General features: G+C 41.8%; 1 pseudogene; it reads left to right on the forward strand.

Annotated features, from left to right (window-relative positions):
- Window positions 1-24,912: 24,912 nt before the first annotated feature.
- Window positions 24,913-26,103, forward strand: LOC124269420 (annotated as a pseudogene).
- Window positions 26,104-72,089: the final 45,986 nt, after the last annotated feature.

The raw sequence follows: 72,089 nt of genomic DNA on the forward strand, positions 1-72,089 counted from the left end.
ATTAACATAACAGGATTCACACTACAGCAAACAATTAACCCAAATTAATAACGAAAACCTGGAGTGCAGTTAATAAAATTTATTTGGAAATGGTGTCTTAAAAGTCCAATAACAATAGACACATTCACAATAGCTTCCAACTGTAATACTGATGAATAACAATACAATTTTCAGAGGATGCAAATTGAAAATATATTGGGTGCAATATTTATGTTGATAGAAGTATCCTTTTAGATTAGTCTGACATGAATGGCAACAATTACAGCTGGATCAATGCATAATTTATCATAGTTTTCTCCCCTTACACATTATCATAATCTCTTACCTATGAATGATGGGGTTTTTTCTGATTCCCAACTAACTCTTTTCAAACAGGATGAAATACATTCTTTTTCATCAATTATTAATTAAACAGCAGCAAATGAGTTACATCTACAACTATGCCATTATGAAAGACCTTTCTATTTTTCAGTTAAATCCATCAATGTGTATGTATTACAGCTGTCTCTTTTTTCATCCATCATTTACACAACACAAAAGCACCAAACAATTTCATTTACATTCATGTCTGTCAATTTTTGTGCTGTTTGGGCAAGGTACTTCACAAAACCTAATCAGTGCCAATGTTTGAAATGATGGAATACTGTAAAATGTTCAATCAATTTTTATCATCATACATGAATTTACAAACTCCAAACTTTTCAAGTTCAAGTTTTCTGTTCAATTTTTCTATTTTGTCAACCTTTTCCTTGAGTTGCCTCCCCTGTTCATGTAAGTTTTGCTGGAGTTGTTCTATGTAGGACTGGGGTCAGTGGCTGCTGTATCACTCTCTGCTTCACTGTAATATAAGCATTGTAAAGCATCACTATTATCTCTTCGACCACACAAACAATAAATATATCTCTGGAATTACAAATATACATCAAGGAATAGTTGCTAACATGATTTCATATTTTAGACAGTATGGGCAATAAATATTTTTATATGTAAATAACATAGCATATAGGTCAAAGTTCAGTTGTATTAAATTCTTTAAAACCATATCAGTTGGCAAAATTAACTTAATACAATCTGATATTCTTACTGTATCTGAGATGGTGACTGTGGTAGATTCCTTATGGGAGGTTCCTGAGTTGGTGACATGCTCTCTGACTCTTAATTAGCAGCATCTGAAATGGATATTTAAACACTAAATATATTTCAGTTGGTGTAATTAGATTGTTCAGTAATATGTCCTGTATCCATGAAGTACTGGTCAGTATACAGTAATTTTGAAAGTAGATACATATTTCAGATTTTTTAACAGCATGTGTATGTCCTGCATATATATGTACTTGAAATGTTACTTTGATTTGCAGCCAATCTAATTTCACTGATACAGAATATTTGCAAATAAAATTCCCTTGCCATCATGACAAGAGTGTCTGCACATGTCCATATGCTTAATTTTTTTAATATATTGGACCGTTCATAATTTATGACTAGGTGATGATGATTTTAGGTGCGGTGTTTGTGGGGGTTGGGTGTCTCCCAGTTTGTTTTGGGAGGCAGGGGAGGGGCCAATTATGTACATATGAACTAGGGGGGTGATCACTGATTTTGAACATGACAATGTGTGTGTGGGGTGGGGTTTGAATGTGTCTCTGTGTGTGTGACATTCACATTGTACATGTGCCCCTAATATTAAAACCTTGCATAGTGAACAGTTTGTACATTACACGGCAGATCTAGACTATGCCATGTGCCGTAATTATTTTGTACTTACTATGAATCATTTTCCAGGATCTCTCCGTATTTTCGTCAACCACTGCCTTCTTCTGCCTTCTTATTCTTGGGATCTTACGGGCATCACTCCAATGCAAAGGCACACAGGAGTAATCTTTCCCTTTCGAGGTCGCCATTTTCAAGGTTAGGTCAACCTATTTAAGCCTCGCTTTCGATTTGACCTCGAGGTCATGCATATTGGCTAAGAATGGTCTATACCGGCTCCTAGCTTTGTCGAACGTTAGCGCGCGCAAAGGAGCCGGGAACCAGCTTATCCTACAGTAAACTACTCCGTTGCAACCCGTTTCTTTGTTTGCAGTTGCTTCACTCAGCTAACATCACTGGTGGAAACCTTACCTTTGTGTTTTCTGACGGTTAAAATGTCTCAATGCGACTCACAAGTTTTCAGCGACACGGTAACGTTCGCAATGTTTACATTCCCACAATGCAATCGTGCAATGTCGCTTGACTACTCAGATTCATCTGGGTGTACTGATCTAAACTTACGTTGGTAGTAGAAATGCGACGTTCATACTGCCCCATATGGTTTACGTTGATCACAGATGTAAGACATTTAATCCAAACGTAAACCGTCATTAAAGTGTTATCATTTGTTTTTTCTGGTAACGTTCGTCTGAACGTAGGGGCCAGACACATCAATAGAACAGCGCGCCAGTAAGCCCTGTGCGAGGATTCTTAATCTAGGTCACCGACACCGTCGTTTGTTTTCTGCCTGAGATTATCGTAATTATCCTTAGAAAGTATTAAATTTGGCGTCTTAGAAAAGAAATACAGTTCGCTCTGAAATTTTATTAACGTTAAGCACTCGGACGCAAGCGCAAGCAAGCGTCCTCGTGCTTTAACTATAATATCAATGACAATCAACTTATCAATGACACCAGAATGGGCTTCACACATTGTACCCATGTGGAGAATCGAACCCTGGTCTTCGGCGTGGCGTGCTACCCCACTGCCGACCTCGGAGTGATAGGGACCAAAGAAACGACCTCATCTGCCTCACATTAGATCTCTGTATAATAGTGCATGGTATTAGGACACAACATCTTGGATGGCAGGTTACTTCGTATACATTCGTAGACAGATGAGTAATATACAGACACACATCATTTCAAACGTAATTTGTTAATAAAAAGAAACCACCACGGAAATATTATGTAAATATACAAGTCATTTATGCATATTTCAAAATAATTTCATTGAAAACACTGTGGTGTAAAGCGTTGAGATTCAAACCCATTACCAAAATAACCAAAGTCTTTAATGTCGAACTAGATCATGTTCACAATCTGTAGAATGGACTTCGTCATGCAGGAACAACATTTTCTGACATTTTCAAAATCTACCCTCTATCATAGTACTGTTATCAATGCATGGAAGTGACTTCACACCCGACCTGTGAAGATCCGGGTTAGAATTGATCATCAGTAACCCATGCTTGTCGAAGTAGGCGACTAACGGGATTCGGGTGGTCAGGCTCCCTGACTTGGTTGACACATGTCATCGGTTCCCAATTGCGTAGATCGATGCTCATGTTGTTGATCACTGGGTTGTCTGGTCGAGACTCGATTATTTACAGACCGTCGCCATATAGCTGGATTATTGCCGAGTACGGCGTAAAACTCATCTCACTCACTTCACACCCAGTACTGGTAATATATCATTTATTCTATTACACATATTCTATTAATTCGCCATTTATAGTAATTACAACGACGGCACTGGGAGTGAGTGAGTATGGTTTTACGCTGCTTAAAGCAATATTCCAGCAATATCACGGCGGGGAAACCAGAAATGGGCTTCACATATTGTACCCATGTGGAGAATCGAACCGGGTCTTCGGGGTGGGCTTGTTTTGGCGTCACCGCGGATTCCACCCCAAAACCATTAAACCTCCACCTCTGAATGGCCGGACTTCATGGGTGCAATTTTGTGCCAAACGTTCACCAAGTCTTCGATACCGACGCTGCCGACCATCGTTCCTGAAGATGCAAAATCTGCTCTCGAAGATCTCGGTTAGATTGTTTTTCAGCAACCCATGCATGCTATAAAAGGTGACTGACGGCATTTAATGCGGAATATATGGCACTACAATAGAGACCGTTGAAATAACACGTTACAAAAATCTTTTCGCGAGATGGTCTCGTGGAATAATATTGTGGAAAGTAATTTTGCTTTTTGTAAAATGTCCATCACCTTTTCAGATCCATTGTCTTTCCTTCAGGTGCAGCACTTTAAAGTGTCACCTCCAGCCACCCCATCATTTCCAACATTATATAACTTCACTGCACTTGCCAGTGTGACCATCTTCTGCTGTCTGTCCAGTCATGTAGACGAAGCAGGTAACACAAATGCCGATGTCAATGCCGTACCTCTTGAAAACCCGTTATCTCCCACTGCTTAAATCCCGTACAATGTTTTCAAACCACTATCAAAGGTTTTGTATCAAATGTGACACAGCTTTGAACAATACCACCTTTATCTGAAGTTGCCCAAGAGCAAACTGCCGCATGCCACAAGTAAAACAGTTAAGAACTACATGTAATTCATATCAAATGTTCTTATATTTGTAAACATGCAGCAAAACGTGCACTGTGACTTGGCCATATATTTCTAGGGGTTATTTTTGTTAATTCTAGTATCAGCTCTCTCCATTGTGTCAAACATTTCTTCCCCACATGGGTTCAATGTGTGAAGCCTATTTCTGGTGTCCCCGCCGTGATGTTGCTGGAATATTGCTAAAAGCGGCGTAAAACTAAACTCAGTCAGTCAGTCAGTCAGTCAAACATTTCTCAAGTTGCCACAGTCTTTGTTGTATATAAATTTCATATGCATTATATGATCGCTAAGTGAACGCCTGACGTTGGGCTGAGCACGTGTATCTCAAATGTGGGCAAACATCGGACTACCTTACTATACAGCTCGAGAAATGCTTTATGTTGTTGGTTTGGTTTAATTTGGTCATGTGGACAAGGCGTCCGACGTCGGATAAGAAAGTTCATGGTTCGAATTCCATCCCTGGGCCTTATGGTCGGCACTACAAGACCAAAATGAGTGGAGAAAATTCTTGTATGCAGCCTTTGACATGTAAATGGTCATGCCACTTGCTTTATATTCAAACCCTCTTGCAACAGTTGAGGCATGATATTTCTTATTTCCATTAGTTGAAAACTATGTAAAACAGATCATATTAAATAAATAAATATCATATCCAATGTCAGTATCAGTGGCAACTTTGTCATCAATGTTGGATCCGCCTATGGAAATGTATGTCCGAGAGCTATGTTTGCATATGATTCAAATCCACATTGACCCGTGAAGGTTCCGTTTAGAATGGACCTTCAGTATCCCATGCTTGTCGTAAGAGGCGACTAACGGGATCGGGTGGTCAGAATCGCTGACTTGGTAGACACATGTCATCGGCTCTCAATTGCCCAGATCGATGTTCATGCTGTTGATCACTGGATTGTCTGGTCGAGACTCGATTATTTACAGACCGCCGCCATATAGCTGGAATATTGCTGAGTGCGGCGTAAAATTAAGCTCACTCACTCACTCAACAAATCCACTGTATTCCACTGCATTTCCTTCTGACTATTTACCCTATGTGAATGTCAGGCTCACCTCTGCATCACTACCTGCCACGGAAGACAAGAAGTCGGTAAGGTGGTATTATGTTTAGACCCTCTCTGAATTCATATGTGGATGAACTCTAATACCAAGTGGCGAAATCAGGCCAGGCAAATGCTTGGCATAAAAGAGGTTGAAAACACTTTAGCAATTTAGTTATAAAGTGCGGTGATAGTTAACTGCAGCGTTGTTCAAACAAAGGTCTTCAGGCACAACTGTTGTTATGAGAGGCGACGAACGAGATCGGGTGTCAGACTCGCTGACTTGGTTGACAGGTGTCATCAGTTGCAAAACACATCGGTACAGGCAGAATAATCAACTGCACGTTGTTAATGGTGAGATCATTTATTAGTGCATATTTAAACACATTTATTCAATATATTATCATATAATCAATAATACCCAAAAAGCTACATAATGTATTTTACATGATAGATGTTCAAATAATGATGTCATTGAATGTACTACAGAGGATATGCACGATAATATTATTACAGAAGATGAGATATCAAAAGCATCCATGTAACAAACCTCCAGGAACATATGACACCATTTCTGAACAGTTTTATATTCGGTGACCTAAATGTCAAATAAAAAAATATAGCGTTGTAACTTTAAAACTTTACAGTTGCATTGGATCCAAGACTTCTCCAGATAACAGTTCAAACTGAACACAAACTGAACACTTTCACGTCCGCCACACTCACTTTCCTGCCTGTCACTGAAACAGTTACATAGAACGTCACCTAGTCTCAGGGATCAACTTCACACGACTTTTCGTGTGGCAAGAGCGGAAGAAAGTGGACTGGGTTGTAAGATGGATGATAGTGCCAATGAACAAAATTTGCAGGGATTTTTCAGCAAAGAGTAGGGAATTTCCTCATAGTCCAAAAACTATTGAACTATGTGTATTTGTGTGTGTGTGTGTGTGTGTGTGTGTGTGTGTGTGTGTGTGTGTGTGTGTGTGTGTGTGTGTGTGTGTGTGTGTGTGTGTGTGTGTGTGTGAGAGAGAGAGATGTTGGGGTAAGGTGCCGACGTCCCTCATGGGGTAACTGGGAACCCTTGTGCAGTGACCCAACATATTGTAGTTGACTGACGGATGGAAGACCATTGCACGAAACTGCCAGAGCACATTCATTCATTAAAGTCATTTCAAAATAATGACATAAATAATAAGAGCCTCATAAAGCTCGGGTGTGAACAAAACCCATCTCCACGAGTTCTCTCGACCTATTTTGGTGCTGCTGTACCATATAACGAATGTTACGATTGAGTGGAAACGAGAAAGCTTCTGATCTCAGATCAGAAGCGTTCGCCACAAGACACCTCTTGAACTGCATGATACTGTACTCAAGTTCGGTTTGCAACAATTAAATATGAACAACTCCAGGTTACACAAAACCAAATATTTTTCCCCATTGATTTTACAGTATGGTTATATATTTTTTTTCAATTAACTAGGCCGTCAACAGCTAATGCATGCAAGGTTTGCCATCATGTCTGATCAGGAAGTTACAAGTTGTACAAAACTCAGCAGCCCGAGTCGCAACAAGAACAGCGAGACATGATCACATCACACCAGTTCTCCAACATCTACACTGGCTGCCAGAACCACAGCGGATCAAAAACAAAGTTGTCCTGCTTGTGTTCAAGTGTCTCCACAATCAAGCCCCTCAGTATCTCTCCAGCATGATAACCAGATATCAACCTGTCAGATCTCTTCGATCCTCTCACCAGTTTCTCCTTCAGCCACCTGCACTAAAACCAGTCGCATCACCAGCCGTTGTTTTCAAATTGCCGGACCAAACTTGTGGAATCAACTCCCACAACACCTGAGATCTAACCACGACCTGGACTCATTCAAATCACAGCTAAAGACTCATTACTTCCGTGAAGCATACAACAACTAACTTTCCATCAGAGTCTCAAGCGCTGCAGAGCAGTTTATTTCTGGATATGGCGCTATATAGGTTTTTCCATAGATAGATAGATAGATAGATGTGCCTAGTTCAACCTTAAAGGTGCATTAAAACAAAATACATGAGTACCATCTCGCCATGTAATACTGACTAAATGCTGAACAATATGGTCAGTTTTAATAACTGAATTGGATGTACATTAAAACCCAAACAAATCTTACACAAAATCATCCAATCACAGCTGTCAAAAGATTCAACCTGCACCGAAGGCAACGAAAGTTCTTGTTAAACTACGGATTCTGGTTTGGTGTACTATAACCTCCATAAATGCTTCACACAAACATGGCCATACTGCTGATATAAACCAGTGATCAGAAAGAAAAGTAAGGCTAAATCTAAACACCGCCATACCGGATCTCCAACGTATTGAAATTTGTGCCATATATTTTAAAAAATTCACTTTAGCACATACGAGAAAATTTATGATAACAATACAAGACATATCGCGTTGTGTTCACAACTACTGTTACAACCTGTAAATAACATAAATATGCCCCTTTGGACAAAGGCTGAAGGTAAATGGCAGTGAATTGTGAGATCCACCAGGGTCTATCTGGGTGATTTCAAGCGTACATAAAATGGTGAACAAAGTCAGAAACGAGATTGAGCAAATGTTTCTAAATCTTCAAGGGACCTGATGCCATACACCTCGGGGCTCTCGTCTCGTGTAAGTCCCGACCACACAGTTCAGATCCCACGATGTATGTCTTTCCTAGTTTCTGCTGGCTCCAGTGCAAAACTGTATCTATTGCAGGTGTTTCCAGACCAACAATCTGTGCTAAACCTTTGTACACTACGAGGCCAAATGGAACCTCCCTGTTAGATACCGGCTCTTAAAGTCTGGTATATATCCTTCATCAGCTGTAATCATGGGATGAAATATTCCACTTTACACCTCGTTTGTTGTCAGAGCTTGTTTAAGGCTGCTTGATTCAGTAATGGACGATCCATAAGTGTCTAATAACCACTGAAGTACACTTGTGGTTTCATTTGGTCTTCCTCGTTGTATGCGTAGTTTTATCATGTTGATTTCATCGTCGAGATGACTCATCCACTGTACTTGGATGTCATCTACGCCTTGGTAGAAAAGAGTTATCTCGGATACAGCATTTTGCCACAATCTTTCCATTTTCCATAAAAGATTCCAAGATGCATCACACAGGCCTTGTGAGTTAGACCTAGACTGTGACTCACTTGCTGAATAACTGGAAACTTTCCCAGATGTGCTGTAACTGACAAAACGGATTGAGGAGAGTTTTATCATCATCGTGAACAATAAACATCTTCAATGATTCCTTAATGCCAATTACATTTACCTTCACGCCATACTCAGCTATTCTACAGGCCCAGGGAAAATGTTACAATATGTTTTGTGTCACACATAATTGACACACCACTACCAACTGATGCAGAGCTAGTCAGTCAGCCATCGCAACAATGAGCCACTTTTACCGTCCTCAGCTAAAAACGGGGACACTCAGTCACACTTCAGGACCCGTGAAGATACGGGTTAGAATTTATCTTCAGTAACCCATGCTTGTCGAGCAACATGAAGTTAGAAACGGATTCGGGATTGAGGATTCGAATCCCGAATCTGAATATTTTTCACATTCAGGATTCGAATCCCGAATCTGAATATTTTCTTCACATTCAGGATTCGAAAGATGAATCTGAATTTTTTGTTCATATTCGGGATCTGAACTCGAATCTGCATTTTGTTCACGTTCAGCGTTTTCTTTGCACATTCGGCGCTCGCCATTGGGCTTTCGGTATTTGGTACTTGAACTCTTATCATGCATTTCATAAACACATTTGAGAGTGAGTGAGTGAATTTAGTTTTACGCCGCACTCAGCAATATTCCAGCTATATGGCGGCGGTTGGTCAATAATCGAGTCTCGACCAGACAAGCCAGTGATCAACAGCATGAGCATTGATCTGCGCAATGCTGAACCAATGACACGTGTCAACCAAGCCAGTGAGCCTGACCACCCGATCCCGTTAGTCGCCTCTACCAACAAGCATGGTTTACCGAAGGCCAATTCTAACCCGCATCTTCAGGGTATAAACACACTTGGAATTCGGAACTTCACCGTCCTTGTAACTATACTCTTTGCACCTTCACTTGTCAAAATTCGGAATTGAATTCCCCAATATTGTACATGTAAGCAAAATAAAACCTCAAAACGTTATTTCTTCATTCAGCAAAAACGTCCAATAAGTCACCAATCCTACATTATAGATCAGTCACAGGAACCGATGAATGAATTCATGATGAATGAACGAGCACCACACAAAATGACTGTATTACCCAAATTTACCAACGTCAGGAAATACTCGTTTCATCCGGCGGCCATATGAACAACGTTTGAAATCTACGTATCATCTGGCCGTCAGATTTACACGTTTAAAGGGGTGTTAAAATAAACGAACAGTCGGCTCTGCATTTTACATGTATTTCACAGGTGTGTAAATCTGGCCTTTGTTTCCATGTGTTTCCTAACATGTGTAACAGATGTAAATGCTGTGATTGTAGGACATGCATTTCAATACCCTTGAAATCTCGTATGACCAGGGTTAGGTTTGTCATATATTTTGTAGATGCGTAAATGGTTGGAAATGTACCAATCAGATGAAGCATTCTTCACTGTCATGTAAGAATATCCCGTGTACCAGCTGTTGACTGGATGTTCATTGGATGCTGGAACGTATATAAGTCCTTGCCGTGACTTTGTGAGGGTGTGTGGAGCTATCTACAAAGAGATCACCAGTGTCCATAACCAGACATTCATCATACAAATTCGAGAGGTAAGTTAACAGTCATTGTATATTCTCATTTTCTGTGCATTTTGTTTTGTGGACAAGGTAATTACCTCTTTGGATTAAACGTTGCGTATGGCTGAACTTAGTAACAAACTGGCGTACAAAAGCTGCAGAAATAGTTTAACCTTCTGTCAGTGAATACTAACATAACAAATACTGTTGGTTTCCAACCGAGAGGACCGCCTCCGTGGTGTAGTGGTTAGAGCGTCTGCCGGAGAGCGGAAGGTCGCGGGTTCGATCCCCGACCGCGTCATACCAAAAGATGTTAAAATATGGTACTTGTTGGTCCCTGCCTGGCGTTCGGCATTAATGGGTACAACAAGGACTGGTCGGCTCGGAGTCAGTATAATGTGTCTGAGTGGGGTATTCATGCTTCACTGCGGCATGGTATCTCAGTGGGCTAGCACTATAAAACCAGCTTAAGTCTGGGCTAGTACAAGCAGCCTCACATACACATACACACGCATGCACGTCGTCATATGAGCGAAATATTCTCAAGCACGACGTTAAACCCAATTTCACCTCACCTCACCTCACCTCCAACCGAGAGTATTCAACTACAGGGATGGTGGTTTTCTTACAGTAACGTTTGAATTATACTACAGGTTCATATCTTTACTACAGCAGACAGCTTTTGTTACAGACGTCCTACTTGTCAGTATAGAAATAATAGGTTTCTATCATCAACGTGTGCAACCCAGGAATCAAGTGAACATCGTCTATAACTTGTCGACATGAATAGAGTCAAAGGGGCAACCTTCTGCTGTAGAACAAGTAGGTTTCTATCATCAAGGTGTGGAACCCAGGAATCAAGTGAACATAGTCTATAACTTGTCGACATGAACAGGGTCAAAGGGGCAACCTTCTACTGTAGAACAAGTAGGTTTCTATCATCAAGGTGTGGAACCCAGGAATCAAGTGAATATAGTCTATAACTTGTCGACATGAATAGAGTCAAAGGGGCAACCTTCTACCGTAGAACAAGTAGGTTTCTATCATTAAGGTAGTGTTTATGTATGCATATGTTGCCTGTTTCCTAGGAATCGAGAAAATACTGTAAATCGACAAAGTTTTTGCGGGCAGAAAAGTTTTGCTAGTATAGCGAATGAACTCCAGGCGCAAACTTTCCAGGCGTAATGACATCTCTCATTTTGTTAAGCAATTATACCTGGTCCATGGAAATTACGTGATCAAACAATGGAAAGAAGTCCAGATGTTCGCCTACCGGTAATCCCTTAACACAATGTACTTACTTCACAGTTCGCCATTCCTTAACACAATGTACTTACTTCACAGTTCGCCTACCGGTAATTCCCTTAACACAATGTACTTTACTTCACAGTTCGCCTACCGGTAATCCCCTTAACACAATGTACTTACTTCACAGTTCGCCTACCGGTAATTCCTTAACACAATGTACTTTACTTCACAGTTCGCCTACCGGTAATTGCAGTTCCTTAACACATAATGTACTTACTTCACAGTTAGTTCGCCTACCGGTAATTCCGCCCAACTTACTTCACAGTTCGCCTACCGGTAATTCCTTAACACAATGTACTTACTTCACAGTTCGCCTACCGGTAATTCCTTAACACAATGTACTTACTTCACAGTTCGCCTACCGGTAATTCCCTTAACACAATGTACTTACTTCACAGTTCGCCTACCGGTAATTCCCTTAACACAATGTACTTACTTCACAGTTCGCCTACCGGTAATTAACCCTTAACACAATGTAACACAACTTACTTCACAGTTCGCCTACCGGTAAGTTCGCCCGGTAATTTAACACAATGTAATTTACTTCACAGTTCGCCTACCGGTAAATCCCTTAACACAATGTACTTACTTCACAGTTCGCCTACCGGTAATTCCTTAACACAATGTAATCCCACTTACTTCACAGTTCGCCTACCGGTAATTCCTTAACACAATGACTTCACTTCGCCTTCACCGGTTCGCCTACCGGTATCGGTAATTCCTTAACACAATGTACTTACTTCACAGTTCGCCTACCGGTAATTCCGCCTAACAACAATGTACTTACTTCACAGTTCGCCTACCGGTAATCCCCTAACACAATGTACTTACTTCACAGTTCGCCTACCGGTAATTCCTTAACACAATGTACTTACTTCACAGTTCGCCTACCGGTAATTCCTTAACACAATGTACTTACTTCACAGTTCGCCTACCGGTAATTCCTTAACACAATGTACTTACAGTTTATTCCTTAACACAGTTCGCCTACCGGTAATTCCCTAACACAATGTACCCTTTACTTCACAGTTCGCCTACCGGTAATTCCCTAACACAATGTACTTACTTCACAGTTCGCCTACCGGTAATTCCTTAACACAATGTACTTACTTCACAGTTCGCCTACCGGTAATTCCTTAACACAATGTACTTTACTTTACAGTTCGCCACAGTTCGCCTAACACAATGGTACTTCACAGTTCGCCTACCGGTAATTCCTTAACACAATGTACTTACTTCACAGTTCGCCTACCGGTAATTCCCTAACACAATGTACTTACTTCACAGTTCGCCTACCGGTAATTCCCTAACACAATAACACAATGTAATTCCCTTAACACAATTCACAGTTCGCCTACCGGTAATTCCCTAACACAATGTAACACAACCGGTAATCCCTAACACTTCACAGTTCGCCTACCGGTAATTCCTTAACACAATGTACTTTCACAGTTCACAGTTCGCCTACCGGTAATTCCCTAACACAATGTAACTTACTTCACAGTTCGCCTACCGGTAATTCCTTAACACAATGTAACTTACTTCACAGTTCGTTACCGGTAATTCCCTAACCAATGTAACTTCACAGTTCGCCTACCGGTAAAACACAATGTACTTACTTCACAGTTCGCCTACCGGTAATTCCTTAACACAATGTACTTACTTCACAGTTCGCCTACCGGTAATTCCCCTTAACACAATGTACTTACTTCACAGTTCGCCTACCGGTAATTCCTTAACACAATGTACTTACTTCACAGTTCGCCTACCGGTAATTCTTTAATTCCCTAATGTAATGTACTTACTTCACAGTTCGCCTACCGGTAATTCCCTTAACACAATGTACACAGTTCGCCTACCGGTAATTACTTCACAGTTCGCCTCACAGTTCGCCTACCGGTAATTCCCTAACACAATGTACTTACTTCACAGTTCGCCTACCGGTAATTCCTTAACACAATGTAACTTACTTCACAGTTCGCCTACCGGTAATTCCTTAACACAATGTACTTACTTCACAGTTCGCCTACCGGTAATTCCCTAACACAATGTACTTACTTCACAGTTCGCCTACCGGTAATTCCTTAACACAATGTACTTACTTCACAGTTCGCCTACCGGTAATTCCCTTAACACAATGTACTTACTTCTACAGTTCGCCTAACCGGTAAGTTCCCTAACACAATGTACTTCACTTCACAGTTCGCCTACCGGTAATTCCCCTAACACAATGTAACTTACTTCACAGTTCGCCTACCGGTAATTCCTTAACACAATGTACTTACTTCACAGTTCGCCTACCGGTAATTCCCTAACACAATGTACTTACTTCACAGTTCGCCTACCAGTAATTCCTTAACACAATGTACTTACTTCACAGTTCGCCTACCGGTAATCCCCTAACACAATGTACTTACTTCACAGTTCGCCTACCGGTAATCCCTTAACACAATGTACTTACTTCACAGCAATCACTTACCTTTCTTTGAGAGACATTTTAGAAGTTGCATAGATGAAGCAAAACCAAGTTCTATGGATAGTCAACTTCTTTATTGCAATGAGTGCGACGTTTCGGTGAAGGTACTAACAATATAGCTCTCTGTATGTCATTTCCCGAGGTGTTGCACATCGAAGCTGTTCATGAACGATTTATGAGGTGTTCTACCTGGTGAAATGAACATCAATTAACCAGATTGCCAATGAAAACGTCCATGTCACAAGAACCTTTGCCACTGAGTATATACACGTCTACCTACCCTACTAATCCGAAGCCTCTCAGCCTTATCCTAGCCCAAATACATACAGACAAATGAAACATATACAGATGAACCCGATCTCACAGTCCTAATATACACACGCATGTACACACAGCTATAAGTAACATATACCATCAATTGGTAGTGTAAACAAAGAAATCTACGGTGTTTCTTGCTATTAATTTGTTCCCTATCATTCCTCAGTTTTACAAATACACACACACACACACACACACACAAAAAAAAAAACCCAGCAAAAGTGTTTTCAGATGCGAACTTTGTGTGTTATATAAATAATCAACGGAACACAACAAATTGTTCAAATGTGGCATCTGTACACAAATATGGCCCCTTGAGAGTCAAGAACTGCCTGGCATCTTCGTCCCATGGAACCAATCAGATTAATAATTTGGGCCTGGGACGCTGTGCTTAACTGACTGTATGGTGGAAAAACTTATCCACGGGTGAAAATGAGTCGCCTGTGTACATTCGGCCGATGGCGCTGAAACGCTGAGCTTTTGTCAGTCGTGGCATGTTTTCGCTTTTCATTATTGATTCTACAAGATTATTCACAAAATTACGCCTAGTGCATGCAGAAATGAGAAAAGCGCATTTGATATTCATTTTGTATGAATATGAACAAAACTTTCCAGCTAGTTCAATAGGTGTGACGGTGTCCATGCAGTTATTGTTGCGTCCTTCGTTCTAATAATGTAGTAAAACTACTTTATATTTTGCTTTAGTTATGTAAAGTTCAATGATGTCTGAAATTTCATTACTGTAAACAAATATACACATTAAACAATTTGTCACATGAATTACATTTATACTAAACATTTGCATGGCTACACATGCATGCATGTATTCAGCTAGCTGGATCATAAACTGTTATTCAAACTGAGTTCAACACTGATAAGTAGGAGTTATCCAGTCCGTGGTGGGTAAAACCCTGACTCTGCTTTCAATGTCGATTAATTCACACATTGAATCTGAGGAAATAGTGTAAACGCAGGAACTGAATAAGACCTCTAGTATTTGTGCTGTCATCGTTGCTAGGAGAGATTTTTTATTTTTGTTTTCCAAGCCTCACCGTCCTATCCAGTGACCTGCCTTTCAAGACAACCGTAGGTTGAGGGGCGGTGGGGTAGCCTAGTGGTTAAAGCGTTCGCTCGACACACCGAAGGCCCGCCGTGATATTGCTGGAATATTGCTAAAAGCGGCGTAAATTCCAACTCACTCACCGTAGGTTGATGAGGACGATGTTACCGTGGGTACCAGTAGGTGATGGTGGTGTAAGGCTGCTTTCAATAGTTCTACGGCTTAAGTCTTCAAACTGTTTCCCGTGAGATACTGTAGCAGTGTCATAGTGGAATCTGGTTTGTCTATTTCGAGAGTGCGTTATCCATTACATAGTTATGAAATGTGTAAACAAATAGCTGCTTTCGGGATGCGAACTGAAAAACAAGCCGTTTAAATGATACTTTTATAAAAGTATCTGCTACGGCAAACAATACCTGTCTTTTTTCAATTTACTGCAACGAATGGAACATGAAGAGTCAGTGAAACCAAAATTTCAAACACAGGACAGATAGGGGACTCGAATCTGCAATCTCTGACATATAATAGGCTTATCCCCGTCAACCCTGCCATTCGGACTCACCGATAATGAGTAAAAACCGAGCACTTAAGATGAAATTATGGCCCTGCAAAAACGATGTGAACAAGCCAGCAACAGTTTTGCTGGCACCGTGGTAGCGAACAGTAATGTTACGGAAAACCCAACCCATCTCATAACAGTCAATACTAAAAGTCAAGCCCCCGCAGTCAATGGCAGCCAAGCTATAGAGTAAGCTGTGAGTTGTTTGCCTTGACCTAATCGGAGCCAGTCACAAATGCCAGTTCTCACAAATATCAATCCACCCACGTCCGATATTTAATGACGGACTTATTTTTATCGTAATTTGTTTTCAATGAATTTGAGGGGTTTGTTTGTTTAACACCACACTCAGTAATATTCCAGCTATATGACAGCGGCCTGAAAATAATCTAATCTGGATCAGACAATCCAGTGATCAACAGCATAAGCATCTATGACATGTGTCAACCAAGTCAGCAAGCCTGGCCACCCGATTCCGTTAGTCGCCTCTTACAACAAGAATGGGTTGCTAAAGACCAATCCTAACCCGGATCTGCAAGAGTATTGTGTTCCAAGCATATATCGTGAGGGCATTTGGAGCAAATTAACATATAATACCCTCAGGCCTTTTCATTTTCGCCTGAATGCAACACTCAACACAGCTGGAAGGGTACAGATGATTAATCATCAAAAAGACAAGTGATACTGAATAGTCACAGTACATGCCTACCGTGCTTTGCAATTTGATGGGCGTCCCACTGTAGAATGATACTGTTTTGTATTGTGTGGGCATGGAGTGATGAAACTTGAACGTGGGTATCGACTGTATGTACTTTAACGGAATGTCCCTAGTCCTTTTAGTTTGCCTGAATTAATACTTAACAATGCAGACCTAAACAATGCAGATGATTAAGGGACCGTTGTGGCTAGGAGGAGTGTGTGTGTGTGTGTGTGTGTGTGTGTGTGAGAGAGAGAGAGAGAGAGAGGAGAGAGAGAGAGAGAGAGAGAGAGAGAGAGAGAGAGAGATGATGATTTTCATGAAGTAGCATGTACATTGTAAGTGTCCCCCAAAAAAAAAAATATGTACAAAGTAAGTGACCCCTCCTGCATATCTTGGACAAAATCAATTACCCCTACCTATAGTTTTATATATATGCACAAACTGCACAAACTTGCTGACACCCCTGACACACACACACCCCCGTTAGTGCATGTGTACAAAATTGGTGACCCCCTTAAAATCATCATCACCCCTAGCCATAAATTATGAACGGTCGCTAATCATCAACAAAGACAAGTGATGGGGGTATATAGAGAATCTAACCCGAGTGTCTTTTGATGTGATATTTAGAAGATAAATAGTTTGGTTTGTTCAATTTCCGGGATTCATTGGAATTCAACATAGGCAAATTTAGTTTAAAACCGACGGCGCTGGGAGGTTTTAAACGCTAAAAGCATCGTGACTGAAGTAAGGTGTACCCAACAGAATCGCGGATATCGACGACAGATTTCGGATGTTGAAACGATTCATTATTATGATTTATGTGGGATTTGTACAACATCAAGGATGAAACCGGACACAAAAGGTAAGATTTCAACATTTTTAATTGTTTTGATATGCTTGGGCTTGTGTCAGTGGGATTTCCTAGACTGCATTAGTACCTTTTCATTATTACCGATTAGTATTTATTTTTTGCTATTTTAGTATATCATAATATTATCATTCAGTGTTAGATCAGCTGTAAATCTTGTTGAAAGCTGTTTTGAGAAATAATAACTATATTTGCTTTTATGCCTTTGATAATTCTGTTTAGAAGCCGTGTGACAGTCTAGCGAAAGGGAGGTAACTAACATGTAACTTCCTTTTGGTTTGTTTACAAAATGTTAAACGTTGCACACCTCTGAAGAAATTGTATTTCTCTCAGTTGCTTTCGATAATGACCCATCAATTATTTCCCTCAGGCCATTCTCGTCATCATTAGTCAAGCGGGACTGTGGAGGGACGCTCGGTGTACACGATGGAGCCGGGTCAGCGTTAGCGCTGGAATTTCGAAGTGGAAACGTCCGGAGTGGTGGCATTTGTGTATTTTGGAAGACCATTATCTAGAAACAAGTATCATTAACTTATTCTTTGGAAGAATAATAATCTTTAAATTTGGAATATTGTACCAAATTAAATACTTGAATGCTTGAAATTTGCGGAGCAGTTCATTTGTGAATAAACATCATTGAAGGATATTATTTTATGGCTCTTTAATCACTTTACTATTATCTGATCACATATGATTATGTGCCATGTGATTGTATACACCATCATCTTTGAATAATTCTTCCAAGAATTTGTCGTCTTCAAAGATTTTTATCAAAATCCCAGAGAAAGAATTTGAGGTGGTAATGTTCCTCAATTATGCAAATTCATGCAGCGAAAATAGTACGGTATTAGTGCCAATGTATTAATGTGCGGTTATTAGGCCATCATTTTCAGGTCTGTCGAACAATATTCGACAAGGGTAATTAACCAATCAGAATGCGGAAAGCACTCACTATTGGTTTACAATTTTACTTTTATCAACGAGTGTTGATATATTTGATATCAGAAGACACTCGGGTGAGATTCTATTTATCATAAAAATCACTCTTCAAAATGTACATCTCTGAACACAGTACTGCCATTAGATTTGCAGTGCAGCGATGTCATAGCATTGTGACGTCATCAAGTTCATGACGTCATAGCATAGTCAGGGCATTGTACAAAATCTACAGAGTACAACATGGAATCGTCTGATCTCACACAAGCGATATCTCCTGTGGAACACAGTTTTGGATGATAAATATACGTTCTGTGCTTGTCGTCTCACTGTCTTGATGTCATTTTGAACTGAGTGCGTTTGCTTACTTCGGTTGGTCTTCACTGTTCATGGCTGTCAGGTCAGTTGTTCACGATGGCAGTGTTGTTTCAGGTAAGAGAGACCAATAAATGGTTGAATGGAGGCATGTGGCAGACCCCATTCTCATCAGAACCACCCTGAAGTAAGATTGATTGATTGTTGCTTAACGCCGCAATATTGACCAATCAGATTAAACATTCTTCGGTGTCATTATATTGACCAATCAGATGAAGCATTCTTCACTGTCATGTAAGAATATCCCATGCACCAGCTGTTCTGGATGTTCATTGGATGCCGGAACATATACAAGTCTTTGCCGTTCTTTTCACTACACTATTACTCCGAAAAGTAAGGGCCTGTAGCCAATGGCGACAAAGGTGAAACAAAATGTCCAGCTGTCAATGAGCAGAAGAAGTTCATCAAGAGTAAAGATGTTTTCAGACTGAGATCACCAGCAAATCAAACCATTTTTCTTTGAGGTCTAAAGAAGTCTCAGAGATCTGTGTAGAGCAGTTATTCGTCAGGTGTGTTGAGTTATCTGTAAGAGGTCACAAGTATTCATATCCAGACATTTATCATACAAAAGCGAGAGGTAAGTTTACGGTCATTGTATTTTCACATTTTCTGTAAAAGTATTAGTTCAATGCAAACTTGTAGGGCCTCAATAAATAATCAATAATACTTTTGTATAATTAACATTGTTACATATACATCGAAATATTTTACCTATTCAACGGTTCTAATAGCATGGGTAGGCTGGGCCATAGTTTTAGAAAGTAGGCTTTCTGGTCACGATTAATATACGTGTATACATATTTTGTAGTATTATAATATTGTATGATTTGTCTCTTAATGTATGAGATATTTGGAATAAAACTTTTCTTACTACAGTTGTATATGGTATACTTGACTAAAATAATTATCGCATTTAGTGCATAGTTATGTTTTCCTTTAATCCCAAACATTACCTGGGTATTTGTAAAACTCAATTCTACGTCTACAGTTCTGAGCCATAATTTTATTTTACGCCATATGTTTTTACCTTTGTTTCGTCATAATCGTTGCAGAAGGTACATTTAGGGCTATCCCCATGGTTTATTTTGTAGAGGAAATGTCTGATTGGCAATATTCTGTAAATGGTCCTGTACTGCAACCATCTTAATTCGGTACTTGGAGTACATTTATTTGCGATCGAGTTGAAACATTTCGAGTCAAAGTCCGAGTAGTGTGAACCAGTGGCGTGTTCCCACTTATCATAACAAGGGAGTTTAACAAACCGTGAATCAGCTAGCATATCGTATACTTTCTGATGTCCAAGGCGATTGTTTGTACATTTCATTATAAACGGATACACAGGATTACATAATTTACATCCGGATAAAGTAATACCTATTGAATTTGCATAGTATACAACTGCTCAATTAACGCCCCCTCATATTTAACAAAGTCTGTATCTAGGTGTATAAGGCACAAAAATTCTTTCTTAGAATAAAATGTGCCGTTTTCTTTTAATAAATCGTTTACGAATATTATACCTTGTTGACTTGGTTGACACATGTCATCGTATGCCAGTTGAGTATAGATCGATGCAAATGCTGTTGATCACTGGATTGTCTGATCCACACTCGATTATTTACAGACCGCCGCCATATAGCTGGAATATTGCTGAGTGCGGCGTAAAACTAAACTCACTTTACTCACTCGTAGTACATATAAAACACATATAAGCGACTTATGAGAGATATCTTAACAATTATTGACATCAAATACATAAAATATATATTTACAAAATACAGCTGCATATATAAAATCATCATTTAAATTAGCTATATAAAATTTCATGTCTTTTAACTAAAGTATCATGGCAGGTTTTGGCAACGCTAAAACTACATCGGGGAAGTAAAATAGATGAAAGCCTTTTCATTTTAAATCCCTAAAATGAATGTTATTAAGAACACATTTTACATAAGATCTTTTTGATACTGATAAAAGCTGGACGTAAAAGTAAAACATGGATTTCATCCTCAACCACATTTTGGCAATTAAAACAAAGTCTTTCGTTGTGCAGCATATTTTCATATCTTCCCGTTTCAACTCTTATTGGGGCCACTCCACATCTGAATTTTGCTAAAAGCACTTCTGTGACCTCGGGAAGCGGACACTTAACATACCGTTCTGCTTCAAATTCTGTTTTGAAAAGTCTGTAGTTTCTCAATTTGTTTTCCTCGTCTTCCCCTCCGTTATTTGTCTCTATGATCCAAATATTTGAGGCAGATTCTGTCACTTGTGTCTTTCTTGGCTTGGGCATCTCTTCCCTACCATTGTCTTGCTAATTAACATGGTCTGGTGATCCTCTAAACCCTAAATAAACAACTTCCCTACTGGCAAAAGAGGAACACCCCGGCTAAATGCCCCCATGACAAAAGCCCTTGCAAAATTTCACCCACAGGATAAAACACCCTTTGTGTTGATTTTGAGTTGACAGGTGATAACATGATGTTTTCTAAGCAATTCCTCCCACTGCTGACAGGTATTACAGGTAAGTAGCATATGTGAAACCACATGCACCCATGCAGGCTCCCCAGTGACGATGCTGTTGTTATGGAGGTTCTTATATTATATTTTAAATAATGTACTGAACATCATTGAAAACACACCACCTATACAAGTTCAGATTATTAAAAGCACGTGTAAGGAATTCATATTTTTTAGTGGTTAATAACAGATGGACGACTGACAAAAACAACAACACAGAAAAGACGCTCATTCATTGAAGTGTTCCACAGTCAGATAGGATCAAACACATGGGGTCAAATCGAAAAGTCAATATCGCGTGTTACCGCCATTTGCATTGACACATGCAGTTCAAGGTCTCCTCATTGAGTCAATAAGCGTCCGAATAGAGTTCTTGAGGATGGCATTCCACTTCTGCAGTAGTGCAGCCTCAAGTTCACGGATGTTTCGCATCTGTTGTCGCCGCGAAAGACTTTGACCAATTTCTGTCCCACAAGTGCTCCATGGGGCTTACATCTGGCGACTGTGCTGGCCAATGAATAACCTGGGTGTGTTGCTGGGCGAGATACTCCATGGAAAGTCTTGTTGTGTGTTCCCGTGCGTTGTCCTGTTGAAAAAATATGGACATCTTGGTGGTGATTGAAAAGATACGATGCGATTCTGAAGAATCTGCTCACGGTAATAAAGGGCATTACTTCTCCCTTGACAGACATGAAGGCAGTCCTGTGATTGTAATTTATTCCGGCTCAGACTATGACACTCACACCACCCAAAGGTCTGTCTGAACCACACACTCATCAGCATAACGTTCACCACGTCTACGCCAAACACGTAATCGGCCGTCAGCATTACGTAGATGAAGACGTGACTCGTCAGTGACTACCACACCACGCCATTGTTGTAACCTTTACTGAAAATGCCTGCTAACCCATTGTATACGCTCATGAGGGTGTCTGTCAGTCAGAATTGGTCCAACGTAAGGACGTCGAGGATGGAGCCCTGTAGCGTGTAGACGGCGTCGCATGGAATCAGCGCTGATGACCCCCACGTCAACCTTTGAACTAGTGCAGCCGTCCTGGCAGTCGGCAGTGTTCAATCACTGATCCCGCCCACTTCGTGTTTGACGTTAGGGGGACAAACCACTGGCTATAATCACAATGGCGTCACTGCCGCCGAAAAGTGCGTGATTGCGAATGTTGTTGATGAATTCTGCTTGTGGTACTTAGTAGCGGTCGTTTGTGAACGATATTTTAAAAGGAAAGTTATACGTATTTTATTTGACAGGTTGTAATTGGCGAGTGAAAATGAGTTAGATCTACATGCCCGATGAAAAATCGTCTCCAGCCAGCTGCTGAGAGTGGGAAGCGTATTTTCTACCAAATAATCCATCTGGCAATTCACGTTCGTCTACGATATTAGCGGGGAAAGGTAACTGAATTATGTTGTTTGTTGTTTTTTCTCAAATATTCCCATAGTAATATATAGTAAAACCGTGAACACAACCACATGTGCAAGTTGCAGATCGTTTCGATAAATAGATTGTCAAACTGCTCGTGCTGCCTTTATTTATTTATCCGTTGTTCAAATTTAGTTAAATTAATAGTTTGTAAAAACATGGGTTTCTACCTTTGAAGGAACAAAGCAGAAAAAATATCCCGTCTACTACTTCGTCCACCTTGTTTGTGTGTGTATATATTATCTGGGAAACGTTACTGGACATCCATGGATGTATCTGGACATACCCAGAAGCCAATATTCAGCAGCTAATCTGCAGCTATTCTTAGTAAAATTTATCTCTTCAAAATCTGTACACCATCGTAAAATAACACTGAATATAAGGAAATCCATTTTTTTTTATAATCCTTTCCAATGTATTTTTCTATGTGTACTTTGTTGTGGAAATCCTAATTTACAAACGTCCACTATACTGGACTTCATGAACTGCCAGCATCTATGTACAGGTATGTCACAGCACCATAAACACAAAGAATCTAAGATACAGTCTGCACCTGTACACTGACATCTTCCAGAAATAGGAAACCTGTGATGCAAAAATCTTCGAACAGACGATCCACAGTTATCCGAACAATTAACTAGCATTGAAATAGAATGTTACACAACATACAAATATACTGCTTTTTCTTCAGATATATTTAACTGCTCACTACTAATGCAAATAAGAAGCAAAGAATATATTCAAAGTTTAAAGCTTCTTGTCAATAAAATTACATATTGACATTATTGTCTCTTAAACAATGATAATCTTTGTTGTATTACATAACACTAATTCTGATCTATTTCCCTTCTGAGATACTTACTAGTTTCATCAAAATTATATCAAAATATATCGCTGTCAGATTTGTTAACATTGTGTCACGGCTTTATGGCGTACCAACTCAGTGGCCAGTATTGACTAAAAACGTTAAGCAAAACAATTTTGTAGTTACAAGAATTGTCCGTGTTTATAACACTTGCAGACGTAGGTTTCGTGAACGATGGTGCCAACATTTAACTGTTCGTGGGACCTATCAGACTCCTTGATCCGTCTCAAATCTATTGTCTTCGTCGTAATGGTTGTGTTAAAGGTACACATGAAATCCACAGCAATATGAAATAGATATAGCAAATGTGAATGGCATAATTTGAAGACATCGCTTCTGGGGCATCGTTTGACCCCGGAAATCAGTCTGATAAATCCACAAAGCGCGCCCGGCCTGCCGAGTACTGAGTGCGCCAGTTTTGATTGACAGACTGGATCGTTCTATTAAGAGTCATCCTGTGTACAGGAATTTGTTTTCTAAAGCATTTTCGTCAACTGGACATGCCCTTCGACTTCATGCTAGTTATATTCATTGATCATTGTCATGCTGAAATCCATCTTGATGAACATATGGACAATTTTAGACGGGTGCCTTTTCAATGATGTTCAGTATATATTAACGTGAGAATGAATTCATGTGCTGCAAAAAAGACTTGTTGGTATTCTATTGCATATTTTCATTGAGGGCTTTTTGTCATTGGGGCATTGAGCCTAGGGGTGTTTTGTCTGGGGGCTTTTTTGTCTGAGTTGGCCTATTGTCCTACCACCGCCTTGACTCACTTTTTTAATTAACAAGGGATTAGGTCTAGGGGCGTACAAAGAACATTTTACCATTACCCACCAGTTATCTCCCTTGTGGGCATTTCCAAAATTGGATTTATTTGGAAATCTCATATTTCCCAAATTAGAAATGTCATGGAAACGTCTTGGAAACATCATCTTTCTAAGACAATTCCAAGCTTGTAAATGTGGACATTTTTCCAGTGATGTGGAGTGAGCAATATTCCAGCTATATGGAGGCGGACTCTAAATGATCGAGTCTGGACCAGACACTCCAGTGATCAACAGCATGAGCATCGATCTGCTCGTCTGGGAACCGATGACATGTGTCAACCAAGTCAGCGAGCCTGACCACCCGATCCTGTTAGTCACCTCTTACGACAAGCATGGGTTACTGAAGATCAATATTCTAACCCAGACCGTCACGGGTCACGAATATGTACACATACATGATACAGATTTCAGTATAAGGATGCAGAAAAATTAAATTAGGTATTCTACTTGATATGGTACGTTTACAGGTATTCTTTCTTTACAGAGCTGACAATGACAGTAACATTTCTTATTTGTGGTGGTGGCAACGGAGCCCATGTTCTTGCAACTTTAGTGTCTTCGAAGCCTGATATGACATGTCGCGTCCTTGCACTTTCCCAGGTTCGGGAATGGACAAAAGCTGCAGCAAACAACATTCTGTCATGTTCATTCACATCTTTCAGGGGCAAATCAACTTTATACAAAGCTAACCCCATGCTATATCTGACGACCCTGCAGAAGTGGTGCCAGGAGCAGACATCGTCATCTTAGTTGTCCCTGCATCTTCCCATGGGAAGTACCTGACTACGCCATTGCACCGACATACAGAAGGGAACCATCATTGTTGCCTTGCCTGGACAGCCAGGTTTTGAGTTTCAAGCCCGTCACATTCTTCAAAATAAATTTGATGACCTTTATGATCATATTGGCCGAAACCCTTCCCTGGGCCTGTAGAATAGCTGAGTATGGCGTGAAGGTGAAATGTAATTGGCATTAAGGAATCATTGAAGATGTTTACTGTTCACGATGATGATAAAACTCTCCTCAATCCGTTTTGTCAGTTACAGCACATCTGGGGAAAATTTCCAGTTATTCAGCAATAGAGTCACAGTCTAGGTCTAACTCACATGGTCTGTGTGATGCATCTTGGAATCTTTATGGAAAATGGAAAGATTGTGGCAAAATGCTGTATCCGAGATACCTCTTTTCTACCAAGGCGTAGATGACATCCAAGTACAGTGGATGAGTCATCTCGACGATGAAATCAACATGATAAAACTACGCATACAACGAGGAAGACCAAATGAAAACCACAAGTGTACTTCAGTGTTTTTAGACACTTATGGATCGTCCATTACTGATTCAAGCAGCCTTAAACAAGCTCTGACAACAAACGGGGGCGTATAGTGGAATATTTCATCCCATGATTACAGCTGACGAAGGATATATACCACATTTTAAGAGCCGGTATCTAACAAAGGAGGTTCCATTTGGCCTCGTAGTGTACAAAGGTTTAGCACAGATTGTTGGTCTGGAAACACCTGCGATAGATACAGTTTTGCATTGGAGCCAGCAAAACTAGGAAAGACATACATCGTGGGATCTGAACTGTGTGGTCGGGACTTACATGAGACCAGAGCCCCCCAGGTGTATGGCATCACGTTCCTTGAAGATTTAGAAATATTTACTCAATCTCGTTTCTGACTTTGTTCACCATTTTATGTACGCTTGAAATCACCCAGATAGCCACGGTGGATCTCACCATTCACTGCCATTTACATTCAGTCTTTGTCCAAAGGGGCCTATTTATGTTATTTACAGGTTGTAAAAGTAGTTGTGAACACAACGCGATATGTCTTGTATTGTTATCATAAATTTTTCTCGTTTGTTCAAAAGTTAATTTTTGTTTTAACATATGGCACAAATTTCAATACGTTTGAGATCCGGTATGGCGGTGTTTAGATTTAGCCTTACTTTTCTCTCTGATCACTGGTTTATATCAGCAGTATGACCATGTTTTTGTCAATCATTTAATGAGGTTCTAGTACACCAAACCAGAATCCGTAGTTTAACAAGAACCTTTCGTTGCCTTCGGCGAGGTTGAATCTTTGACAGCTGTGATTGGATGATTTTTGTGTAAGATTTCTTTGTGTTTTAATGTACATCCAATTCAGTTATTAAAACTAACCATATTGTTCAGCATTTAGTCAGTATTACATGGCGACTTCTGCATAAAAGTATTTTCAAGCAGGTGGGGTACTCATGTATTTTGTTTTAATGCACCTTTAAGGTTGAACTAGGCACATCTATCTATCTATTTATGGAAAAACCTATATAGCACCATATCCAGAAATAAACTGCTCTGCAACGCTTGAGACTCTGATGGAAAGTTAGTTGTTGTATGCTTCACGGAAGTAATGAGTCTTTAGCTGTGATTTGAATGAGTCCAGGTCGTGGTTGGATCTCAGGTGTTGTGGGAGTTGATTCCACAAGTTTGGTCCGGCAATTTTGAAAACAACGGCTGGTGATGCGACTGTTTTTAGTGCAGGTGGCTGAAGGAGAAACTGGTGAGAGGATCGAAGAGATCTGACATGTTGATATCTGGTTATCATGCTGGAGAGATACTGAGGGGCTTGATTGTGCAGAACACTTGAACACAAGCAGGACAACTTTGTTTTTTGATCGCTGTGGCACTGGCATCCAGTGTAGATGTTTGAGAATTGGTGTGATGTGATCATGTCTCACTGTTCTTGTTGCGACTCGGGCTGCTGAGTTTTGTACAACTTGTAACTTCCTGATCAGACATGATGGCAAACCTTGCAAGAGGGATGTGCATGCATTAGTTGTTGACGGCCTAGTTAATTAAAAAAATATATAACCATACTGTAAAAGTCAATGGGGAAAATATTTGGTTTTGTGTAACCTGGAGATGTTCATATTTAATTGGTGCAAACCGAACTTGTGTACAGTATTATGCAGTTCAAGAGGTGTTTTGTGGCGAACGCTTCTGATCTGAGATGAGAAGCTTTCTCGTTTCCATTCAGTCGTAACACGCGTTAGATGGTACAGCAGCACCAGAATAGGTCGAGAAGAACTCGTGGAGATGGGTTTTGTTCACATCCGAGCTTTATGAGGCTCCTATTATTTATGTCATTATTTTGAAATGACTTTAATGAATAAATGTGCTCTGGCAGATTCGTGCAATGGTCTTCCATCCGTAAGTCAACTGCAGAAGGGCTCCCAGTTACCCCATGAGGGACGTCGGCACCTTACCCCAACATCTCTGACACACACAGAGACACACACAGAGACACACACACAGACACACACACACACACACACACACACACACACACACACACACACACACACACACACACATACACATAGTTCAATAGTTTTGTCACGTTTACAAAACCGCCATTCAAAACCGCAATTTTCAGTCTATTTACTAACTTTATTCAGGGAACTGAACGTCAAAAATAGCATGTAAGTGATCATGGGTATCTGTATTTTTATCTCATCAAAATGATTATTCTGAAAGGCTCCTGATAACCCTGTCCCCGTTTGGAATAAAGCAACTCGTACACTTGCCATTTGAGAACATTGGCACTATCATGCACCTTACAAGCTCAGTCCACTTTCTTCCGCTCTTGATACACGAAAACTCGTGTGAAGCTGACCCTGAGACTAGGTGAAGTTCTATGTAACTGTTTCAGTGACCGGCAGGAAAGTGAGTGTGGCGGACGTAAAAGTGTTCAGTTTGTGTTCAGTTTGAAGTGTTATCTGGAGAAGTCTTGGAACCAATGCAACTGTAAAGTTTTAAAGTTACAACGCTATATTTTATTTGACATTTAGGTCACCCAATATAAAACTGTTCAGAAATGGTGTCATACGTTCCTGGAGGTTTCTTACATGGATGCTTTTGATATCTCATCTTCTGTAATAAGAATATCGTGCATATCCTCTGTAGTACATTCAATGACATCATTATTCGAACATCTATCTTGTAAAATACATTATGTAGCTTTTTGGGTATTATTGATTATATGATAATATTTTTGAATAAATATGCTTAAATATGCACTAATAAATGATCTCACCATCAACAACGTGCAGTTGATTATTCTGCCTGTACCGATGTGTTTTGCAACTGATAACACCTGTTAACCAAGTCAGCAAGTCTGACCACCCGATCTCGTTCGTCGCCTCTCATAACAACAGTTGTGCCTGAAGACCTTTGTTTGAACAACGCTGCAGTTAACTATCACCGCACTTTATAACTAAATTGCTAAAGTGTTTTCAACCTCTTTTATGCCAAGCATTTGCCTGGCCTGATTTCGCCACTTGGTATTAGAGTTCATCCACATATGAATCCAGAGAGGGTCTAAACATAATACCACCTTACCGACTTCTTCTCTTCCGTGGCAGGTAGTGATGCAGAGGTGAGCCTTACATTCACACAGGGTAAATAGTCAGAAGAAATGCAGTGGAATAAAGTAGATTTGAGTGGTGAGTGAGCTTCATTTTACGCCGCACTCCAGTAATATTCGAAAGTATATGGCGGCGGTCTCGACCAGACAATCCAGTGATCAATAGCATGAGCATCGATCTGGGCAATTGGGGTGCCGATGACATGTGTCAACCAAGTCAGCGATTCTGACCAACCGATCCCGTTAGTCGCCTCTTACGACAAGCATGGGATACTGAAGGTTCATTCTAACCGGGACCTTCACGGGTCAATGTGGATTTGAATCATATGCAAACATAGCTCTCGGACATACATTTCCATAGGCAGATCTAACATTGATGACAAAGTTGCCAGTGATACTGACATTGGATATGATATTTATTTATTTAATATGATCTGTTTTATATAGTTTTCAACTAATGGAAATAAGAAATATCATGCCCTCAACTGTTGCAAGAAGGTTTGAATATGAAGCAAATGGTATGACCAATTTACATGTCAAAGGCTGCATACAAGAATTTTCTCCACTCATTTTGGTCTTGTAGTGCCGACCATAAGGCCCAGGGATGGAATTCGAACCATGAACTTTCTTATCCGACGTCGGACGCCTTGTCCACATGATCAAATTAAACCAAACCAACAACATAAGGCATATCTCAAGCTGTATAGTAAGGTAGTCCGATGTTTGCCCACATTTGAGATACACGTGCTCAGCCCAACGTCAGGCGTTCATTTAGCGACCATATAATGCATATGAAATTAATATACAACAAAGACTGTGGCAACTTAAGAAATGTTTGACACAATGGAGAAAGCTGATACTAGAATTGACAAAAATAACTTCAAAGAAATATATGGCCAAGTCAGAGCGCACGTTTTGCTGCATGTTTACATATATAAGAACATTTCATATGAATTAGTTGTTAACTCTTTTTGTGGCATGCGGCAGTTTGCTCTTGGGCAACTTCAGACAAAGGTGGTATAGTTCAAAACGTTTGATAGTGGTTTTAAATCATTGTACGGGATTTAAGCAGTGGTAGATAACGGGTTTTCAAGAGGTACGGCATTGACATCGGCATTTGTGTTACCTGCTTCGTCTACATGTCTGGACAGACAGCAGAAGATGGTCACACTGGCGGAGTCCAGTGAAGTTATTTAATGTTGGAAATGATGGGGTGGCTGGAGGTGACACTTTAAAGTGCTGCACCTGAAGGAAAAACAATGGATCTGAAAAGATGATGGACATTTTACAAAAAGCAAAATTACATTCCACAATATTATTCCACGAGACCATATCCTGCATGACTGTGTTGAATTCTCCATCATAAGGGATAAATATTTCAATATCAAAACAGTAAAGGACCTTTTTAATAATGTTATTTATCATTTAATCATTGATTTTTTAAAAGAGATAGATTTGTTAAATGAATTTTGATATATGTTTTGTAAATAGATAAGGTTTTATAATTGGTAGTTTAGATTATCAACTTCGATTGTTAGTGGCTGTATCTTCAAAGGGGGTTGAAGTAGCGTAAAATTATTGTCCTCCTGAGAGGGTACGTAAGTCCCAAAACTTTCAAAGTCAATTTCAACTTACTAGGTTTTTTAAATGTAGTATTCTTGTTATTTTACTTTTGGCTAACATTTCTTACAATCACCAACAGCTGAAGGGGTGGTGTTAATCCAGCTAGGGTCCATGCAGGTAGCAAAGGTATTGTAAGTCCCCATGGTCCCTAGTACGGTGATCTACCTTCAGTTGTTGGCGATCTATAGCCTGTTTTTATATTGTAGTGCTATCAATTTTAACTTTCCACACTAGTTTTAGTTGTAATTATGATATTCTAGTTGTTTAACTGTCCTTCTTTGACAGTTTTTTATAAGTCCTTTGAAACACGCGGTATCGTTTCTTTTGGACATTTGTTAGCTGGAATTGTACAATCGACTCTGCATTTAGCAGAGATATCTGATGGATTTAGGAAGGGTTTTGTCGTGTGTATTTACGGCAATTTCTACAAGCAGGTTCTGACGAAAATCCAGAAGCATCTTCAGAAGTAGAACTTGAGATTTATCAACAAACTATGAACTGTTTGAACCAAACTAGGAGAGGTTAATCTATCCTATCGTGATTTATAACTGTGTGAATTCCTGCCAGAAAACCCCGACTGTCTAATACCCAATGGGCAAGTAGATACAGTAGTAGCCTGATGAAACGGATCAACTGCCTGCTTATCAAGAAAGTTCCAAATGTCCCTCACAGACTGCTTAAAATCCTCCTGCAATACCGACACACTAAATCTGACGTTTACCTCATTGGAAGTATACCTCTCAAATAAGTTAAACCTATCAAACAAAGCTTCCTTCTCCCTTGCAAACTCCACAAAAAGTCGGACCATTCCGATTTCTCAGCAGACCTGAATATTTGCCTGTAAGCATCAGGAACCGAATTATAAGCCTTCGAACTGCAGCCTGTACACCCTGATAATCATAACACATATTAATTACTTCTTTGAGTGGTATTATTAATTACTTAATAAAGTTCACTTTGTTCTCAAATTCACGGTGGCATTTTAAAACTGCAAGCCCACTTTCCTCAAAATGTTAGGAAGATGAAGTAGAGAAGGGAGGCAGAAGTCTAAACTGCTTCAATCGATCTTTGACCTGGTGAGGTACAATATCTCTAAGTCTCTTTATTTCATCTTAATCTGATTTTTGTCTCTGTTCTATACTTTCTTAGTTTGAAACTTCAATTGATCTCGTCCAGCTTCAAGTTTCATTTTTTCTTTCGCAAAGCCAATTTCTCTTTCCTTATTTAAATCGCTCTGGAGCCAAACCTATGGGTTTTCCACCAATCGCAAGACATCAGTATCCAAAATGTCTTCCCCAACCAAGTGAGCGATTAAACTGTTTTGTTCATAAGCATAACATAATTGATTTTATGTCAAGTTTACAATATTTGTTGGGAGTACAGCCAGTTAAGACGTTTTCAGCATAGGGATGTGTTCTGTAGAAGGCTGTCTCACTAACTTCAATACACTAACCACGATTTTGATTGCAACATGTGTTAGATTTGGTATTACACTTTCTCAGTAAAGTACGGGGCGGTGGGGTAGCCTAGTGGTTAAAGCGTTTGCTTCCCCACATGGGTATAATGTGTGAAGCCCATTTCTGGTGTCCCCCGCTGTGATATTGCTGGAATATTGCTAAAAGCGGCGTAAAACTGGTCTCACTCATCAATCTTTACCTATAAATATCAACAATCAGTTTGCTTGTTTGCAAATGCAAAATCCGCATGTCTGGACATTGGGATATATGGCCTGACAGTCACTGAGATGCACATTCCATAGATGTGGTGGAAACTCGGCAAGTGGATGAGTGTTTGAAATTATACCCACAGCAGAAAGAAAAGGTAAACTTTGAAGCTTTTCCTCTTGCTCATATCATCCGTAACATCGATTGTCACACATTGTCAATGTGTTCCCATTTCGCGTTATGATCATACAAGGATTACCAGAAACTGATATCTCTTATGCTTTTCAGAGTCATCCTCGATAATCTCCAGAGTATATGTTCCGATAAGTCTCCACTATACCCTGGATGCATCTATGGCTCAGCCCGATAATTTAATTCCCTACCTTTGCTGGCTCCGCATTCTCACAGTAGCCAGTCAGCTGAGCCGCCGTTACAAACGAGCTTGCCAGTGTCAACAAAGATAGCGGTAGCAACCGCGAAGGTTTGTTCGCAGGGCGACTCAGATTTTGGGGGAAACCATACAGACAAATTGACAGGTCTGAAACTTATATGCAAGAACTCCTCCTACCTCTTTCAGAATACTTCTGCATCAATTGTGTTGCCAAGTTTAATCGGTTAGATAATTTAAGAAGCGAAAGTGAGTTGTGATTGGTATACGCTCAACTTCCCAGCGTAGACACCTGATTGGATAAGAAGCAAGCCAAGGGAGGTAATAAAATCATCGGACCGAGCCACACACACACCATCAAAACACACATAGAAAATCATGTTTCAATGTATCCTCTAAGCACGAACATATTACGTAAAAGTCAGAATTCCGCACACTCCCCATTGAACACACATAGAAACATTTGACGCACACACACGACGCACCCTCCCCATTGACCGTATCACACTGAATTTGACGTTAAGGTATTGCGTTCCTCCCCCACCCCACCCCAACCCACCCACACACATCATCCCCCGCCTCATACTTTTTACTGACTTTTTAAAAAAATACACACACTTCTTGGTGTTTCACTCTCTCCTACAATGGAGTAAAATATTTTATATTTCGTATTAGTTATGCAGGTTTAATGATGCCACAAATTTTCATTACTGTAATTATGAACATTAAAATAACATGTGATACGTTAATTACTCAAATATACTCAAAAACCGCTGTTACCAGACCAGCAACTGTTTGGTTCGCACCATCGAACAGTAAAAGTTACAGAAAGCCTCAACACATCCCACACCAGTCAACACAAAGCCCAGCACATCCAACACCAGTCAACACAAAGCCCAACACATCACACACCAGTCAACACAAAGCCCAACACATCCCACACCAGTCAACACAAAGCCCAACACATTCAACACAAAGCCCAACACATCCCACACCAGTCGCACATCCATCAGTCAACACATCCTACACCAGTCAGTACAAAGCCCAACACATCCCACACCAGTCAACACAAAGCCAACACATCCAACACCAGTCAACACAAAGCCCAACACATCCAACACCAGTCGGCACAAAGCCAAACACATCCCATACCAGTCAACTCAAAGCCCAACACATCCCATACCAGTCAACACAAAGCCCAACACATACCAAACCAGTCAACACAAAGCCCAACACATCCCACACCAGTCAACACAAAGTCCAACACATCACATACCATTCAACAAAAAGCCAAACACATCGCACACCAGTCAACACAAAGCCCATCACATCACATACCATTCAACACAAAGACAAACACATCCCAAACCAGTCAACACAAAGCCCAACACATCCCACACCAGTCAACACAAAGCCAAACACATCCCACACCAGTCAACACAAAGCCCAACACATCCCATACCAGTCAACACAAAGCCCAACACATCCCACACCAGTCAACACAAAGCCCAACACATCCCATATCAGTTAACACAAAGCCCAACACATCCCACACCAGTCAACACAAAGCCCAACACATCCCATACCAGTCAACACAAAGCCCAACACATCACATACCAGTCAGCACAAAGCCCAACACATCCCACACCAGTCAACACAAAGCCTAACACATCCCATACCAGTCAACACAAAGCCCAACACATCCAACACCAGTCAACACAAAGCCCAACACATCCCACACCAGTCAACACAAACGCCACCGTCACTCAGGGGCAGCCAAGTTATGCAATATAATAAGCAGTGGGTTGTTTCCCTTGGCCGGGAGCCAGTTACTGATGTCAATTCTAACAAAGGCAATCGAACCGCGTCCGATAATGAATGACTTACTTATTCCTTGATCGTAATTTGTTTTCAAAGTTTTTATTTGTTTGTTGTTTAACGTCGTACACAGCAATATTCCAGCTATATGCGGCGGTCTGTAAATAATCGAGCCAGGACCAGACAATCCAGTGGTCAACAGCATGAGCATCGATCTATGCAGTTAGGATACGATGACATGTGTCAGTTAGGTAAGTGAATTTGACCAACCCATATCCCGTTAGTTGCCTTTTACGACATGCTGACATGTTGAAGACCAATTCTAACCGGGATCTTCAGGGGTAGTGTGTTCAAAGCATCTGTCGTTGGAGGATTTGGAGCAAATTAACATTTCGTATCCATAGTCTTTTTCCAGATCGCCTGAAATAACACTTAACACAGCAGGAAGGACACCCACGATTAACCATGAACAAAGACCAGTGATACTGAATAGCTACAGTTATGCTTTGAAATGTGATGCCGTTTCACTGTAGATTCGATACTGACTTAATTTCATTTGGAACTGAGTGCGTTTGCTTACTTCAGTTGATCTGCACTGTTCATGGCTGCCAGGTCAGTTGTTCTCGATGGCAGTGTTGTTTCAGGTAAGAGTGACCAAGAAAAGGTTGAATGGAGGCAGGTGGCAGACCCTATCCCCATTCCCTTGAAGTATGACTGGGCGGTGAGGTAGCCTAGTGGTTAAAGCGTTTGGTCGTCACGCCGAAGACCCGGGTTCGATTGCCCATATGGGTACAATGTGTGTGTCATTTCTGGTGTTCCCCCGCCGTGATATTGCTAAAAGCGGCGTAAAACTAAAACTCACTCACTCACTTGAAGTACGACTGAATGTTGCCGTTTTAAGCTGAGGATGATATGAAAAACATTGCTTACTTTGTCGATGGATTACTGACTAGCCTTGAATCAGTGGGTAATGACTGTCTCAATTACGTGTGACACGAAACCGATTTCGTCATGTTTTATAAGCGGTTGTTGTGATATTGTGATATGCTCACTGAGTCTGATCGATGTTTTTTGTTTGTTTTGGAAACTTTTAAGGATTTTAGTTATTACATGAAATTAGATACCTGATTTGACCAATCACATCAACCATTTCTTCAGTCACGATTTTGACCAATTCAATCAAGCATTCTTCAGTCACGATTTCGACCAATGCCATCAAGCATTTTTCAGTGTCATCATTTTGACCAATAAGATCAAACAGTCTTCAGAGTCACGATGTTGACCAATCAGATGAAGCATTCGTTGGTGTCATGTAAGAATATCCCATGTACAAGCTGTTCATTGGATGTTCATTGGATGCTGGAACGCCTTTAAGTCCATGCCGTTCTTTTCACTAAATTATCACTCCAAAAACTAAGGACCTGTAGCCAGAGAGAGATCACCGGTTTCAATATCCAGACATTTGTCATACAAAAGCAAGAGGTAAGTTTACGGTCATTGTATTTTCACATTTTCTGTGACCCGTGAAGATCAGGGTTAGAATTGTCTTCAGCAACCCATGCTTGCCGTAGGAGGCGGCTAACGGGATCGGGTGGTCAGGCTCGCTGACTTGATTGACACATGTCATCGTAACCCAATTGCGCAGGTCGATGCTCATGCTGTTGATCACTGGATTGTCTGTTCCAAACGACAGCAACCAACCAATTGGTATTAGAATGGCAATGGCACGAAGGAAGAATATAAATATTCGGCTATTAATATTTAAACAAATATACCAAGAAGCTTTGCCAAACATGAACGGGGCCAGAGGTCACAACGAACGTTGGTAGCTATATCGTTATGAGCGTGCCCTTGGGCAGTATGCAGATCATGGATTTGAAACCGCCTGTGTATTTTCTGATTATCATTCATCACCCACGACTGTGATTTATAGGTACATGGTCTATATGATGTGGAATATATGCATCAGCGATAGCATACGAGGTTGTTTACGCGAAACGTGAAAGCAAATTGGTATGCATTTACCGCATCATTTGTCATGATGTGCCGTGAATATTTGACTGTTCCATCTACTGGCCATCACTAACAACCGACTACTCATCAGAAGGTCGCAGATAAGTCTGTGAAGCTTCAAGGTACGTGAGAACATTCCTACCCCTTACTGTGATAGATTAGGGACTGTGCTCTGCTGTTGATAGCTCGGGTTGGGGGTAGACTTTAAGGGTCAGGGAAAGGGTTCAGGACAAGAGTTCAACTATTGTGAAACTTCGACACTGATCTTTATGGTTAAGTGATCAGTAATCATATGAATGTATATTAATATGTGTACACATCGAGACTGAGGGTTCCTTGAAGATACTGACAGTTATCAGGTGAGTGTGTGAGTGAGTATGGTTTTACGCTGCATTCAGCAATATTCCAGCAATATAACGGCGGGGGACATCATCAATTGATTTCTCGCATTGTACCCATGTAGGGAATCGAACTCGGGCCTTCGGTGTGACGAGCGAAATCTTTAACCATTAGGCTACCCCACAGCCCCACATGTGGTATAGGTATTGCATAATGTGGCTTCTGTGCAGTTATTATGAACATCAGTCAATACAATAAATATGCACTTATAAATGACCTTATCGATAAACAACGTCCAGTCGAATATACTGCCTGTACCAATGTATTGTACAAATACACTTCCAAATTCCTTCAACAATTCGAAATGGAACCTCTTATATACACATGAGAATTAATTGAGCTGCAAAGGCATTCACTGAGAGTTGGTATTGTGTAAGAGTTAGCTTGGGAAACAACTTGACTTCGAATTTAACTGAAACTTCAGACTTATCTTTTATAAGAAATATTGTACGGATTTGCTCAAGATACGAGAACTGGACCACGCCATTTTCAGTCTGACGTCGTCCGTGTGGAAGTGAGTTGCCATAGAAAATTAACAACACTCCCGCAAACGCGTTGCAAGAGATAATGACTTGGCATTCACTATTACATTAGGGGTAAAATATAAACAGTATCCCCATCAGATATTTTTCATAGATAATTTGCTAAGTAGGCACACGTGAATCTGTTTCTGAGGACAGCGTAGACTTCTTTAGCATTGATGTATTTATGTGAATATTTTCACATGCATGACATGAATAGTACGTATACGATTTCTGTATAAGGTGCAGAAAAATTAAATAAGGTATATTACTTGAAATTATTGTATACAAAAAATAGTACGTTTAAAGGTATTCTTTCCTTTACAGAGCTGACAATGACAGTAACAGTTCTTATTTGTGGTGGTGGCAACGGAGCCCATGTTCTTGCAGCTTTAGTGTCTTCGAAGCCTGACATGACATGTCGCGTTCTCGCACTTTCCCAGGCTCGGGAATGGACAAAAGCTGCAGCAAACAACATTCTGTCATGTTCATTCCCATCTTTCAAGGGCAAATCAACTTTATACAAAGCTAACCCCCATGCTATATCTGACAACCCTGCAGAAGTGGTGCCAGGAGCAGACATCGTCATCTTAGTTGTCCCTGCATCTTCCCATGGGAAGTACCTGACAGCCATTGAACCCTACATACAGAAGGGAACCATCCTTGTTGCCTTGCATGGACAGCCAGGTTTTGAGTTTCAAGCCCGTCACATTCTTCAAAATAAATTTGATGACTTTATGATCATATTGGCCGAAACCCTTCCCTGGGCCTGTAGAATAGCTGAACATGGCGTGAAGGTAAATGTAACTGGCATTAACGAATCATTGAAGATGTTTATTGTTCACGATGATGATAAAACTCTCCTCAATCCGTTTTGTCAGTTACAGCACATCTGGGGAAAGTTTCCAGTTATTCAGCAAGTGAGTCACAGTCTAGGTCTAATTCACCTGGCCTGTGTGATGCATCTTGGAATCTTTTATGGAAAATGGAAAGATTGTGGCAAAAATGCTGTATCCGAGATACCTCTTTTCTACCATGGCGTAGATGACATCCAAGTACAGTGGATGAGTCATCTTGACGATGAAATCAACATGATAAAACTACGCATACAACGAGGAAGACCAATTGAAACCACAAGTGTACTTCAGTGGTTATTAGACACTTATGGATCGTCCATTACTGATTCAAGCAGCCTTAAACAAGCTCTGACAACAAACCAGGCGTATAGTGGAATATTTCATCCCATAATTACAGCTGATGAAGGATATATACCAGACTTTAAGAGCCGGTATCTAACAGAGGATGTTCCATTTGGCCTCGTAGTGTACAAAGGTTTAGCACAGATTGTTGGTCTGGAAACACCTGCAATAGATACAGTTTTGCACTGGAGCCAGCAGAAACTAGGAAAGACATACATTGTACATCCAATTCAGTTATTAATACTAACCATATTGTTCAGCATTTAGTCAGTATTACATGGCGACTTCTGCATAAAAGTATTTTCTTTTCGAGCAGATGGTATTTTTGCAGAAACTGGGGTTTAGCTTTCCTGAATAGGAAAAAGATGAGGTACTCATGTATTTTGTTTTAATGCAGCTTTAAAGTTGAATTAGGCACATATGTATATGCATTAGCTGTTGACGGCCTAGTTAATTGAAAAAATGTATAACCATACTGTAAAAATCAATGGGGAAAATATTTGGTTTTGTGTAACCTGGAGTTGTTCATATTTAATTGGTGTAAACCGAACTTGAGTACAGTATCATGCAGTTCAAGGGGTGTCTTGTGGCGAACGCTTCTGATCTGAGATCAGAAACTCTCTCGTTTCCACTTAACGTTTCCTCGCAACACGCGTTAAATGGTACAGCAGCACCAAAATAGGTCGAGAGAACTCTTGGAGATGGGTTTTGTTCACATCCGAGCTTTATGAGGCTCTTATTATTTATGTCATTATCTTGAAATGACTTTAACAAATGAATGTGCTATGGCAGTTTCGTGCAATGGTCTTCCATCCGTCAGTCAACTGCAATATGTTGGGTCACTGCAGAAGGGTTCCCCGTTACCCCATGAGGGACGTCGGCACCTTACCCCAACATCTCTCACACACACACAGAGAGAGACACACATAGAGACACACACATACAGACACACACACAGACACACACACAATACACATAGTTCAATAGTTTTGGACTATGCGGAAATTCCCTGAAAAAATCCCTGCAAATTTTGTTAATCGTTACTCTTGCAGTTGTGACACGTTTACAAAACCGCCATTCATCGCAATTTTTAGTCCATTTACTAACTTTATTCAGGGAACTGAACGTCAAAAATAGCATGTAAGTGATCATGGGTATCTGTATTTTTATCTCATCAATAATGATTATTCTGAAAGGCTCCTGAAACCCTGTCCCCGTTTGGAATAAGCAACTCGTACACTTGCCACTGGGAACATTGGCACTATCATCCACCTTACAACCCAGTCCACTTTCTTCCGCCCTTGCCACACGAAAAATCGTGTGAAGCTGACCCTGAGACTAGGTGAAGTTCTATGTAACTGTTTCAGTGACAGGCAGGAAAGTGAGTGTAGCGGACGTAAAAGTGTTCAGTTTGTGTTCAGTTTGAAGTGTTATCTGGAGAAGTCTTGGATCCAATGCAACTGTAAAGTTTTGAAGTTACAACGCTCTATTTTTATTTGACATTTAGGTCACCGAATATAAAAACTGTTCAGAAATGGTGTCATATGTTCCTGGAGGTTTCTTACATAGATGCTTTTTGATATCTCATCTTCTGTAATAAGAATATCGTGCATATCCTCTGTAGTACATTCAATGACATCATTATTTGAACATCTATCTTGTAAAATACATTATGTAGCTTTTGGGGTATTATTGATTATATGATAATATATTGAATAAATGTGTTTAAATATGCACTAATAAATGATCTCACCATTAACAACGTGCAGTTGATTATTCTGCCTGTACCGATGTGTTTTGCAACTGATGACAGCTGTCAACCAAGTAAGCGAGTGTGACCACCTGATCTCGTTCGTCGCCTCTCATAACAACAGTTGTGCCTGAAGACCTTTGTTTGAACAACGCTGCAGTTAACTATCACCGCACTTTATAACTAAATTGGTAAAGTGTTTTCCACCTCTTTTATGCCAAGCATTTGCCTGGCCTGATTTCGCCACTTGGTATTAGAGTTCATCCACATATGAATTCAGAGAGGGTTTAAACATAATACCACCTTACCGTCTTCTTGTCTTCCGTGGCAGGCAGTGATGCAGAGGTGAGCCTGACATTCACACAGGGTAAATAGTCAGAAGGAAATGCAGTGGAATAAAGTGGATTTGAGTGAGTGAGTGAGCTTAATTTTACGCCGCACTCAGCAATATTCCAGCTATATGGCGGCGGTCTGTAAATAATCGAGTCTCGACCAGACAATCCAGTGATCAACAGCATGAGCATCGATCTGGGCAATTGAGAGCCGATGACATGTGTCTACCAAGTCAGCGATTCTGACCACCCGATCCCGTTAGTCGATCTTCACGACAAGCATGGGATACTGAGGGTTCATTGTAAACGGGACCTTCACGGGTCAATGTGGATTTGAATCATATGAAAACATAGCTCTCGGACATACATTTCCATAGGCGGATCTAACATTGATGACAAAGTTGTCAGCGATACTGACATTGGATATGATATTTATTTACTTAATTTGATCTGTTTTATATAGTTTTCAACTAATGGAAATAAGAAATATCATGCCTCAACTGTTGCAAGAGGGTTTGAATATGACCATGTACATGTCAAAGGCTGCATACAAGAATTTTCTCCACTCATTTTGGTCTTGTAGTGCCGACCATAAGGCCCAGGGATGGAATTCGAACCATGAACTTTCTTATCCGACGTCGGACGCCTTGTCCACATGATCAAATTAAACCAAACCAACAACATAAGGCATTTCTCGAGCTGTATAATAAGGTAGTCCGATGTTTGCCCACATTTGAGATACACGTGCTCAGCCCAACGTCAGGCGATCATTTAGCGATCATATAATGCATATGAAATTTATATACAACAAAGACTTTGTCAACTTGAGAAATGTTTGACACAATGGAGATAGCTGATACTAGAATTGACAAAAATAACCTCCTAGAAATATATGGCCAAGTCACAGTGCACGTTTTGCTGCATGTTTACAAATATAAGAACATTTGATATGAATTAGTTGTTAAGTGTTTCATTTGTGGCATGCGGCAGTTTGCTCTTTGGCAACTTCAGATAAAGTTGGTATTGTTCAAAGCTGTGTCACATTTGATACAAAACTTTTGATAGTAGTTTGAAATCATTGTTGAATCCTTATGTGTTTACACAGGTTTGATAAATTTAGATTTTAATTTTTTGTATGCACAGTTTCTTTATGTGTCTAGTATAGTTGTCTCACATGATCATAGACTCCTATCCATAGCTGTCGTAGTCATTTTACACAGGTCTCGTATGACCCTCATATAAATCCCGGTAGACAGATAATACACGATACATGATTCACATTGAATGTAGTAGGTGCCGGGTATTGTTTGCTGACAACGTTTTCCTTATACTTTATTATTCATCCGGTTGATAAAGTCACTTTTTTATCTCACAAACTGATGAATCACCGATTGTTATGATCACATAGACGGAACTAGCTATATTTACTTGTAAGAAGATACAGGTCGTATCTCCTTGGACGATCCTCTGTAAAACTATATACAACGCTCTCTAGTGATATTTGTTGGTTGGCGGTGTTTAACGCCGCAATACTCCAGCTATAAGGCGACGGTCTGTAGATAATCGAGTCTGGACCAGACAATCCAGTGATCAACATCATGAGCATCAATCTACGCAACTGGGATACGAGGACATGTGTCAACCAAGTCAACAAGAATGGGCACTTTATTTACAGACCTCCGCAATGTAGCTGTAATATTGCTGGCTGCGGTGCAAAAGTAAACTCACTCACACGTATAAAACATCGAGTCTCCACCTATAGTTTGGCATGAAATGCATGTGGATCCGTTTTTTTGTAAATATCTCTTCATCCAATGATCCAATCGATCTCAAACTGTGCAAGTGGATGTTTTGTCAGACAACCTAATCACGTTGTAAATCACCGATTTTATGCATTTGTATTAAAGAATCTGTCTATGTAGTTGAGTTGAGTTTTACGCCGCACTCAGCAATATTCCAGCTATATGGCGCTGTCTATGTAACTGTCAACAAAATAAACAGCAGAACGCAGATGGCTTGCAGAGGGAGGGAGCCAATGACGGCAGTGTTGGGTCATAAAGGTAAATGCACGTGCAGTTCATGATAGTTACCTGTGCACTGCGCAGTGATAGACCGTTTGGATCATTCACATTGACTACTTCTAGCGGTCATCATGAAAGCTTATTCAGATGATGCTAAACGTTTAATTAGAAATGTGTTGATTTTTTTAAAAAAAGAGAGCAAACGTAGCAAACCGATTTATAAGGTGTCGGATGACATGAACGTACAACTTTTGCTCTTGGCATGAAAAAGGACATCCAAAGTTAGATTCTTTTGACATCAGGGTCATCAAAGATGTCATTCGGCCGGCAATTTGGTAGAAATGAACACCTGTCCACAAGAAAGTTAAAACACATCTTCTTGCAGAGGATCACGACATTAATGTTTCTAGGATTATGCTAAGCAAACTACTGCTCAAATTTGGATACAAGTACAAGAAGGTAGCAAACCAGAAACTTGTAATGTGTGAGATCTAATATTGTGAAAATAAGGTGTAACTATCTGAGAGAAATTAAGCAGGCAAGAGAGGGTGGGTTCGAACCTGTATATCTTGATGAGACTTGGGTCAATGCAAACCATACTGCTGCCAGACAGTGGCTACCCACTGATCCCAGTGATAGTAGGAAAATACCAACAGGCAAAGGTGAACGCTTAATCGATTCGTCATGCTGGTTCCCACCATGGATTCCTACCAGGGTGTGATCTGGTATTTCGGTCAAAGAGCAAAGATGGTAGGGACTATCATACAGAAATGAACTCAACGGTTTTCACACAGTATGTTTAGTTACAATTGTTGCCAGCTCTGCCTTACAAAAGTCTTCTTGTCATGGACAATGCTCCCAATCACAGTGTTCGAGATACAAACAATAGGTGCCCAACTTCCAATACAAAGAAGTCAGATATGCAGCAATGGCTAACAAATAACAATATACAATTTTCAATTAAGGCCACTAAACCACAGTTGTACTCTTTCAATAAACCTAACAAACCTCCACCCACATATAACATTGACAACATGCTACGCCAACACGGCCATAAGGTCTTGAGATTACCACCGTATTCACTGTGATCTCAACCCAATCGAACTTATCTGGGGAGACCTTAAAAGTACAGTGGCCCGAAAAATCAATCATTCAAGTTGAACGATGTCAAGCACATTGTCAACACTCTCTCGCTATATGTGACATTGACATTGCACGCTGGCATGCATGTGTTGAACATGTCAAGAAGGTGGAGAAAGAGTACTGGCTCAAAGATGGCTTGAAGAAGCAAACAGTTAATCTAGTTGTCATTCGTCTGGACACTGATGACTCCTCTGGGGAAGAATGGAGTGAACTTGATGAAGTTTAATTCTGTTATTATATTTACAGATAATAATAGTATCCAGCCAGATATGCTCAAAGAAATATAACTGCTTTTAACAATGACAGCACTGACTAATTCCAACGACTTATAGTGTAACATGAAACACTCATTTCACATAAAATTATCATGAAAATATAAATATTAACTATCTATATGCTTAAAGCTATTAGAAATGCATTGCTGAATTTGGAATGTGAACGACATCAAAACATAACACTTTTGTCTTCAATGAGTGTGCATGATTGTGTGTGCTTGTGTCCTAGGGAACGGGGCTTTAACAGGGGTTGAGTTCTAACCATAGGTGGTCCGATTAATGATTTAGTGTAAATATACTTTCTGTGTTCTTTAAATGCATTTCCACTTAGGTACTGCATAAACAAACTATGACATTAACATTATAAATTTAAAGATTTTAACCTACAGAATAATTCTCACTAATGGGTTTTGTGGTTAATGTTGAACAACTCAGAGAAACCAACTCCGTATGATGGTTAACAGTTGGCACCCACCTTACCCTATTCACGACCTGTGCCACCTCTTCATACCTGTCACGTGCATAGCTGACCTACATTGACGAACGTTGACTTTTATGACCCAACACTGCCGCTGTTACAGGTCATTGGCTCCCTCCCTCTGCAAGCCGTCTGCGTTCTGCTGTTTATTTTGTTGACAGTAGTATATACAATGGGGGTTCTGGACCACTTTCAACCAAAGCCTCTGCAAAGCCTTATTTCACAAGTAAGGCTTTGGTCGGGCCCTTAGCTCTTGCTACCATTACCCCTACTATGAAAAAGTTTGGGACGATAGCGGGGCCTCCTAGCCGCGCCGGGGGTATGGCTGGAGTGTGTTGGTATCCTGGGATTGCCGCTATGCTGGAGGTAACACTGTGCCGTACGGTACGATCAATAATTCCGCTCTTACAAACCCCCTACCTGGCCCATCCCTCAAGTAGTACAAGTTAGGCTCGTCGGCTTTCATGTCAACTTTATCTATGTTGTAAGTTTTGACTGACCATATAGGATCGGTGGCTCGCTCACGGCTATCACCCTCATGTTCCCCCGGCTGGTATAGATACCTCTAACTGGGGCCCTATCTGGTATCTGTTTCTCCTTCCCACGCAATGGAGCAGCCGGCTCTGCAACTATTGATTTTAGTTTGATAGCGTCTGCGGTTTCTTATCAGTGAGCCGGGTGACTTCATGGTTGATTGCCGACACCACCTTGGGTAACCTCACCCATTCAGTCGATCGTTTCCGGGTTGCCATCTCCCTAGCATACTGATGTCCGAATAAGCGCCAGCCAAAGTCCTATTGAATCTCTCAACTATGGCTTACTGGGCGGGCTCCAGCCGCGCGCACGCTTCTGACCTTTGTATTGTGTTTGGCTAGCAGTTGTGACACACGCGCCATGAACTCCCGCCCGGGTCAACTTGCAGCTCTGTTGGCCACGTCAGCGGACTGGCGCGTTTGTATATGCGCTCGAATCCTCTGGCTACCTGGGCCGAATCTTTTGGCGGTCAAGGGCTCGGCTTCCTTTGTAGCGACTGGCTACGCCCACTCACGGTTAAGGCATACTTGTACCTCTTGTCGACGGGTAGGAACAGTAGGTCTGCCTGGTGAACGCTATTAGGTATGTTAATACCGAACCTCCTTCTAGGCACGTAGCGTGGTGCCGCAAATAGATCTGCCACAGGGCTTGTTTTTCAAGCCACGCTTTGGCTCCTCGGGGTACTCGCGGCGCCATTTTAGCCAGATTATCTACAGCGCCAGCTCCTTTCCAGTACCCACGCGGGCTATAGTAAATAGCCTCAAACTTTCTGGTTCCGTGACATGTTCAATTTTCTCATGTCCATACACATACGTGTTTATCCCATCAATAGCTATCCAACGCTTAGTTTCCATAGGCTTACAGGGACGCCTTTGTTTATAGTCAGTCCAGATATCTTATGGCCATCACTTCTAAGTGTGTTCATTTTATGCCTAAAGGTACGGGTCTTGAACAGTGCTTCCTTGAATCTGGCGTGGTTTGATGTGTTGTTTCACCACGCACTTCTTAACACCCTTAGCCTTCCGGATCTCACCATTGTCGGCCTTCAGTATGGAGTACATCTTAGGCCTCAACCCTATGTACTCGGGCTATGGGCTGCCAGCACACTCATCCTTCATCTTACCTAGGACCTTTTATTTACCGCATTCGTGTATGGCATGGTCCTTTGGGGTAGTCGCTGGTGTCATACAAATCGAGGTGTTTTTTTCATGTCCTCGCAGACGCGCCCTCGGTTCGAATCTCCATCAGCAGGAATCCGCGTCAGTGCACAGCACTTCACACCTGTCGCCGTACTGTTTCTTGAGCTCGTTGTAGTAAAAGTCGTACATCAGGTGTTTGGATAAATCGAGGATGCTCATCCCCACGTAAACAGGCCGGTTGAATTTTTATGTGGCTTTTCTTCATGTGTAGGGCAACTAGGTCATCGGTGAATATTTTGCTACGGTTGAATGCCGGACTGGCTATCAGTTTCCTGAGCTTGTCTTCCTCATTCGACCGAACCAGCTTCACGGTCACGCTGTTTCCTCAGGTTTTCCATAGTCTTACCAAACACCGAAGTTGTTCATGAGCTTGTAGAGATTTTTCTCAAAGTCACTGGTTGCAAGCTGGAGGTCTGTGTTCATTCTGGATGTAAGGTTCCATCCAGGGGCTCTGGCTGAACACGAGCACCCTGTGTATTTTGGTCAGCCTCATACCCAACGACAGGTACAGCTGTAGGTTGCGATAGTGAACGATGTACTTGGTCTTATTCATTAAGTTAGGCACGAAGTTTTTTCAACGTCTGCCACCCGCCCACCTAACAAGTTATGTTGGTACTCAGACATCCAGTCTGGGTTAACCTCATACGTTCGGGGGCTAGGGGTAGCTGTTGTGTGATGTGTAATGCTTGGGGTATTCCAAGTCAACCTCGAGGATATACCCTTTGTTCGAATCTGGTGCTATGCTCATAACATCGACCTCCTGTGACGCCCATTCGAATCCCCCTGTGGGTAGATACTGGCTCATGGCCCAGCCGCACAGGTTGTTGGCGCCGAGGTAGAGAATGTGATTGGTTGGCTTGCTAGGGTCGTAGCCCTTCACGTATTGATTATTTGCTTTTCGTGTATCGTTTGGTTGCTATGGAGATCCCACCTCGCAAGCCTTTCTCAATGAATAGGTGCATGTCATAATCTGTAAGCAATTCCAACTTAACTCCGGTCTTTTAAGTAAGGCATCCCACACAGACCTGGGCTGGTGTAATACCAGCGCGGGTCGAGTTTATACTGCTTGAAACACGTCCGCCTAAACGTTTCAAAACATCGCCGGCTAACAGCAGTACATCTGTCCTCAAGTACAGGTCGTGATAATCCCCAGGTTCTTACAACCCAGTTTATTCCATACATTAATAGCGTGTGAGTAATCATCTTGGGATATTGCTGAGTCGGTCAGATTGCTGTAAAATTTCTGATGGGGGTAGTCTGGTCTCGGCGAACTTGACCCAACTATCCATGTACTCATAGGGTACACACCCTTCCTCATAAGCAGGGGGTCTAGTCTCGGCGTCTGTGTATCGGTCGGTGATAGGGAAGGTATCGTTGGCCTTGACCAGACTGTCTAATGAAGACAATAGAAATTGCACTGAATCTATGAACCTAAGGCCGTTTTAAGCTGAAGGAGATGTATCTCTCCATGTTGTTGGGGATGCACGTTATATTACCATCGATTTTCGCGATGGCCTGCATGATTAAGTGAGAGTCGTACCCTCTCAAGTTGTGAAAGACCACGGGGATGTTTATTGTCTTAGGGATGATTCTAAGTTTGAGGTTACACGCGCTGTGAGCGGCGCCTCTATACTTACCGGTTACGTGGCAGTGATCCTCACAGAATCACCATTCAGTGGTGAGTCACACACGTGACAGTTAGTGCTACAGGTGTGAGCTAGCCGGTCGGGCTTTGGTCATAATGCGCATGGGAGCGACTCTATACAGTGCATTCCTAATAATTTTTCTTCCTCCTGCAAACACTTTAGAAACCTTTCAGCCGCGTCAGGGCCCCTATACACTCACCGGGCTTTTCGCTTCCCCATCACAACGGACGATTAATGTATCCAAACCCACAGGCTTCATGCTCTTGTGTTTTGAGTGTGGTTGGGGTACCCCCAACAGCGGCAGCCTCAACTGGTTTAACCAAGGCTTCAAAGTCGGCGTATATGATATAAGGCACAGACATTTGGTTCTTGTGGTTACCGAATTTTAGGATATTGTCACCTTCTTTAGGCATGTCGACTCGTGATAGTCGTCTCGCCCCACACCTTGGCAATCTCGGTGGGATTCTAATAAATCAGCTCGTGTGAAGCCATGTAGGCAACGGATTCAGCAGAAGTGGGTCTTTTCTGTGTGCTGATTGGTCATACAACAGCCTGCTAAAGTGTTTTATCCATGTGTAGTGATACTTGTCACCTCGCTGAATCATGAATATATTGATAAGGGGTTTCCCCCCTTGGGGTCCCCCCAACGGACTGACCCTGTGCACTATTGTTGTGTTACCTTCGTGCCCAAAGACATTTATAGCTAGATTATTCTGTTTTTCGATTTTAGTGATCTGGGATATGGGGGTTGGTTCATCTATACCATCCCAGTTGAGCCCATCGTCTTGGGGATAGCTAGAAAGCCTGTCTGAATGAGTGTCAGCTGGAAACAAGGCTGACCTGATAGCTATCCTCAGGCAATCGTCTCCTCTATTCTTGACATTGACCATGGCATGTTTTTTCCTATAGTAGGGAGGCAAGTCTAGGTATGACCCGCCTCTGAACGGCACGTAGTTAGCTATGTCTAGATAGACATTATCGATTTTATCTACAGTCCACCCAGACCCCAAGTGTGTGTAGCGTTCTAGGTATTCCCGTATCTGCTGAAAACTGGTATCGATTGATGCGTCAATGGTCTCTATATGGGTCACGACCTGTTGTTTGCCACGGAAGTAAGGCTGAACGTACTCAGTGACACCTCCCCCCACGTTCTTATCGAGCGACATTTTCACTGTGATTTGAAATTTGATACTTCCCAGACTGTTTAGTTCCTGGTTTATTTTATCAGCTATCAGAGGCTTGATATCTGTAATGTCTATGTTCCTATCAACATGCATGCGCCAACCTCTCAAATAGTTGCCTACAGCGCGCTCAGTGGGTACGAACTGTAGGTCGACAGCTCTATTCTGCCGTAATAGTTCTACAAGCTGTGGCTTTCTCATTCGGGAATACCCACCTAAACCCAAATTACGTGCCTCGGCTTGTAATTGTTTTACAGTGGGAGGTTTTGCTACGGGGACATGTGATAACAATGCCATTAACCCGGCTCTCCCCAGGTTTGAATAACCCGTGAATCCAAGCTGTTTTGCTTGAGCTTTTAATTGTTTTACCGTGGGAGGGGCTTCTAAACCTAATAATTCTCAACAATGCTGGCTTCCTCGTGATTCGAGAATACCCGACACACCTCTCTGCCTGGCGACCCCGCTTTAAGTTCACCAACATTGGTCATAATTGCGTACACACCTAAGAGAACCAATGTCTAATTGGCCCACCGTAAGGTAAAAATCAAGATACACCTTATCGATTATTCCCTCAACCCACCCGGAATAGCGCAGCATAGTAGGGTGTTTTGTATTACTTGCAACGAGTCGTCAACAAGGTATATCTATATCCCCATGCACATCTACTCGCCCACCATCAAAGTAATTCCAAGTGTGCCCAGCCCATGGCACATCAAACCCTACTTTTACAATGATTGTAAACGAGCACCCCTTTATATAGTTCCCTAATAATCATGGGTTTGAGGACACTAATATCTATATTTTTCCCCACATCCATCTGCCAGCTGCTCAGGCAACCTTCCCTGGGCTTAATTTCCACAAACATTAAGCTACGAGGTGTGTATAATCTCTAATTGGGACACTGTCAAAGGGACCAGCCTTAGACCGCTATCTTGAGAAGTCGCCTACGTTCTTTTATGTAGGTCTTTTTATTCTCGTAGATGAGGTGATGTCTGACCACGCTCACCCGATTGAGCTTTACATAGACAGTAGTGCCCTTTAACCCCTATACCGCACACAACACACGTAGTTAGGGCTTCCCATGTGGAAACAACAGTACCCTGAGTCCTGTATTTCCTACCACAGGCCTCGGTCTTCCCCATAAGTAATGTATTCAGCATCGGTATGGAGCAGGTCTCCATGTTTAGCATACTTATATGGGTATTTAGTATAATTGTTTCAAGAACCAACGCAGTCGCTGCTATACCCAGCTATGAAGCCCAGTTCACGGTCCATTTGCCCCTTGGATGGTGTGTAGTACTGAGCTCGAGTGTGTGGGTTTATTGGAGTGGGTTGCAACTGTTTACCAGTTAATAAGTAGTATTCTTTCGCTAAGCGTCGCCAACATCGTGGAATGTGAACGGCATGGTTTTCACGCCTGAGTTGTTCGCTAATGTAATCGATCCCCTGGAGGCGTTTTTAGCCGCATGCTCAGCCTGTGCTGTTTGTAAGTTCTCAATAGCTTGAGATCATGCCGCTTTCTTTCTTCCTGTATTTCAGCCGCTGCAGACTCTCATGAGTTTCGAGAAGAGGAAATTACTCCGAAAATGCCAGGGCATTCACTAACTTCCACCGACCATCATAGCTATCGTGGCCATCTTTACTTCATAATATTTTCAGGTAGTATCCCTTTGTTTTACTAGGATGTCTTTGTAGCCATCGCCATACCAAGGTTCATTATAAGCATACCCATATCCTGCAGGTTGAAATCTAGCTTGATAGTTGGTTGTTTAAGCACCATTTTGGTCAACCGAGTGTATCCTACGGCTAGACTGGCGACCACTGTGGCGTGGTATGCGTCGTTGACGAACGTTTTCACCTCAGACATTATGTATATGATATAAAATATTAAATTATAACATGATATGCGGGTCGACCTCTAATTGTGGGTGAGGGTTTCCCTCCCCGGAATCCCTGTGAGGGGTTCCCTCCCCGGAATCCTTGGGATTCCTGTGTCGTATATATAACCACGAGATAACCACGGCAGCAGTTACGCCTACAGCCAACAAGAGTCGGGTCGGGTGAGTCACCCTGATAATTTTATGTTGGTTACACCACCGTTTTTTACCGGCAGCTACTCTCTTAGGATTCTTCTGCCTGGTTACTGTGGGTTGGGGTTCCCTCAACTTTGGGGTCTCCCCCAGTTGTGGGATCCCCTCTGAAGGGGTCTGGGGTGGGGTCTCCTCCTTGGGGGTTTCCCCCATCTCCTCCTGTGCAGCATCCATCTATACTATTATTATTATTTTTCCTCTCAAATTGACAATGCTTTGCCGTGATAATCGCCGCCATCACTGGGGCTAACAACATACCATATTTGTGGTACAGCTCGCAGCTAATAGAGCTCAAGGCGTGTTCGATAAAAGGGTCTTTCTCGAGGTCTTCCCACAAGTAAAGTCGGCGCTCTGGGGGGATGGGAAGGAAGTACGACGCAATACCAGTGTATATCTGGGTCATAGTCGATCCTATTGTCTTTGTCATTTCTGCTCCGAGCCGGGACTCGTATCTAGCATACAGCTTATCGATTTCTTCGGCTGACATTTTGTGAATTTTATCATGAGTGTAGTCTCCAAAGTAATGTTTGGCTTTGCCACCAACAGCCAACGCCACCAGTTTCTCTCGCTTATCATCATCCACCTGGGGTGACTGGGGTACCAACAATTGTTCAAGCAATTCCTCACACTCCATCTTATAATGTAACAAGTAAGTTTTAGTTTTAACAATATAATACCCCGATGCAGGCAAAACACAGCGAAATAAAGGTTAAGTTGCACACGACGAACACTTCAAATATCATAGCTATAACTAAATGCTAAGCATTATACTAAGCACTGCTGAGCATTTGCTAAGCTTTGCTAAGCATTGCTAAGCATTGCTAAGCATTGCTGAGCATTTACTAAGCATTGCTAAGCATTGCTGAGCTAAAACACCCTATAGGCTACTGGTTGGTCGGTCTTGAGCACGAGCTTAGCGTGTTTAGTTTCAGCGAGCTGTTTCTTCACCCGTTCCCGTTCTAATTTATTCATCACATCGTTCTCTCTCAAACACTCTTCGAAAGAATCCCTGTCCTTGCAGTGAAATAAGGCCACCCATCGCGTCTGCTCCCTGAGGTCTTTCAACACCGAGTTGAACTTTTGCGTCAGTACCCATACGCTGTGATTTGCGTGTCGGCCGGAGAAGGCCAGGTACGATAGCATGTCTCTCTTTTTTGTTATCTCGCGATTAGCGCTGCAGTCATCCAGTATGAACAGCGTCGACTCCCCTTTAAATTTCATATGGTAAGCTTTCAACCAGTCCTGCAGACGTGGTCCCGGGTCGACTCTGTGTACGTCCGGGTCCGTCATCACCCAAGGTCTTTCCGTGTACGTTTTATTCATGCTCAGAGTAGGGCACATGATAACGATGTTATCAAACACATCCCTGTAGTACCCCTCCAACATATCCAACACGAAAACGGTCTTCCCACAACCAGTCTGCCCGCACACTATGGCACAGTGTGGGTCGCGGGGCAAATCAGTAAATGGCTTGCACGAATCTCCCATTGTCTATATTAAGTTGCGCGTCCATAATCACGTACAGATATAATTTCAACTTGCCAGCGGGTTGAGCCTTCTTGGTAATCTGGATGGTTATCCCCCTCGCTGCCATTGTCTATGCGACGGCCGCTACCATGCAGTTTATCATCATCTGTGGATCGCATGTCCAACCATAGGGCGTACTTGGTGGTCAGGTATTCACCGATCTTCACGGAGGATAGGTCCAGGTCCTTGGTTATGTGGTGTTGTTTGGCTGGTAGCTTTTTTATCTCATCCCACTGCTGGTATGGCCTCATACCATGACTGAACAGCTGGTTGGGCACGCCCTCTATGGTCACTTCCACCTTTTCAATCTCGGGGTTGAAAAACTTCTCGCTGTCCCTCCGGAACGGCTGGTAATCCTCCACGGGGACGACCAGGATGCCTTTCATCGATCGCGCCGCACGCTCAGGTTGATATTCCACACAGTGTCGCTCTTATCTCGCATCGCACTGATCTATGCCTCAGTATGCGCGGTCGTACAGGATGGCCATCTTCCCAGAGTACTGGCTTCGAACCTGCCTGGCCAGCCTCGGGCTAGTGACCATGTCGAACTCCAGAGAGATGTTGTCTATGGCGTAACTGGCCTCATCACCGCTCGGGCGCATTACACACTACTTTGCTGTAGTCGTTAAACGTTAGCTCGTGATTCAAGCTTCTATCACCCAGCGCGGTCTGGTAAAACGGTGCGTGCGTCCCCGTGAGCAACTCGAAGTCGAGCGCACGCAGAACAGGTTCCCCGTGACGCTTGAGCGATGGCCTTTTCACCGTCCGTGATCTTGTCTAGCTGGTCTTGCGTGAAGGCATACCCTATCGCGCGACCTGGTCGATTTGTTGATACCCTGGTACACGCCATTGACATCGTTCTCCTCGCTTCCAGAGGTCCCCGTAGCAGTGAAACACGCCGCTGTCGCCGATGCTCAGCACCTCGCTACCGCTGATCTTGATGGTGGTTTTCTTGATGATGGCTCGACCCACGCTCCGCACTAGCTCACGTTTGTCGTTGGTGGAGGTCAACGTGAGGTTGAACGCATAAGTCGAACCGTGCCTGGTACAATGAGGTCATTCTCGCCAAGGTTTGGAAATCTAACCAGCAGAGTTTGATTCTGGTCTATCTTGCTGGGATTGTTGGTGATGGTCACCGACTGGCGACGGCTCTGGCCTAGAGGCTCTCTTTGATCTTCTGAAAGGATCTAGTTTTCTACCGTACATTGTTATATAAATGAAATATATTTTAATACTAAATAATGGCAGAGTACATACCTATGGATGATATGTGGGATGATAGTGCCCAGGCATTCGATGAGCAGGAGACCTCATTCACTACCCCCTTAAGTACTGAACTTGTACAGCCTGCTGTCGACGATTATTACAACGCAGTTGAAAATAGAGACAACATCAAGCCGTTGGGAAGGGACTATGCCAAGTTTACCGTCGATAAGAAGGGCACGCTGCGATTGAAGGCTCACCCGGGGGTCGATATCATAAAAAAAGACGGGAAGCCGTATGCTTTGTCAACACTCACCAGTCGCCCTGGTGGGGCCAGCTGATCCGTGATGAACTAGGCTTCATAGATTACGGTGGCGGCCAAAGCTTCCGGGCCGCCCAAGATCTGCAAGCAGCCAGACCCAAAGATCGATGACCCCAACGCGTGCTAAAGAAACGTCGGACAGTATCGAGAAAATATTGACCACGCACTCATGACAAACTCCTTGCCGGGTCTCGAATTTCCCCTGAGGGAACTGCGAGGCCTAGACGGTTTCTTGAAACATGTACGCGGAGAACTCGTGGAACAACATGGGGAAACTTAATGAAATCGATGAGCACATCGCTCGCGAGAAAATAAAACTCACCGAAGCGGATGGTGATATGAAACGTCGTATCGAGGAGAGAATAAAAAACTTGGAAGACGAGAGACGGACTCGGTTGGAATCCGCTTCCTCTAACCGGGAAGCGCTCCGATCACAGATCAGTAGAGTACGGGAAACCATCGATCGAGTCCTAAATGAAGACACCACGCTAGCTGACAGGATTCGGATCCTGTTCCGGGAGCAAGGCATCACCATCGCCAGCATTCTGACTGCATTGGGCTTCATCATATCAACCCTGGTGGTGTCACTGAGTGGGGGGCCCACACCCCAAAGTGGCGGCACACCATCAAGTGGTGGAGTCAAAGAGTGGATAAAAAAACTAGGGGAAGCCCTGGCTAAACTGGCTGGTAAGGCTGCCGAAGCCCTGCCCGGCATCCTGGGTAGCATCGTCTCGTGGTTGTTGGGCGCTCTTGCTAAAACTGCCACGTGGCTTAGTCAAAACCTGTGGGCAGCCATCGTAGCCGTGGTGGGTTTGGTGTACGTAGCGGCTAAGGAATTTTTAACCAAATAAGTCCCAAAGCTACCCCGCCAACCACTATAGCTGTTTTACGATCGATGTGCTGCTGATTGGAGGCTGCAGGCTGGGGCTGTAGGTGTGTGTGTTGAACCCTAGGCTCCGGGGGTGGCGCTACTATACCCGTTTCACCGGTCGTGGGTGGTGGGACGTGGGGGACGTTGACATCGGGGTTGACGCCCAACTTTTGGTCCGCCGTGGCTACAACTATTTTGTTGTTGTAGCCCACTACTTTTTTTACCCTCAGTTGCATATCACTCGGAGCCATGTACAGCCCCACATCGAAGACGTAGTCGACTTTCGACCGGGCATATTCCAACACGTCTTGGTAGCGTTTGATGGCACTCGGGAGATCAACTGGAGCATTGATAGCATCCTCAACGTTGGCAACGAACTGTTTCTGAGCGTCGTAAGCAGTCCCCTTACCGATAATACTGGAACGCGTTTGCGTCTGCGCACCCAACACCGCCCACACGTACGTTCGAATCGAGTCGTTTAAGCGTTCAGTGCCGGCACGAGTAAACCCTTTCGACGTGTCCAACATAAACTTTTTCCAGTCATCCGCTGCCCCTGATCAAACCTCCAGACTCTGTACTCCTTGTTGGCATTGAAAGCCATGTAACGGTCATCCCACTCGTTGGTTGTGAAGAGATGATACGACTTGTATCCTCAATCTTTCACCAGCAGTTTGCTGGCTTCCACGAGGTGCATGTTGTGAACGATGGGGATACCCAACCCGTGGTTCGGCCCCGGCAAACGCCAATCCGTCTTCGGGTTCAGTTCGAATTCGTTGCAAATACGTTCGTAGGCCCGCCTATCGTACTTGTTGTTTAATGGGTTCCATGCATTGTCCTGTGGGAGCGGGACGCTGATTTCTTTAAGGATACGCCTGACCTGGTAGTACACGTGGAACTTGAACACAGACTGACTCAGCGGTCCACGCCGTGTGTCGGTCAATGTCACACCACACCCCGTTGTAGCACACCACACGGCGAAGTTGAGTTGATTCTGCCAGAACTGCATCGGGTTGTTGAACCAAGCATGAACTACCTTAGCGTTAGTCACCGAAAATTTATACAGGCTGAACACATCTAAAAGCTGGGCGTTGAAATACATCCCATCAGCAACCGCGATCTTCATGGGTGAGAAATCTATGTCCAGTTTAGGGTAAAACACTCCAGGGGAGTAAGACACTCCTTGCGGGGATGCTCCTCCTTGGGAACACATTTTAAAACTATTATATAATGAGCATATATACTCTAACATGTACATAACACTTCCAGGAATAACGAGCGGCGAGGCCATTCAGCTGACGCACGCGATCGATAATACGTCGGGTCAACTCGAAGTCGCACTCTGCGATATCACCTACCTACCGCAATGGACTAACATCAACGCCAGCAACAATAAGCTGTTCGTCAGTGGAGCTCGCAGCCAGATAACTGACGGCTACTACAGCGTGTGCTCGCTAAGCGATGAGGTCTTCAAACCCCTGGGAGCCGAACTCAAGATGAACGACTCAAACGGTACAGTGGTGTTAATCAACAACGGAAGAAACTCCTTGAGGCTCGGCCGGCCATTGGCGAGGACACTCGGTATGTCACCTGACGAGATAAAACCAACAACAACCGTCACAGGCACGAAGTTACCCGACCTAGTACCATACCGAGAGCTGTACATTCATCTAGGTCAGGTGAGCACAACATACAACATTCAAGGGGGTCACCCTTCCACTATACTGAGAGCCATGCCGGTGAAAACGGAGAAATACAACGACGGTAGAACCGAGTCGTTTTCACCGCGGCAGTTTAAGAGGTTGACTCAGGGCAACATACCTGAGCTGATAATATCGGTGTTAGATATAAATCACAATCCCGTGAATATAGGATACCTCAGCTTAACGCTTCACATAAAATGACCAGCGCACAAGGGCCCGGGGTGAAAAAATGCGTCAATGTGGGGATCTCCGACCTCGGGGACACACGCGGTTTCGACGGCCCGAGTAGATGGTAAATTGTAATGCGCCTTGCAACTGAAAACAACATTTACAAACGCGTTGAAGTCCCCTCCGGTGGAGCCCTAGGTGATATAGTAGATACCTCAAGAGCGTAGTCAACACTAAGTACACCCTAGTCACCACCGGTAATGATAATTGGATAATATACCCATCGTTCGGGGCAAACTGTTCGACTTAGACGATGTTGAGAGCACTACCGTCGCCCGAAACAAGCCATATATACGCTCGTCTTCACCGAAGATGACAAGTGGGTGTTGTTACCCGATAAAGACGACTGGTTTCTCAATATTAGGCTCGGCTCCCCCTATGTGTTCACGGATAACAAAGACAACCACCTAAACAAAGTGGTTAACAACGGAACCCTGCTCGTGGCTTACGTCCCGACTCAGAGACGTAGCGTAGTCATCAGCCCAGTCGCCAGTATGGCAGCCCACATGCTATCGAGTAAAGCGGGCATGCAAAACGTGACATTGCAGTTGGTGTCTGAATTTGAAGGCGTGGTCAGGATACTAGAGAGTCTACCGGCGAACTCAACACTGATCATCAAAGTCTACCTAGGGAACCATCGGGAATGATGTCGAGATCGTGAAGGGGGTCAAACTCGGGTGGGTGAAACGACACCAGTATCACGTTTGCACAGTTTACGTGCGGATGGGTGTCGGCTCCAACACCAGTCTGCAGGGTGTCACCGTGATCGTGGAAAACACGATATCACTAACCAAGATCTTCCTACCTGACAACATACACTTCATGGGGATTAAGTTCACCCCTGAACTATTATCAGAAAACCAGTTGGAAATTATATCGTAATAGTATTATAGCAATGTCTTGGCTTCACCCCAACACTACGATTAACGACTTAGGGGACACGGAGGGATTCGACCAGCCTGGTGAGGAAGACACCTTGTACGTCTTACACTTCAAAAACAACGTGTATAGGCGGGTGTCGTTATCAGATCTTAAAGAGCCTGAATGGATAGTCAACTTAACACTCGCCTCACCTTATATCACATTAAAGGAAGGAAATAATATCTCTGAAATTAAGAATAGCGGTACCCGGCCCGGGTGTTTCATTCCGGCCCCTAATACAACGATTACACTAAGATCGCCACCCAATATGTTATGGGCATCCTACGGGGGTGAGTTAAGGTATGACTGCTACGGGTTCATAGGGATTCCGGCTATGGTACCAGGCTCCACACTCATCATAGAAGTCTCCATAGGGGGTGATCCTGCAGAACAACAACTTTTAACCGGGGTGACTGTACACTGGAGTTCCCAGGCCAGTTATCAACGTTTCCGTATCATCATACAACCGGACCCCTCAACGGGTTCTATAACCCCCTTAATAAGCCCCTACCATGGGTGGATAATAACCCCCTACTTTGAGGGGTTTCGTGTGGATGCAGAGTTACCTATTACATTCTCACCTATTCTCCTACAGAAGGATTTATACCTTATAAGCCTCAAGTACGTTGATCGAAGGTTAAATGAAACCCAATTAAAATATCTTTTGCAATATATATTATAGGATGGGCCTGTACCCAGTCGTAGAGGAAGTAGCGAAGACCCTGGAAACCGTAGACGGGTTCCGCTTGAGACAGTTATGTGATGTAAAACGTCAACTAGAGCAAGACCGCGACACGCGGAAAGCACTATGTAAAAAGTACCATAGAGCTTTCAATATCGTGGACGGGGCTGATACTGCCCTTATGGCAACCAGCATGGGGCTAGGAGCGGCAGGTGTTGGGTTGTTAGCTACCATCGTGGCTACCCCCGTAGTGCTAGGTATCGAAATAACAGCTGGGGTGGCAGGGGTGTTAGGGTTGGTGCTTAAGTTTGCATCCCGCAGACTGCATCGTAAGGCATTGAAACACGATGAGATCAGGGTTCTGGCCGAAGCAAAGCTGAACACAGTAAGTGAGCGTATTTCCACGGCACTCACTGACAGTAAGATCTCAGAGGAGGAGTTTAGTTCAATCCTCTCTGAACTCACAAAATATAATAAAATGAAACAAGAGATTCGATCCAAGTCTCGTAAGTCTACTATCAGCGAGGATGATAAAAAAAAGTACATAGAACAAGGGGTGAAAAAAGCCCGGCAAGCCTTTATTACAAACACCAAAGAGATCATAGGCGATTCACATTAAACTGTTCCATCGAGGTAAACGTGACATAGTGCCATTGCGGCACGTTAGACGCAGCCCAGTATTGGATAATACAATCCCAGGATACGAACACACTCCAGCCATACCCCCGGCGCGGCTAGGAGGCCCCGCTATCGTCCCAAACTTTTTCATAGTAGGGGTAATGGTAGCAAGAGCTAAGGGCCCGACCAAAGCCTTACTTGTGAAATAAGGCTTTGCAGAGGCTTTGGTTGAAAGTGGTCCAGAACCCCCATTGTATATACTACTGTTGACAGTTACATAGACAGATTCTTTAATATAAATGCATAAAATCGGTGATTTACAATGTGATTAGGTTGTCTGACAAAACATCCACTTGCCTAGTTTGAGAGCGATTGGATCATTGGATGAAGAGATATTTACAAAAAACCGGGTCCACATGAATTTCATGCCAAACTATAACTTTCAACTGACTGACACCATGAACAATGATACCTGCAACGTGGTTGCACTGATATGCATCAACTAACTGATATCATCATCTAACTGATATCATCGACTAACTGTTATGCATCAACTAACTGATATGCATCAACTAACTGATATGCATCAACTAACTGATATCATTAACTAACTGTTATGCATCAACTAACTGATATCATCATCTAACTGATATCATCATCTAACTGATATGCATCAACTTGATGATATTATCAACTAACTGATATCATCAACTTACTCAGCGAGCCAAACCAGTTAGTTGTCTCTTACGACAAGCATGCGTTGCTGAAGACCCGGATTTTAACAGGTACCGTAGCGTCAAGGACAATATACGGGTCATACCTGCTGCCCAGTTGCTGAAGTTTACAGGAGATCCATCAATCCATTGAAAATCACCGGCACTGCTATTATCATTCAACCCGACCCAAACACGATCATTGTAGAGGAACGCTGAAATAGATCAGCATAGATACAAAGAAAATGTCACGTATTAAACGAGTCATATACTCCGGACGATGGGGTAGCCTAGTGGCTAAAGCGTTCGCTCGTCACGACGGAGACCCGGGTTCAGTGACCTTTATGGGTACAATGTGTGAAGCCAATTTCTGGTGTACCCCTGCCTTTTCATTGCTGGATTATTGCGGCGGCGTAAAACATACTCACTCACTCACTATTGACTTAAAGACGACAATTATGTATTATCGTGATGTGACTGACTTTGTGGGCTTCAGGAGTATATACAGAACGTCAGAGCAAAATAATAACCGATGTAATGAGTTCTGAATATCCTCAGAAACAAAGAGAATGAGTGAGTTAAGATTTTAAGTCACATCGGCAATATTTCAGCCATATCGTGACTAAAAAACAAGTTATGATTTCATAATGAATAAATGTAAATTATGAAAACCTGTCGGCAAAGGACAGTTAAAACAATTAGAATATCAAAGATGTAAATGTCAAACTAGTAATTAAATCTAAAACGTTGGAACTATAGATGGTAAAACAATATAAAAACAGACTATAGATCGCCAACAACTGAAGAGAGATCACCATTCTAGGGACCATGGGACTTACAGTACATTTGCTTCCATCATGGGCCCTAGCTGGATTTACACCATTCCTTCAGCCACTGCTGATTAAGACAAATACAGCCATGAATTTAAAAAAAAAATATACACAACGATTAAAGATAGTACTAGGTTTAAATTTTCGCGGAAAGGGTCAGCATGGCCGGCTCCATCGATAGCCTGTGTAGGAAAGCGTCATTTCGTCGTTTGTGCGATTTTCCGAAACCCCATTTGCGCTTGGCCAGCCTTGTGGTCAAAGAGTTCTTTCGTCACCACACAAACCCGGGTTCGATTCCCAAAATGGGTGACATATGTGAAGACTATTCCCGATGTCCCTTGCCGTGAATATTGCTGGAATATTTCTAAAGGCGGCGTAAAACCGTACTCACTCTCTTAAGCCCCAAAGCGCTTCACAAACATGATTTTATATATGTGAGTATTACGCTAAGTATTTAACTGTGTTGTGGATTCTATAAACTTAGATGATGCGAAGTCATTTTCCGCTGTACTGTGGATGCTTATCAGACTTGCGTCTCGCTGTATGCAATCACTTTCAGCAGGTGACCAATTTGTTTGGTCGCTACTCGGGAAGTAACAGTTGGACACGTTGTTGAACCAGCCTGTCGGACAGCACCATGAACATCCTGAAACAAAATATATTATTGTGTTTGTTTGTTTGTTGTTTAACGCCGTACGCCACGTTGTTACAAGGTTCACCGACAGCAACGTTTATTACAACGAAGTAAGTGTGCTGACTACAAAATAAATGCACAGAAAATTATTGGTTTGTTGTTTTCGAGCTGTATGGCGGCGGTCTGTAAATATTCGAGTCTGGACCAGACAATCGTGTGATCAACAGCATGGGCATCGATCTACGTAATTGGGAACCGATGACATGTGTCAACCAAGTCAGCGAGCCTGAAAACCCATTCGTCGCCTCTCAGTACAAGCAAGGTTTGCTGAAGAAATAATTCAAACTTCACGGGTCATATATACTAACGGAAAAAAGTGACTGTGAACAAAATTGCATATAGTAAAAATTGCGAGTACCCGTCTGGTAAACGCTTGTGACCTGACAGGTTGATTAAATTAAATAATTGTTTGTTTGCTTGAAAGGCCTGTATTTGTTCGATTCATCAAATATCTGACACTATATAAAACTTACCTCCATTGAGAGTGAAAACGATTGTGATACACATAGAAAACGTCACTGTGACGGCCATCTTGAAATATCAGACCCAGCCAGTCATCTTGAACTTATACAGAGAGACGTCCACTCAGATTAAACGTGCATCGGGTTACAGGTCAAGTGGAAATCTTGTTCCTTTCGTGGTTCGAAGAGGAAAACACATGTGAATCTATTTTAAATCATGCGTCCACTTTCCTTATCCATGATAAGATTTTGGCATAAATGAATTTACTTCACAAACAGAGATACATTGCTGCATATTCGTATTCATGTACAGAGAACACACTCTTCAAAGTTGCCTACTACTTAATCTACATTTTGTAGACGGGGAAAGGTCAAACAGAACCTTCTACTTTATCTACATTTTGTAGACGGGGAAAGGTTAAACAGAACCTTCTACTTGATCTACATTACGTAGACAGAGAAAGGTCAAACAAAACCTTCTACTTAATCTACATTATGTACACTGGGAAATGTAAAGTTAAAACCTTCCACTTAATCTACATTTTGTAGAAGGGGAAAGGTCAAACTAAAACCTTCCACTTAATCTACATTTTGTAGAAGGGGAAAGGTCAAACTAAAACCTTCCACTTAATCTACATTTTGTAGAAGGGGAAAGGTCAAACTAAAACCTTCCACTTAATCTACATTTTGTAGAAGGGGAAAGGTCAAACAAAACCTTCTACTTGATCTACATTATGTACACTAGGAAATGTAAAGTTAAAACCTTACACTTAATCTACATTTTGTAGAAGGGGAAAGGTCAAACTAAAACCTTCTACTTAACCTACATTTTGTAGACGGGGAAAGGTCAAACTAAAACATTCTACTTAATCTACATTATGTCGACTGTGAAATGTAAAGTTAAAACCTTACACTTAATCTACATTGTGTAGACGGTGAAAGGTCGAACTAAACCCTTCTACTTAATCTACATTATGTACACTGGGAAATGTAAAGTTAAAACGTTCCACTTAATCTACATTTTGTAGACGGGGAAAGGTCGAACTAAAATCTTCTACATAATCTACATTATGTAGACTGGGAAATGTAAAGTTAAAACCTTCTACTTTATCTACATTATGTAGACGGGGAACGTTGCCTTACTTGAAATATATGTTTGTATCGATGTTCGCTGATGTTAAATGATTATGGTGTAATCTAATGTGTACCAAAATACGATAATCATGGTTTTAAATCCCAGATCCACAGGAATTCAACGCACCATAGTCGTGGTCGTGGATTTCACCTGCATTACCTCAAATTCTCCTCTCGCCCAGCGTATCGATAATTACAATGAGGAAAGTTGTCCGTCATAATCTTATATAACGTGTGACAGCTGAGTGGTTCATAAACTGACACACCACACTGACATGCGTAGATGTCTTCGAGCACTTCCAAACTGGTTTAACAATCACATGCATCTTGTTTCTTGCACCAATGTCGAGTAATGCAACGCTAAATTAAAATATAATGCAAATAATGTAACTCCCGAAGAAATACACATGCCAAAAGCCATTTGTCACCAACCCTTTCCGTAAACTCCATGAAGCTATTCGGCTTGTTCCGGAATAACACGAGCTGGACATGTTGTGACCAACGACAGTATAACGGTACCCCATTGGCAGCAGAAATCATTTTTAAAACAAAATTTCTTATTTCAAAGGATTTTTTTTCTCTTTTCAGAATATCTATTTTCTCGTTACTTCAATAATATTTTCGTAATTTCGATCATTATTTCGTTACATTAAATATATTTTAAAACACTTTTAACTCGTTGTATCCGTGCTTCGATTATTTTCTCCGTCGTTATTTCAATTATTTCAAAACAAATAAACCTGTAACCAACTGTAAGTAATTAGGTTGCACCTGATACGCCAAAGGAAGCCCAAATATTCGTATTTGTATTCGTTAACACTGACAGTCACCACCGTCAAGCTCAGAGAATGTAACTGGTTTGGCCTTGGCTCCAACGGACACCCGTCACACAAGTCATTGTTAAGAAACGACAACATAATATCTTTTTCGTTGGGTTGGTGTGTGGGTGTGTGGTGTGGGTGAGGGTCTGTGAGTGTGGGGGTGTAGGGATGTGTGGTTGTAGAGGTGTGGGGGTGTGCTGTTACGATCACGTTTATATGATCACTGTCGTCAGATATTCCAAAGTGTCGAAATAGGTAATTGAGCCCTTGTTTTGTTTCAGCCATTTTCACTTTTTCAGTTCACCTGTATATTTCACTGAAAAAAGTAGGCATACATCCATCCTATCCCAAATCCCAGTTTCCCAGCAAAGTACAGTTTCTTGTACATTTGCAATTGGGTTGAGTTTAATCCGGGGTTCGAACCAACCCTGGACGAATGAGGCACCTAATGTCCAGCACACGATCGTGTGTACTTGTATAAGTACTTTACTCAGTGTACCCTACATACAGAAAAGAGCCATCCTGGTTGCCTTGCCTACACAGGCAGGATTTGACTTTGAGGCATGCCACAGTTAACCATAGGACAAAAGACCTTACTGTCATATCAGCTCAATCCCTTCCCTGGGCCTGTAGAATTTCTTAATATGGTCATGTAGTCATTGCTTATGTACATGGTATACTAAGTGGACCAAGTCAGACTCTATCCTTACTGTGTGCTTAAACCAATCTTTCGTTCCTGTTCCTAAGCGGTATACTCCCATTTGTGAGAACTCCCAATTGTGAGACTCCCAGTTATGAGACAGTGGACTATGTAATTAACCAAGAAAACACGACATACTCCCTTGTCTGATAGAATGGATTAACCCTAGCTAATTACTGATTTGCTATGTAAATGAATCTTGAAGAGGTAAATAAATGAAACTTACTTTATTTATATGTACTTAAAAATGTACTTCTGAGTGTGTCAGCTCCAGACAATAGTCGACCAGCTTAAGAACAGGAACGAAAGATTGGTTTAAGCACACAGTAAGAAGTACGGCTGGTGGGACAGTGCAGCTCAGCACAGCCAGGGTTGACCGCCAACATGAGTTAAACAGTTCATTATGAAGGTGTTTGATTATTTTAAACTTGAAACAGAGAGAGGAAAACATTCCATGCCATTAATGAATATCTAAAGAAAGTCTCTAAAGCTCTTGGTATACCCTCTAGGATACTGAAAAATGTCGTAACTCGCCGTGACTCGACATGTGCGGTAATTATGGTGGGGAACATATATTGGTTTCCCTAGGAACACTGCACTCACTTAAAGTAAGTAAGTTCCAGACAGCATAAGAACACAAACTGTAACGATCCAGGTTTGTGGCAGACACAATATATCGTATTTTACAGTCATGTACATAATCATCAGTTGTAAGTCATTTAACAATTTTATGGATATGGCTGTGCTGAGCTGCACTGTCCCACCAGCCGTCTGTCGCACCTCGGTGTGAAGCGTGAAAATAGGACACTATTACATGACAGTTTCTTAAACAATTTTTTCCGTGATTGATCATAAAACGTCATTCAGATCCTGATGAGTTCAGAGGTTTCAGGACAATGTGTCGTATTTATGTTTTGTGCACTTATCCCTATTTAATCATTCATCGTTCTCATTTGAACCCAAACAGGTTGTAGTCATGCAAATGATAGGTACCAAACCCAGGCCACCACGACCAATGGCGAGCCGGTCAACTTGGTACTTGGGATACAAGCATGACTTTTCGTAGGCGAGGTCCGCATATTTGCCATGTTTCTCTTGAATCTTCTCTGTTACATCTGTGTAAGAAGGTACAGTAAATTATATGATATAAGTAAGGTCACTGGTTTATTAAAAGCGACAAGGTCAGGTTTCTTTGTTTGGATATGTCTGTGGAATTCCAAGTGATTTTGTAATTGTCAATTTCCATGACACCTTTTACGTAATCTTTGTCGTACAATATTGTTACCGTATATCATTCCAACGTGATACTAGTATGTGGAAATAGAGTGTGTCAGCTCCAGACAATAGTCGATCAGCTTAAGAGGTGTCCTCCCATTTGTGAGAACTCCCAGTTGTGAGGCACATTAATTAATGGTTCAGTGCACATAGGTGGTGTATCCACATCCCTACCATGAAAGTGGTATCAGCCCAGCCCAGTACCCACAGGAGGCATAGTTCATTGATGAGTTGATTAATGAAATAGATTATCAAAGATTATATTTACGCAGAAGAAATAGTCCATTAAATATTTTATTTATTCAGAAGAATATGTAATTATGATAACACATTTTTATTGACTATTATGAAGTTTGAAAGTTTGAAAGTTTGTTTAAACATATTTTATTATTTATGAAAGTTGGGATTGGTGAATAAGCATTACTGCTTATGTTAACACCGCTCCCATGCAACATAAAATACAAAATGAAATGGAGGATGTGACGTCATCGATATTGACTTTTGCATAAATATATTTTTAAGTACATATATATAAAGTAAGTTTCATTTATTTACCTCTTCAAGATTCATTTACATAGCAAATCAGTAATTAGCTAGGGTTAATCCATTCTATCAGACAAGGGAGTATGTCGTGTTTTCTTGGTTAATTACATAGTCCACTGTCTCATAACTGGGAGTCTCACAATTGGGAGTTCTCACAAATGGGAGTATACCGCTTAGGAACAGGAACGAAAGATTGGTTTAAGCACACAGTAAGGATAGAGTCTGACTTGGTCCACTTAGTATACCATGTACATAAGCAATGACTACATGACCATATTAAGAGATTCTACAGGCCCAGGGAAGGGATTGAGCTGATATGACAGTAAGGTCTTTTGTCCTATGGTTAACTGTGGCATGCCTCAAAGTCAAATCCTGCCTGTGTAGGCAAGGCAACCAGGATGGCTCTTTTCTGTATGTAGGGTACACTGAGTAAAGTACTTATACAAGTACACACGATCGTGTGCTGGACATTAGGTGCCTCATTCGTCCAGGGTTGGTTCGAACCCCGGATTAAACTCAACCCAATTGCAAATGTACAAGAAACTGTACTTTGCTGGGAAACTGGGATTTGGGATAGGATGGATGTATGCCTACTTTTTTCAGTGAAATATACAGGTGAACTGAAAAAGTGAAAATCGCTGAAACAAAACAAGGGCTCAATTACCCATTTCGACACTTTGGAATATCTGACGACAGTGATCATATAAACGTGATCATAACAGCACACCCCCACACCTCTACAACCACACATCCCTACACCCCCGACACTCATGGACCCTCACCCACACCACACACCAACACACCAACCCAACGACAAAAAGATATTATGTTGCCGTTTCTTAACAATGACTTATGTGACGGGTGTCTGTTGGAGCCAAGGCCAAACCAATAACATTCTCTGAGCTTGACGGTGGTGACTGTCAGTGTTAACGAATACGAATATTTGGGCTTCCTTTGGCGTATCAGGTGCAATCTAATTGCTTACAGTTGGTTACAGGTTTATTTGTTTTGAAATAATTGAAATAACGACGGAGAAAATAATCGAAGCACGGATACAACGAGTTAAAAGTGTTTTTAAAATATATTTGATGTAACGAAATAATGATCGATATTACGAAAATATTATTGAAGTAACGAGAATGTAGATATTCTGAAAAGAGAAAAAGAATCCTTTAAAATAAGAGTAATTAAAAAAGATTTCTGCTGCCAATGGGGTACCGTTATACTGTCGTTGGTTACAACGTGTCCAGCTCGTGTTATTCCGGAACAAGCCGAAGAGCTTCATGGAGTTTACGGAAAGGGTTGTTGACAAATGGCTTTTGGCATGTGTATTTCTTCGGGAGTTACATTATTTGCATTATATCTTCAATTTAGCGTTGCATTACTCGACATTGGTGCAAGAAACAAGATGCATGTGATTGTTAAACCATTTTGGAAGTGCTCGAAGACATCTACGCATGTCAGTGTGGTGTGACAGTTTATGAACCACTCAGCTGTCACACGTTATATAAAATTATGACGGACAACTTTCCTCATTGTAATTATGGATACGCTGGGCGAGAGAAAATTTGGGGTAGTGCAGGGGAAATCCACTACCACGACTATGGTGCGTTGAATTCCTGTGGATCTGGGATTTAAAACCATGATTATCGTATTTTGGCACTCATTAGATTACACCATAATCATTTAACATCAGCGAACATCGATACAAACATATATTTCAAGTAAGGCAACGTTCCCCGTCTACAAAATGTAGATTAAGTGGAAGGTTTTAACTTTACATTTCCCAGTCTACATAATGTAGATTAAGTAGAAGGTTTCAGTTTGACCTTTCCCCGTCTACAAAATGTAGATTAAGTGGAAGGTTTTAGTTTGACCTTTCCCCGTCTACAAACTTTAGATTACGTAGAAGGATCTGTTTGACCTTTCCCCGTCTACAAAATGTAGATTAAGTGGAAGGTTTTAGTTTGACCTTTCCCTGTCTACAAACTTTAGATTACGTAGAAGGTTCTGTTTGACCTTTCCCCGTCTACAAAATATAGATTAAGTAGAAGGTTTTGTTTGACCTTTCTCCGTCTACAAAATGTAGATTAAGTAGAAGATTTTAGTTTGACCTTTCCCCGTCTGCAAAATGTAGATTAAGTGGACGGTTTTAGTTGACCCTTTCCCGTCTACAAAATGTAGATTAAGTAGTAGACAATTTTGAAGAGTGTGTTCTCTGTACATGTATACGAATATGCAGCAATGTATCTCTGTTTGTGAAGTAAAGTCATCTATGCCAAAATCTTATCACGGATAAGGAAAGTCGACGCATGATTTATAATAGATTCATATGTGTTTTCCCCTTCCACCCTCGAACGGAACAAGATTTCCACTCGACCTGTAACCCGATGCACGTTTTATCTGAGTGGACGTCTCTCTATATAAGTTCAGGATGTCTGGCTGGGTCTGATATTTCAAGATGGCCGTCACAGTGACGTTTTCCATGTGTGTATCACAATCGTTTTCACTTTCGTTGGAGGTAAGTTTTATATAGTGTCAGATATTTGATGAATCGAACAAATATAGGTCTTTCAAACAAACAAATAATTATTCAATTTAATATACCTGTCAGATCACAAAGTTTATATCATATTTTTGAATGAAATAAAGAGACACTTTATAATATGTCAGCTTGACAACCATTATTGGCATGAGTATATATATGACCCGTGAAGTTTGAATTATTTCTTCAGCAAACCTTGCTTGTACTGAGAGGCGACGAATGGGTTTTCAGGCTCGCTGACTTGGTTGACACATGTCATCGTATCCCAATTACGTAGATCGATGCCCATGCTGTTGATCACACGATTGTCTGGTCCAGACTCGATTATTTACAGACCGCCGCCACACAGCTCGAAAACAACAAACCAATAATTTTCTGTGCATTTATTTTGTAGTCAGCACACTTACTTCGTTGTAATAAACGTTGCTGTCGGTGAACCTTGTAACAACGTGGTGTACGGCGTTAAACAACAAGCAAAGAAACAAAATGATATATTTTGTTTCAGGATGTTCATGGTGCTGTCCGACAGACTGGTTCAACAATGTGTCCAACTGTTACTTCCCGAGTAGCGACCAAACAAATTGGTCATCTGCTGAAAGTGATTGCATACAGCGAGACGCAAGTCTGATAAGCATCCACAGTACAGCGGAAAATGACTTCGCATCATGTAAGTTTATAGAATCCACATCACAGTTACATACTTAACGTAATACTAACATATATAAGGGGCGGGGTAGCCTAGTGGTTAAAGCGTCCGCTCGTCACGCCGAAGACCCGGGTTCGAATCCCCACATGGGCATAATGCGTGAAGCCCAAATCTGGTGTCCCCCGCCTTTGATGTTGCTGGAATATTGCTAAAAGTGGCGTAAAACCATACTCACTCACTCACTCACTCCCATATATATATGGGGTTTCAAAAAATCGCACAAAAGAGGAAATGACGCTTTCTTACGCAGGCTATCGATAGAGCCGGCCATGCTGACCCATTCCGCGAAAATTTAAACCTTGTACTATCTTTAATCGTAGAGTATATGTCTTTTAAATTCATGGCTGTATTTGTCTTAATCAGCAGTGGCTGAAGGGATGGTGTAAATCCAGCTAGGGCCCATGATGGAAGCAAATGTACTGTAAGTCCCATGGTCCCTAGTAAGGTGATCTCCCTTCAGTTGTTGGCGATGTATAGCCTGTTTGTATATTGTTTTACCATCTATAGTTCCAACGTTTTAGATTTAATTACTAGTTTGACATTTACATCTGTAATATTCTAATTGTTTTAACTGTCCTTTGCCGACAGGTTTTCATAATTTACATTTATTCATTATGAAATCAGAACTTGTTTTTTGTCACGATATGGCTGAAATATTGCCGATGTGACTTAAAATCTTAACTCACTCATTCTCTTTGTTTCTGAGGATATTCAGAACTCATTACATCGGTTATTATTTTGCTCTGACGTCCTGTATATACTCCTGAAGCCCACAAAGTCAGTCACATCACGATAATACATAATTGTCGTCTTTAAGTCAATACGTGACATTTTCTTTGTATCTATGCTGATCTATTTCAGCGTTCTCCTACAATGATCGTGTTTGGGTCGGGTTGAATGATAATAGCAGTGCGGGTGATTTTCAATGGATTGATGGCTCTCCTGTAAACTTCAGCAACTGGGCAGCAGGTATGACCCGTATATTGTCCTTGACGCCACGGTACCTGTTAAAATCCGGGTCTTCAGCAACGCATGCTTGTCGTAAGAGACGGAATCAGGTGGTCAGAAACTAACGGAATCGGGTAGTTAGGCTCGCTGAGTTAGTTGATGCATATCAGTGCAACCTATGGAATTCTGGAAGGGACATTGTCGCGTTGTCGCATTGTCGCGTTGTCGCCCTCTCAAATACAATCAAAATGAGGCAAAATAAACCAACGCGACAATTTTCACAGGACCAAAAACCGGATAGTAAACCATTGAAATAAACGTAAATACAGTAGGAAATACATGCCATGACCGGATTTACGTTTGTTTCCAGATATTTCCTAACTTCGGGCATATATTTCATATGAATCTATACCTTTGAAACATATGCTCATCGTACATTTTCGCATGCACAAGAACCTCGTTCATGTATGCCATGACCGGATTGTCAGGTATTTCCAAACATGAATTGCAAAACAGATACCCCAGGAAATACATGATCTTACAGTATTTCTGATGCATTCCTTTGAATTTCAATGGGTGCTGAAATTTACGATTTCGTTCTAAGTTTACTCAGGTTGGAAACATGTAAATTTACTTAGGTGGGGAAACACTTGTAAATTTTCACATGTGCAAATGTTTACACACCTAAGATATTTATGTATCATACCGGATTTCAGGGGTATGTATATGAACGGTTCATACACCTTCATGTTCCCTGTGCTCAAGCAAGATGATCATTTGTTTCCATCATGTGAATTACTTGGTTCATGTAATTTCATTTTCACACATTTTAGAACGTTTGAAATCAGCGTTCACGTGACCTCATTATTCTTATCATCAAACGAGCCTGACTAAGAAAGTGGTATTACGCAAGCTAACATGGCTTATTAAGCTGCGTTGAGTGGTGAACAAAAGGGCGATGAGCTGCCCCTTTGTCCTTGCAAGTGTCCCTAGCTGTCCCAACAGAATAGCACTTTATCTCTCTTGTAGTCTGTCTCACAGTCCCTGAACCACATTATTTTCCCTGCTGCCAAGCCCTCTCTGCAGTGCTAAAGCCTTAAATAAAGCAAATCTAGATTTCCACAGGTTCTGAATCTCTAGTCTCCCTGGGGCACCTTTCCATTTAAATGGGCTTGTTTGTTACTATCAAAATTATATATATTCAGACACTAAGCATTAGTCTATCTCTCTTTCAGCACGGCCAAATTCGCTACACGAACCAACTCGTCATTTCTTAAGTCTCTTCAGTTCGCGCATCAGTACTGTAAAATAAGTTTTGGCAGTACATAAATGGAATATTATTGCACTGCATGTGACCTTTCTTAATAGTCTCACAGTGCCTGAACCATGTTATTTCTCCTTCCGCTCAGCCTTTGCTGTAATAACGCCACACAAAAAAATAGTTTTTATCGTGTAGCGATTATGTCCGGATGGCACAGGCAGGTGCGTTCTCTGAGTATACCATAGGCATGTTGGGTCTCTGTGCCTTTTGTAAAATTTGT

The sequence above is a fragment of the Haliotis rubra genome, unplaced genomic scaffold, assembly GCF_003918875.1.
Source record: "Haliotis rubra isolate DU_JTF1 unplaced genomic scaffold, ASM391887v1 Scf1449, whole genome shotgun sequence".
NCBI classification, from domain to species: domain Eukaryota; kingdom Metazoa; phylum Mollusca; class Gastropoda; order Lepetellida; family Haliotidae; genus Haliotis; species Haliotis rubra.